This window comes from Lepisma saccharinum, chromosome 20 (assembly GCF_977018435.1).
Source record: "Lepisma saccharinum chromosome 20, izLepSacc3.1, whole genome shotgun sequence".
Lineage (NCBI taxonomy): Eukaryota > Metazoa > Arthropoda > Insecta > Zygentoma > Lepismatidae > Lepisma > Lepisma saccharinum.
Genome location: NC_139248.1, coordinates 44,082,043 through 44,154,131, shown reverse-complemented (window position 1 = coordinate 44,154,131; position 72,089 = coordinate 44,082,043). Strand labels below are relative to the sequence as shown.

At 39.1% G+C, this 72,089-nt stretch overlaps 1 protein-coding gene across 1 annotated transcript; it reads left to right on the top strand.

Moving 5' to 3' along the window:
- Positions 1-35,019: 35,019 nt before the first annotated feature.
- On the top strand, positions 35,020-56,801 carry LOC146003446 (uncharacterized). Its single transcript, XM_083141730.1, has 3 exons — positions 35,020-35,877; positions 36,118-36,253; positions 52,645-56,801. Exons 1-3 carry the CDS (start codon positions 35,020-35,022, stop codon positions 56,799-56,801), a joined length of 5,151 nt encoding a protein of 1,716 aa, XP_082997856.1.
- The last annotated feature ends 15,288 nt before the right edge of the window (positions 56,802-72,089 follow it).

Sequence of the window (72,089 nt, the reverse complement as noted above, 5' to 3'; positions counted from 1 at the left end):
TTTCCCGAACTTAGATGTCGCACTCATCAGACGTAAAGGGGTCTACCCCTACGAATACGTCACAGACCCTTCCAAGTTCGAAGAAGAGTTGCTGCCTCCCCAGGATAAGTTCTACAGCCAGCTGAGAGGTTCAGGTATTACCGACGAGGAGTACAAGCATGCTCAGTCTATGTGGGTCGAGTTGGGTTGCCGAACTTTCGGTGATTACCACGATGCATACCTGAAGCTTGATGTGACGCTTCTTGCCGATGTGTTCCAGGCGTTTCGGGCGACTGCGATAAACATTTACAACCTGGACCCTGTATATTTTTACAGCCTTCCTGGACTGGCATGGTCGGCCATGCTCCTGCTGACTAAAGTTAAACTTTCACTTATCACCGATAATGATATCATGCTTTTCATCGAGAGAGCTATCCGGGGCGACATGGTCCAAGTGTCGCAACGCTTCGCACACGCCAACAATCCCCACATGGCCACTGGTTACGACCCCTCCCAACCATCAAGCTACATCATGTACACTGATGTGAATAATCTTTACGGGCACTCCATGATGCAGCCACTCCCAACAGGACAGTTTGAGTGGGCTGACCCCTCCAACTTCGACATCGAAAAAGAGTGCGACGAGTTTGGGTTTTTTGCCGAGGTGGACCTTGACTTCCCCGAGAAGCTGCAGGATACATTCTGTGACCTTTCGCCTGCTCCGGAATTGAAGTGCCCACCTGGCTCGGATCAACCGAAGCTCGTCATGGACTTGGAGCCCAAAAAGCGTTATGTGCTACACTACCGGAACCTCCAGTGGTTAATGCAGCAAGGGGTCTCGGTCAAAGCAGTTTACCACGTGCTCTTGTTCAGGCAGTCTCCATGGTTGAAGCCGTACATCGAACTGAACACCAACCATCGCACTGATGCCACTTCGGAACTTGATCGCGATTTTTTCAAATTAATGAACAATGCGATATTTGGGAAGACCATGGAGAATGTGCGAAATAGCGTTGATGTGAGGTTGGTGACGAAGAAAACACAGTGTCGTCGACTTGTTGCAAGCCCACTGTTCAGGTCTCGAACAATTTACAACGAACAGATGTCTCTGATTCACATGAACCGGGGCAAGGTGCTACTCAACAAGCCCATCTATGTGGGAGCTGCAGTTTTGGATCTGAGCAAGTTGTGCATGTTCGAGACATATTACGGCATACTACGTGCACACTACAACCACAATATCTCGCTGCTCTACACAGACACAGACAGCTTGGTGTACCATGTTCGCACGGCCGATGCGTATGGTGATATGGCCAAAGTTCCAGCTCTTGTCAAGCTCTTCGACACATCGGGCTATCCCCAGCTAAACCGGTATGGAATTCTGCCCCGGAACAAAAAAATACCCGGCAAACTCAAGGACGAGAAAGACGGGGATGTAATTGTGGAGTTTGCTGGACTTCGTGCCAAAGCCTATGCGATCCGGGCTGAGGGTTCAGTAACAAAAAAGGCAAAGGGTGTAAGCAGGCAAGTGGTTCGGGAGCACCTCAAGTTTGAGGATTACCTCGAGTGCCTCAGAACAAAATCGCCCATTCTACAAAAAGAGCATCGTATCCAAAGCGTCGATCATGTGCTTACAACTAATATTGTCAGGAAAGTTGCTCTGGATGCACACGACGACAAGAGGTGTATTCTTGAATGTGGGGTCCACACACTTCCGTGGGGCCACTATCGCCTCCAAACTAGTAAGGCCTGCCCAGAGTGCAACAAAAAGTAATAGGCAATGCCAAAAAAAACAATTTTAATTTACTTCCACTTCCTCGATTACATCCATGCATGGCACAGCAAAATTAAACTTCTGGAAACTGCTAATTGCAATTTGTACTTATATATATAAAATTCCACATTTCTTATTGTGTGCTATTTTTTTTTATTTATTTAAAACTGTTCAGTCACTCTTTCATTCTTGACGTCATACACAAATGTTTTCTCTGCAATAAGAATGACACTGCACAGAGTATCTGCAGGCAAGGCATCGTGGAACTCGCATACAATCTTGATGTTGGTACGATCGTTGACCACAACCTTCTTCCTCTTAGATGTGTTGATGACGGTCATGGGTCTCCGTGCTTTGAATTCGCTGGGCGCGTAGTACACGTCCACGCTTCCCTCGGTCACGCGTTTGTAAGCCGTGTAAGCTTCGTAAAGTTTGAGGTAATCGTTTTTGGTCACGTCAAGGTTGTAATTCTCGCGCGAGAACACTTCGTTGCGTCCATTTTTGAGGTAAACGTTCTTGATCTTGCAGTCGTCGAACTTGCTGGAATCTTTTTCCTGATCGTTATCGCGTCCGGTCTGAAAAAGCACTACGACGAAATCTGGCATGTCGAACTGTATGTTGTTGAACTGCGTCGTCACGTCGAATTCCATGTGACTTCCCGACGCCATCTTCTGCACGCACTGGTAACCGTGAAAGTGAATCGGCACCTGCGAACTTTTCAAGATCTCCGCTTTGTACTTGAGGGCGTAGTTCGTTTCGTATTCCACCACCGGCATTCTCAATTCCATGCTCCGGATGACGCATTTCGCTGCTTCGGGTAAAGTGTTGGCTATCGGCGTGGTGCCGTCCGGACCCAAAGTAGCGTATCGCATCAGTGCGTCGTTGTCGTTGGCCGCTCTTCGAAACGTGATCCTCAGTCCTCCCTTCCACATGATCTCCTTGTAGTCCGAGAAGAAACCAGGCAGCAGACGCATGGGAAAGAGCACCGTGTGACTTTTCGTCGATATTTTGGTCCCGGCTTCGAATCCCCCGGCCTGGTAGTACGCTGCGTCCGTTTTGGATAATTTCAACGTTCCCACCGCCGTCGACGTGATGCCTGGATAATCTATTCTGTCGATGACGGTGTTGTGTTTCCTCACCTCCACCTGCGAGAACAGGTGAGGCACGAAGTTGTCCACGAGTATCAAGTTTGCTGCTGCGGGAAACGCGTCTCCGCTTTCTTTCTTCACCACGTCGAATTGAAGGTAGAGGTCCGCTCTGTGAGGATGAATAAACCCGTCGCCTACGTCCACGTCGTATTCGATCTCCCTGTTCGCTTCGTTCAGATTGGCGAACGTGCGACGGTTGGGAGGGAAAGATTGTAATTCGTAACTTTCGATTTGCTCCATTTTACATGTATGGTTATTTATTATACGTTGATCTCCACGATGGCCGTCGTAGTGGCACCTGCGAAATCCACCACGTCTCCTTTCTCGTTCGTCACCACCAACTCTATGTCGTCTATGCGATTGCGACATACTGGAAAATAGATCGGCGAAGAGGGCGTGTAGATGATCGGTTCCATGAACTCGGAACTTGGTTTGAAAGTGGCTATGATTCCCGTCTGCTTGTGACTTCCTAACAATCCGTCCGAAGATTTCGTGATCATGCCTTCCGCCACGTTGCAGTGTACGTTCAGAGTCTCTATGGCCAAGAATTTAGGAATGTTGGTTGCTACGTGCTTGATGCCAGCTTCGAGTTTGGTGTCGTTCTCGAAACCTAAAAGTTCTCCCATGGTGCCCAGGTCCACGGTCTCCGTCGCGGATAGGATTTCCACTCTGTGCGTGACCGAATTTTGAGAAAGGTATGTGCCTTTGGGTAATTGAGCTTGCAAAGTGGAAAGATTGTATTGTCCTGGCGTGACGACGATGTGTTCGCTTCCGACGCTAATTTTGTTGTTGTGCTGCGTGACGTTAGGTATGAGGTACATGCTGTAGAATGCACGCAGAGCCACGGATTTAGGATAGACGATGTCGTCGTGCAGCGTGAGTTTCAAGATTGAAGATTCGCTCGTGAGATGGAACACGCCCATCCTAGTGATGCTGTTTGAGGTTCCACAATGCTTTCTGGAAATCCTCGATCGTAGGGTTATTTATTTTAGAGAGAAACGCGAGCACGGATAGGCAGAGATGGCCGCAGTTCACGTCTCCGAAATTTTGAATGCGTTCGTCGTTGTAGTATATAGAGGTTTTGTTCGTTTTCAGATAATGAATTAAATTTGTAGGTGGAACACCTCCGAAAGAATCGAAAACGAATGCTTTATCATCATTTTTGTGGTAACATATCCAATGCGTGCCTGGATTTTCTTGACCGTCCAAGTTGACTACTCCGCATTCTCTTCTTTTCACGCTTGAAGGTAACGAGTCGGACATAAAAACTCCTCTGAAGTGTTTGATTTGTAACGGTCCGATCAGAGATTCAATATCTCGGTTGGTGAGTGCTTCTGTTTCTTTTTTTTAAACTTTCTCATCACGCCCTTCCCCCCTTTCTTCTCCATGGCCAGGTTGTGACGTTTCTGTTCTTCCAACTCGGCCTTGTTCTTCTTCGAGTCGATGACGGTTTTCGCGATGGCGACACTTCCGCCGGCCAAACTTCCAACGGCCCCCAATGCTGCCAGGATGGCCGGGATGCTGAATATGAAACCTCCGATTTTTTGCTGTTTCCGCGAACGCTGCAATCTTTTCAATTGAGGTGTGCTGAGCAGCAATTTCATTCCATGTCCTTTCGACAAGCAAGAACGTTTCTTCTCGCGTTGTTTCTTGGTGAGTAACCCATCGAGGGCACCTAGATTTTTAAGATTGGAGTATGGTATCTGGTACACGACACCTTTGGGCTTCATGTTGATGCTCTATGTGTTATTTTCACGGTATGTTATTTATATATATATTCTGAGATTTTTTTTGTGTAGTTTTTTTACGGTATGTTATTTATATATTTTCAAGGCCTCGCAGTCGTTACACAAATTCTATTACGTGCTTCGTTTTCTTGCCAAGAAGTTCCTTTGTCCCCTTGTACACGATTCGAGTTTTGTTCTCGATTAAAATAGATAGCTTCTCGTCGGATAACATGTTAGCGTATCGATCTGGTAAAAATAGACTGTATTGTGCGTTGAGCAACAGGCGTACCTTGGGACCATACTGGGTAGAAACGATTGAACCGGAAGTTATCGTGTAAGGTTTGTCGACTTCCAATTCCTGAATTTTTACATACTCGACTGACAAATTTAGCATTTGTTTTAATGCTTGGAGATCGCTCATTTTTTCAGTTGTCAGAGTGTTAGAGAGAAATTTAATTGCTTTTTTTTTTTCACGATGTGTGTTATTTATATATACCGAAGATTATTTTTTTACGATGTGTGTTATTTATATATCAAGTTTTTTTTTACGGTATGTTATTTATATACCCCACCCCAATTTTTGTTTCGTGTTCATGGCGATGGTCGTACCTAATGCGACGACCCGTTCACCCAGCGATGCGTCTCTGCTCACGAACCTTTCGAAAGCTGCATGTTCCAATTTTTTGTCTGCTTCGTGACGTGCGTCCAGATCCGTCTGCGTGGTGTTGTAGGCGATGTCGTGATCTTTGCATGCCGCGTCCAACGGATTCACACCCTTGTCTCCTCTCTCCAATCTTTTCTCGAGTTTGGTGCCCGGTCCGCAGTACTGGTAGCCAGGTAGATGCATCTCGAAAGGTAACTTGTTGATGATGTCGTTCACGAGTCCCTTTCCTTCGGCCACGTTCCAGAATTTCGGAGGCAGCGTGTTGATGATTTTGATCAGGTAACCTATGCCCTTGTCGTCGTTCACGATGAAGTTGGAAAGTTTCGTGCTGATCATGTCCACGATGCCAACCTTCTCGTTGTAGAAATTACGGTTACCTGCATTCTCTTCGCCGGCTATCACCAACAATCGGTCCACGAGTTTCCTAACGTCGTCCACCCAAACGAATTCTTTGGGTAACGTGTTGTAGCGTTTGACGCCGCTGCCTGTTTTGACCTGGTTCCAAATCGGTTTGATGAGATTCCTGTACTTCTCGCCGCTGCTCGATTTCACCCTATTCTGCGAGGCGTCGTTGTTCTGGTACAAGGCATCCGTCATGATCAGAATTTCCTTGTAACTTTGGTAATCTTCGTCGGTGTAATCTTTCGGCTGCTTTTTGGCGACGAGTTCCCACAGTCCCACCGTACCCGGATACCTGTTCCAACTATCCTTGTCGCCTAAATTGACTTTAATGTCGTTGCCTTCGAAGGTCACCTTCGATTTCCCAATCTTCCACACCACACCGCCGCCTTCGTTGGTTTCCATGCTGGGATACAATCCGAACACTTCATCCTTGTCGAATTTCCCCGTGCTCAGGTAGTCTCGTGCCAAAGGTCCCAACTCGATTTTATCCGAAGACGACGTGCTGCCTATGGCTCGACGTCCTGCCGGTGCATCCTTCAGTTCGAACGGCGTCGAAGGAATGCTCGAAATGGGTGTGGGTACGGCGTAACTTTTAGCTGCGAGCGGCACGAGTTCATTAATCAAATTTTTATTTTGTTCCGTGACACTTTTAATTTCTTTACCTAGACTGCTGATGGCATCGATCACGGGTTGATCCTGACGTTTCTTCTCTTCGTAGAATCCGCGATTCTCGGATTTCCAACCTTTGAAGCGTTTCGCGAGGTAATCGCGAAGCTTGAGATTTTCGTCCTCGATTTCTCGTTTCGTCATGACGTTATTTATATACGTCGTTTCTCACAACGTTGCAACGTTTAGAAAGTCGTTGATTTTGTTTCTGTATTTTCCGTCGTTGGGTTTCCTCGTCATGTCGATCGTCACAAATCCGAAATCGTCACCGTTCCAGCAAGTAGAGCAGCCTTCCGAAAATTGATTGTAGTTCATGTCTCCGCCTACGTAGTCATCGTGCGCGTGCTTGAGGTTGGTGTGATCTTGACGAAACAAACATATGAAATTGGCGTTGTCGCGCACTAACTGTTTTGGAATTTTGGAAAACGTTTGAGCTAGGTAAAAACAATCCATTCCTTTGTGACGACCTTGCGTGAAAAAGTTGCGAATTTCATTTTGATTTTCCAGGATGGCGTCGTCGAACACAACGACTGAATTTTCACGACAATCGTCGAGTGGTTTTATTTCCGAGGCGAACGTTGCAATGTCCAGACCATCGTACAGTTTCATCAGTTGCTGGTATTTGGATTGCTCCAAACTTTTCGAGAACACGTACAGGTGCCTGTTCTTCCAATCTAACCAATTCGGTGCGAGGAGAAAATTGTCCACGAGCAGTGTCGTTTTCCCACACCCCGAAGAACCTACGATCAGACAGCGAATGCTGTCGGGAAGCAACTCACCGTTCTTTTTCTTCGTTTGACTTTCCGGATCCGGTAGACGTTTCACCACGTTCCACGTACTTACAAGATCACTTCGTCCGCGTCGATCCAACTCTTTTCCGGAAGTCCCAGCCATTTGACAAACAGTTTGTCACCTTTCCTACGCAATACTTTCTCGATGAGGTACGTGTCGGGGTGTTTCGTTTTAGAGAGTTCCTCTTCGTAAAATCTTCCTTTCAAAATCTCGCCGCTACTATCTTTTATTATATACGTGTGTTGGTTTCCAGGTAAAACTCGAACCACGGTAAAAAGTTCCGTGCTCCAATTTTTTGTGAATCCCTTCTCGAAGGTGCGTTTGAATTTGCTGATCCTCACCTGGTCTCCAATTTTGTATTTAGCTTTTTTTGTCGTGGGTGTGTACTTTGGACAGTAAACGGTAGAAATTAAACGCTGCTCGTCGGACTTGGTAACGTCAGCTGGCTTCATGCCTATCGTTCTGTGTACCATTTCATTATAGGTGTCGACGAGTTCCGGCAGGATGTCGACCCATTTGTAATTTCCCCGAAGCGTGAATCGTTTCCACATGTGTGTTTTCAAGGTTCGATTGAATCTTTCCACGATGCTGGCTTTGATGTGACTGAAGCTCGAATAATGTCGAATGCCACGTTTTTGAATAAACTTTTGGAATACGGCGTTGTAAAATTCTTTACCGTTGTCCGTTTGCAGAAACCGTGGTCGTCTGCCACCGCTTTCGCGAAAAATTAATTTGAATGCTTCCGTGACGCACGTTCCCGTTTTCGCCTTCAAAGGTAGAGCCCATGCGAATTTCGAAAACGTGTCTATGACGGTGAGGAGGTACTTGTTGCCCTTGTTCAATTTATGCACGTTTTTCAAATTGCCGCTACTCATCTCCACGAGGTCGCTTTGCCAGAGGTCGTCGATGCCCTTGGTTACCACAGCCAAACGTTCGTAGTTGCGGCGTGCAGGTTTATGCAATTCTTCGACGATGGCTTGCCTAGACATTTTTTTAGAGATTACGTTTCAAGAGAAGCACCAGCGTGATGGGATTCAAAGAGGGTGGTACTTCACTCGTGTTTTGAATGATCAGCTTATCGCCGGCACTCACGTCGAAAACGGTGAGATCTTCGTCTTCGTGTATTTCATATATGTTGCGCGTTTCGTTCCAACGTGCCAGAGGAATGTTTCCTGCTTTCTGGACACCACGATTCGATATCAAGGTCATGGTGGGAACGCTAGCTTTTCGTTTATCTGAATCGTGCCGTCGAGGAGAAACTTGTAGTACGGATGATAAGGATGCAACATGTACAGTTTGTTACCTTCGACGAACGTGGAGATTCTCTGTTGATTGGGTATGCTGTTGATTTCGATGGCTTGCAGAAAATGCAGTTTAGCGAATTTAGTGTCGACGCCGAGCAGATTACTGTGAACTTGTCCGAGTTTATTTTCGATGGGCAGCAAATGCTCGACTATAGTATCCGTTACGGTAGAAAACGACGGTTTGATTTTCACTTCCACGTTCAACTGCTTGTAGTTTTCGTTGAGTTCTTGCAACTTGGCACCGAAAGAGGCCAGCGTCGATTCCTGCGTGGATTCCAGCACTCCAACTTGATCTCTGATGTTGACGACGATGTTCTGAAGGTTCTCGACTTGATTCAATTTCGAGCTCTTCTCGGTAAGATCGTTCACGATGCTTCGCATCTCTGTAAACTGCGTGTGAAGGTCGGCGACGCTCTGCGAAGTGGGCAGCGTCGACACCAGCGAACTAATTTCGTCTCGAATCTGTTCCACGTTCGCCGTTTCCGTTTCTAGTCGTTTCAGCATTCGAGATATGTTTCTTTTCAAAACGTGCAATTCTTTGGAGGTGGGGAGATTGGCCACTTTACTCTCGAGATCGCTCAATGAACTTTTGATGTCGCTCGAATCGGATAGTGCCGTCACCGCCGTTTTCAATTTTTCCAAATCTTCGCTCGAAGGTACGCTCGTCCGTAACGATTCCAAGTCACCCTGTATGTTGTCGAGTACGTGATGAAAATGAGCGAGATTCGTTTCGACGTTCAAATTTTCTAAATATTCGATCTTCTGCTGAACCGTGCTTAACGTGTCTTGAATGCTCGTCAACGCTCTCGCTTCAGCGTGAATATTTTTAATTTCTTCGTTGATCAATTCCAAGGACGCCTGAAGTGTAGCGATGGTGGTTTGAATGTGTTCGAAATCTTGATAGGCCTCCAATTGAATTTTTATGTTCGCGACGCTTTTACCGATGACCTGCAGTTCGTCCGACGATGGTAGGTTCGTCATTGTATCTTCCAAAGTCTGCAACTTGGATTTAATTTCTTCCAACGTGCTGGTGAATTCTTCTTGTAATTTGGAAACAACGACATGCAAGCGTTCTGCGTCTATATCGTTCACGACGGTTTGAAGTTCAGAAAAATTCTTTTCTATTGCGGAAGTTCGTTCTTCGATTTCGAGTTTCAATTTTTCCAAATCTTCATTTTTCGATTGAAATTGCTGTAATTTGGCCAAATCATTTTGAAGCGAATCCACGCTCAACTGTATATTTTGAACGCTGTCGTAAGAAGGTACGTCGACATAATTTTTTATGAGCGTTTTCAGTTCGGAATCGATTTTCAGAATGGGGTCGAGACATTGCGTTTGGAGCGTAGCGATTTCCGACTCTAAACTTTTGTTTAAGGTCTCCTGCAAAGCAATCAAATCGGTCCTCAACTTCTTAACTCGAATATCCAACATGAGAATCTCTTCTGCGTGGTCTACACGCTTGGTGTTGCCGAAAATGTCGTTAGGCATTTTTGGTTAACGGTTATTTATAATAGGATAGACGATTCGTAATTCTACAAAAAGAGGAATGAGTTTGTCGTAATCTCCGAGAAGTTCCATGTAAAGATAATCTCCTGCAGAAACATCGTACGTAATGTTAGAAAGCATCTTGTCGTGCTTGATTCGAAAAATATTCTTGCCGGTAGAAATTTTGATTTCGCCTGCGTTTTCCGGATTCACGGTGATTTGAAGTTTCCCGTCGATCGGAATTTCGTAGAAATGTAAATTGTTATTAAAAACATAAAACATCTTGCCCACATCGTCATTCAGTTTCGTCCAAATGCTGTTGAGGTGAATGATCAACAGACCGTTGAGTTTAGGTAACACGGAAGGTAAGAGGTTATTGGAATTTGGCGGTGCAGTCTCCATGTTGATCTGTTTGCGGAAGCCAAAAAGATTCATTGTCTTTGTTAGTTATTTAAGAATACGGTCAAAGTGTTTTTTGTAATGACACGCAAAGTTTTTTTTGTTTGCTTGCGTCACAATACAGGCACGCGCGCGCACGTGTGTGTGTGCGACACATTGTTCCCGAAAAAGGTTTACAAAAATCACGATTTATAAACATTTGGTCCCACAGTTGGAAAATTACGATAAGTTGCATTCAAAAGTTTCAAAATATGATATAGTAGAATTTTTGTAGAGTGGGTAGGCAACACCGACGAGCCTCAAATAATAATTCAAGACTCGTCGGTGTTGCCAACTCCTATTTGTAGGTTAGCTTAGCCAGTGAAAAATCATATAGTGGAATTTTCTTCGGATGGGTAGGTAACACCAACGAGCCTCAAACAAAACATCCAATAAAATTGCCAGATGTAAACAGAGGGCAATAGACCCCCCTCATAAAAGGCTACAGTAAAAACCCACAGTGTCGCCGACACTAGGCCCCCAACAGTATTGCCAGACATAAAAAATACATGGACCCCTCACGTCCTTTGATGAAAATTTACAGTGAAAAAAAACCCAGTAGGTTAACAACACTGTCAATCTACGGTAGTGTTGCCAGATGCAAACAGAAAGCAATAAACCCCCCTCATAAAAAGCTACAGTGCCCCCACAGTCTTGCCAACTCTGTGCCCTCAAAATTTACATCATAAAAGGCTACGACGAGCGCCACAACCTTGGTGATTTTTTCGGGTAAGGAGTTGGCAACACATGCCTTACGAGAAAAATCCATTAAGGCGATCGAGCACCAAATGATGATTCGAGCGCCAATTGAGGGCCCAGTACCGGGCCACTAGGTCTACTTCTACGTGATAGAACATATTTTAATAGATTTTCGGTCATATTTAGCTACTTTCGCTTTTTCTGTGAATGTACAGCCATTTTCGAAGTGGATTCGTCCATGTTCAATCAAGTTGTTGAATTTTTCACAAATATACGTCCCAGTTTATTTCCTGAAACGTGATGAAAACCAGTCTCCATTTCTAATGGAATGAAATCAGAAAATGGACTTTGGCCCAAAATAATTCTGAACAAATATTTGCTTATTGTTGAATTTCTTCCAAGCGTAGATCACAGTTTACTTTCTGCAAAATTATGAGAACTATCTTCTTCCCCTATTGCAATGCAATACAAATTTTCTGTCAATACTACAGAACTTGAGCCGAATGGCATTGTTTACTTTAAATATGCTCCTCTTGTGTCAGCCGGAGTAGAAAGAAACTTTTCTCAGTAGGCTGAGCTGGCTGACAATAGGCAATCATTTTTATTCGAAAATTTTCTGAAAGTATTCATTGTAGTACATTGCAACTCAGGGCTCATAAAGTGAACTAAAAATACTATGTGAAAATATCTCAGGATATGTTAGATATTGATATTTGAAACAGTTCAATTGTAAGGGCATATTTTTTAAAATTTTGTCATAAGAGCATTTTTTATTTTGCATATTTTGGTGATTTTTAGGTCATTAAAATTCCTAACTCTTCCTATTATGAATATGTTCATTTCGAGAGAATGATGATGGAGATGATTGATATGATCCATATTTTTATGTGACGTCACAACTTGTATTTTATGCTCTATTATGAGTAGTTTAATGTATCTTCATGTTTGCCAGAGTGCACTATGTGAATTTGTATTTCTAAACATGTGTAGATGTCAGTTTTGTTGATAGTATCCTTTTGTAGATAGTGAGTGATTCATCTGTACTTGAATCTGTGTTCTCGAAAAATAGTATAAAAGCGAGGATATCGCGTAAGAAATAACACACTTTCGCCACGGATCGACGAAGCTTTTAAACTTAAAAAGAACTCCTCGGTGTTGTGCATACATCTTGGTATGGTAGTTCGGGGCGCAAGCTAGGCCTATGTGATCATAGGTACGCCGATAGCCATGCATTGATGCTATGCACAATACTGCAACCATTCTACGTTAAATAATAAAGCTAGCCTAAGGATTAATTTGGAAATAAAAGGCTAAAGAGCCAATATTGGCTCAGTTATTATTGCGTATCTCTTGGTGTGGTAGTTCGGGGTGCAAGCTAGGTCTATGTGATCATAGGCATGCCGATAACAACGCATTAAGTTTATGCGTTTTTAGTTGAGTCAATTCATCGACAAAGCGAAATCCTCGACTTCGTCTCAAGTATATTTGCATTATAATTGCCATAAATAAAGAATAAATCCTTTGAGTTTATACATACTGCAGCAATGTGGTTTTATTTCTCTGTGCTGTGAATATTGTCTTTGCCTAACACTCTCCCTGTACCTGAGAGGAGTCTGTGTACTTCACCGAGTCTCATCGTTTACCGCTGATTATTATTAAGTTATTATTAATAAATATAATAATACGTTTAATAGTATAATAATACAGGCATGAACGTATCATGATGAGAGAGTGAGTCCAAAAACAACAGATTCTATATAAGCTTAACAGACGAGAAACAAACAGTTCCAGGAAGACGCGGGCGTTGCGAAGGGATTCGAACGAATCAGAGCCCCACAGGGAAGTGACCGTTCAAATCTTTTTTCAAAAAACGCTATTATTACATGACAGTTGTAAAAATTGTAAATTTCAGATAATTACACTGTTCTACAAATTTTCACTTCTTTCCTGTTACAGAAAGGAAAATAGCTGTTTCTTAATGAAATTGACCTCCTCAACACGAATATGCACTTCGTTTTCTATGATTGGCTCTTAATTTGAAATTACGGCATAATTCTTGCTACCCATAACCAATGCGTTGGCTCTTATTTTCAATATAAACATAATTCATGTTACATAACAATTAATCATAAGCAATGTAGGCATAACTTGATAAATATATATTAAGAGCGCCTGAAAAAGGAGGCCAGGGGGCACTTGCCCCCCTCCCGAGAGATATATGGGAATAATTAATACAAAACAAATTTTGAAAATATAGCGTCAAAACATAGATGAGAGGTGCCGTGAAAGACAGATGAAGCAACTTAGTGCTGGTGATGCTTTATGATAATTGTCTTAACTGGGAGAATGCATAACTCTGTGACAGTCAGATTTACCGTCATTATTATTATCATTATTATTCATGTATGTAGCGGTAAAAAGACGTGTTGATTCAAAGTGTTAAGTGTTTTAATTTGTAAGATTACATATTTGATTTTTGCCAAGCCGACGGGAGGAACGAGACATTCGCTTGTGTTAAGGGTGAGCACCTGAAGGGTCACGCTATGCGTCTAAAGCTTAGGAAATTCGACCGTAATGACAAACATTTAAATATCTCGGTTTCCAACGGTCAGATTCATGTGAAACTTATACCAGCGCAGCGGCATGTGTGCAAGGACGGATGTGTGGAGTTTCGTCACGATCAAGCGACAATAACGGACGCCAGATCAAATCGGTTCTAATTGATCAGTTTGTGGACAGCGATTGCAATTGAGCTATGGGCGACAGCCAGGCGGAAGCTTAATCCGCACAAGTCAACTTCGGACACGGTACGTCCTAGTTTGGAGACAATAGAGCAAAGTGGACTGACCTCTTCGGAAGCGTCGCTTCAACGATCGCCTAGCGTCGTTTTTCAAAATCTAAATAAAACGAAGGACATGGTTTTTCGACACATCCTTGTAGTGAGAGCAGCTCCGTGCTAACTCTCCATATACAGTTTTGCCGCGATTCTTGGAACGAGAGCACCTTCGCGCTACCTTTCGTGTACAGTGGACTTTGTTGTGTTGTGCGAACACCAGTGTGTGTGATAGGCAGTAAGTCTACACGAGTGCGCCTACCTCAACCGCTGGGGGAAGTTGAAGCGAAACCGTGTTTCCGTGATTACCTTACGCCATTTATAATTTTTGAGAAACAAGGAACACCGGAAACTATGGCGGGCTAGAGGAAGAAAGGAGATGAGGGCGTTACGTCGATTCGCCCGACGCCAGAAGAAACTACGCCGATGATGCCTATCCGCCGCCATGGAGAGAGAGAGAACGTCGAACGCCGCCCTATTGATACGCCGACGACGCCTACCATCCGCCACGTTGACGCCCCGACGACGCCTACCAGCCGCGACAGAGGGACGTAGAGAGAGATGTTGATGCCTATCCGCCGCCATGGAGAGAGAGAGAACGTCGAACGCCGCCCTATTGATACGCCGACGACGCCTACCATCCGCCACGTTGACGCCCCGACGACGCCTACCAGCCGCGACAGAGGGACGTAGAGAGAGATGTTGACGCCCCGACGACGCCGACGACGCCTACAACGACCGCTCAGATGCGACGTCCGAACCGCGCCATACCACGGAGACCCACCGATCCCGAGAGGAAGAGGAGCCGGGGAACTAGGTGTTTGAATCCTTTTCGCATCTTCACCGTCGCGACCAAAGAAACCTTTCGCGTGGATACTATGTGTTTTCAATCGCCCATAAAGACGCCAGGATGCACCCCGGAAGCTGAGAGGTGGTAAAGTATTCATCTGTGTGAACCTTAACACGTGACGGCCCGTTTGATTTAGAGAACGCCCTTGAAATTCGTCGACATTTTGAAAACGCCCACTCAACTCGAAATTTTATATCAAACTCCCGTCGCGCTTGTCATTTGTAATTTATTCGTCTCAGGTCAATTTTTCTTATTCCTTGTGATATTTTTTTTTATGATCTTAAATTCATTGTTGTTTGTGCTCCTTTGTATTTGTTTAAAGTGCGTACTATTAGAGTAAAGCGCCGCCCGCTTAATTGCATATTCTACTTGAGGTTTGTTCATTTTTATGTGTCAGCGCTGTGTCGCTGCTAGCTATGTCCGGTCGCATATGTGATTATTTGTTAAAGTATTTGCCTGGTAATGTGAATTGCTCGTCGCGGCGAAGTGTTTAAGTCCCGCCTGCTAGAGAGTATATGTTTGCGTCACTCAACGGAGGTTATTTGTTATGTTTGGAACCACGTGAGGTCTTGTAAAAGGAAAACGTCCGCCCACGTGAATGTAATTGCCGTTGAGACGCCTTTGTTTATACTGATCAAGTAATGTATGGTCACCGCGCCGACTAGTTTCTTTTTTAAAAACAAAAGGTGAACTTAAGTAAGGGCCGGCTAGGATTTAAGTAGCACTGGAGCAAAATCACAAATGACCTGATTAGACAAAAAGTAAGATAAAATTAATTGAGAATGCAATAATTAGGGCTTGTCGTCATAAAACCTGTACATGTCATGTATAATTTCTTGTGTCGATGACCCCATGTGGATTGAATCTGAGAGAGAATGTGAGAGTGCAAGTGTGGGGACCTGTAATAATTCCATTTTTGTTGGTTATGAATAGAATATACTTTTTATTTTCATGTTAATTTTGGGCTATATCATTTTCGTATACATGTCGCTACCCGTGATTTTCAGGTATGCAGCTAGCCGCTTCCCGGCTACAGGTAAATAGGTGGTAATTTGGAAGTACATATGTCTTTGTTTTTATTCGATATGGCTTATTACTATGCACTGTTGGTCACCGGTTCCTACACACGAACTTAACCTGGACCGTAACGCTATTTCGCTTGTCCGAGGGAGATTTTGCCGCCTCTATCTATGTAGTGGTAGCATTTGTTTTCCCGGGCAAGGGAGGGCGTAGCACACATTTTTGGCGCCGCGAACACAGGGACCGGTATATTTTAAATCGAAAGCACCCTCAGTGCAGAGGTATATGTCGTTTTTGTAAGGGCTACGTCAGGCGTATTTTGGTGTCATGTAACTGTGTTTTATTGTGAGATTTTATTGTGTTATTTTTGACGTGAGGTGGTAATTGAGATATTAGGCGTTTATTTTGTTAAGGTAGTAGGGCAGCTACTTAAGGCGTTAGGCATTTTAAAATTTTTGTTTGGCATGTGGCATTAGGCGTTAAGTTGAGTTCTGGCAAAAGGGGAATCGACCGCCCTTATCTTTTTTCGTTTGTGAATTGTTTAAATATATATTGGTATATATTGTGAGCGCTCACGTTTACGCTTGTCAGCGAGCATTGAGAATCGACCGAGGGTTGAATATTTGATTTCATGAGATTGCGCAACCGCCGCATCGAGAACTTAAACATGAGTGACGTAAGGGTGATTTGCGATGTCTGCAGCGAGGAGTTCCCAGAAAGTGAAAACGTCGGCACAGCTAGCCTCGTTTGTTCCCGGTGCGATGTTCCGTTAAGTCCACGTGAAGAAACCAGTCTACCGAACAGCGGGGGGCAAGCCAAGGAGACCAGCGCGCAACAGGTTTCTCCGGGAGGTGCAGAACGGGTCGACGAAGCAGGAAGCCTCAGTGGTACCAGCTCCCAACGGATCATCGAGATGCTACTGCGGATGGAAGCCAAGATGGAGGCTACGCGAAGCGGAATCCAAGCCTCGCTAGAATCAAAGATAGAGGCCATCAGCACCCAGATGCAAGTGACGGAAGACCGCCTCCAGGAGACCATCCGTACTTCCGGTGAGGTGATAACGCAAGAACTCGTCACTCGGGTACAGGAATGCGAATCCCGTGTCGAAGCCAAAATCGCCGACACCAACGTGCGGATCGACCGGCAAGAGAACCAGATGGCAACACTGTCTCAGAGCGTGCGCGACCAGGAGAAATGTATGCAGCAGATGGCCCGACAATGCGTGCAGCTGGAAGCGACATGTGACCGTGGCATAGACTCCCTGGGGCGACATGTGCGGGAAATTTCAGTTAAAGCCGAAGGGAATTCCGAACGAATTGAGGACCTCGAGATGAAAGTGCGTCAACTGAGCATAACTAGCAGCGGCACTTCACAATCGTCGCGGGAGCCCAGATTGACGTCACCACCGGCAGCCGACGTCGCCACTTGTTCGTACGGGGAAAGCGACCAGCGAGCTCCAGGAACGCCCCGCCCCCTTCGAAGAGAAAACACTGCGTCACCACGGTTGAGTCCGCGCCGCGAGCAGAGGGACGAGGATTTACAGTTACTACAACCGTCCGCCAGGAGAGCTCTGTTTCCGCCCGAATACCGGAAGCACTTCAAAAAATTTTCGGGTGCTGACAGAATTCTTCCTTCCACGTACCTCGAGGAATTTAATTCTACCGCCCGTGAGTTAGGTCTGACAGACGAGAGTAGTATTGATCCCCGCTAGTGGCTGTCGCTATTTATTATTCGCAATTAATTTGCATGTACTTATAACTAATTTGCACGTACTTAGAACTAATTTGCACGTACTTAGAATTCATTTGCAGGTACTTAGAATACTTTACATTTATGTATTTGCATGTTTATAACTTTTTATGAATATATATTTATTTATTTTATGAAAAATATGTATATAGAAGGTAATTAAAGGTACTAAACGCTATGCATATGTTTTTATATTCATTACTGCAAAGTATGTAATGTATAAAATGTTAATATTAATGTTTATAATATTGAAAATAAGTTTTCTATGGTTTATGAACCGCTATGAACGCTGGTAATGGTACGAAAGAAGACGGTCCCGGTACTCGAACCCGCGATATGCAATGTTATTAATTAGTACTATGTAATAATGTATGTTATTATGGTATGAAACACGATGATCTCAGACGCTAGACAGAATACTGTCTCAGAATCTCGACTCGGCGGTGATGCCAGACAGAGAGAATGAATTAATATTCAGCGCAGGTAGAGGAGAAAGGAATTTTGGGGAAGCGCGCTCAAGGTCAAATGACGTCACAACGTCAGGACAAAGGAAGAAGCTGATTCACCAATCAGAGAACGCGTCGGTAGATTTTCAGAACCGGTTTTTTCAAGGTTAACCAGTACGCAAGAACAGGGGAAAGCTATGCAATGACGAAGGGCAGGGGAGGGATTGAACCAGACAACAAAGGATGTCTGAGAATGCGCAGCAATGGTCAAATCTCTGAAGCTATGCGGTTTCCGCCGCCAATTAATATTCCGCTCAGGTTTGCCTCCAAGGCACAGGACGCTTTAGCGCAGATTTTTTTTATCTGTACTATGAAGAAGGGAGAGCTATTAGGGACGGGGCCTACAGTTTTCACCATCTTCTTTTATCACGGGGTAACGAACCTAGGACCCTTTGATTATTGATTTAGGTAGTAAATGTATGTTACTGTGTGCTATTTAACTTAATTTTGAGTTTATTTTTTACCAAACTTTGACTTTATGTCAAACATTTTCACAGCTTATCCTTATTTTTACCAAAATAACACTATTTGTACTATTCAGGCAACACTTTTATTAAATTTTGGACTCACAAAGACATTTTTTTCAACGTTTAACTTATTATTTTACAACTTTATATTAATTTTTTACCAAAATAACACTATTTGTACTAATCAGCAACATTTTTTATTAAATTTTGGACTCACAAATACATTTTTTCAACTTTTAACTTATCATTTTACAAATTTAAGTTAATTTTTTACCAAAATAACACTATTTGTACTATTCAAGCAACATTTTTTATTAAATTTTGGACTCACAAAGACAATTTTTTCTACGTTTAACTTATTATTTTACAACTTTATATTAATTTTTTTACCAAAATAACACTATTTGTACTAATCAGGCAACATTTTTTATTAAATTTTGCACTCACAAAGACATTTTTCAACTTTTAACTTATTATTTTACAACTTTATGTTAATTTTTTACCAAAATAACACTATTTGTACTATTCTGGCAACATTTTTTATTAAATTTTGCACTCACAAAGACATTTTTCAACTTTTAACTTATTATTTTACAACTTTATGTTAATTTTTTACCAAAATAACACTATTTGTACTATTCAAGCAAAATTTTTTATTAAATGTTGGACTCGCAAAGACATTTTTTCAACTTTTAACTTATTATTTTACAATTTTATGTTAATTTTTTACCAAAATAACACTATTTGTACTATTCAGGCAACATTTTTTATTAAATTTTGCACTCACAAAGACATTTTTCAACTTTTAACTTATTATTTTACAACTTTATGTTAATTTTTTACCAAAATAACACTATTTGTACTATTCAAGCAACATTTTTTATTAAATTTTGCACTCACAAAAAACATTTTTTCAATTTTTAACTTATTATTTTACAATTTAATGTTAATTTTTTTACCAAAATAACACTGTTTGTACTATTCAGGCAACATTTTTTATTAAATTTTGGACTCGCAAAGACATTTTTTCAACTTTTAACTTATTATTTTACAATTTTATGTTAATTTTTTTACCAAAATAACACTATTTGTACTATTCAGGCAACATTTTTTATTAAATTTTGCACTCACAAAAAACATTTTTCAATTTTTAACTTATTATTTTACAACTTTATGTTAATTTTTACCAAAATAACACTATTTGTACTATTCAGGCAACATTTTTTATTAAATTTTGTATTTACAAAGTGTGTGTTCTCAACTTCTATCTGTTTATTTCACAAGTTTAGGCTCATTATTACCAAAATAATACAATTCAATCTGTTCAGGAAAGACTTTTAGTCGCATTTTCGACACACAAAGTGTGTGTTCTCAACTTCTATCTGTTTATTAGGCTTATTATTACTCAAATAACATTATTTATACTATTCAGGCAACATTTTTTTATTAAATTTTGGACTCGGAAAGTTATTTTTACAACTTTTTAACTTATTATTTTACAAGTTTATACCTATTTTTAACCTAAATAACACTATTTACACTATTCAGGAAAGACTTTTAGTTACATTTTCGGCACACAAAGTGTGTGTTCTCAACTTTTATTTGTTTATTTCTCAAGTTTAGCCTAATATTTACTCAAATAGCACGATTTGATCGTGTCTTTTATTACATTTTGGACACACACACACACACACACACAGAGAGAGAGAGAGAGAGAGAGAGAGAGATTTCCAACTTTACAGGATTATTCTCAAAGTTTACTCAAATAACACAATTTAAATGTGTTGTGAATTAGATTTTGTACACACGACGTGTGTTTTGTCAACTTTAACCCTTTCATTTTTAAGTTTATTTTACCAAAGTAAGACGGCTTAGTCTATTCAAGAAATTTTTCAATTATATTTTGGATGCAAAAGTATATTTTGTCAACTTCTACCCTTTTATTTTACAAGTTTAGGCTTATTTTTACTCAAATAACACAATTTCATCTATTTAGGCAACATTTTGTTTCTTATATTTTACTCACAAAGATATTTCTTTCAATTTTTAATGTATTATTTCACAAGTTTATGTAATTTTTTATTCTAATAACACAATTTTAACTATTCAGGCAACATTTTTTATTGCGATTTGGATTTACAAAGAGATTTTTTTTAAATTTTTGTATTAAATTTTCTATTTATTGTATTTCACATTCACTAATTTTTAAAGTTTTACTTTTTATTTTTATCTAAAAACTAAAGAAAAAAGTATTTTTAACTAAAAGTTATTTTATAGTTTTCGGTTTTCAGATTTCCACAATGCTATTTTTGGTTCTGTATTTCTATATTAGGATATTACAGTTCTAAGGTGTGTATAATATTTCAAAGTATTTTCAGGGTGTATTTGTTAATGCATTTGGATGATAACTATTAGGTTTTTGGACGAACTAATGTTAAGAATATTTCAACCAATCAGAAAACGCGTCGGTTTTATTTCAACCAATCAGAGAAGGCGTCAGTTTGCTTATGAGGTATAAAAACTGCGTAAAAGCAAGCAGAAGCTATTTTGAGAAGTATTTCTGAAGCATTGCGTCAGAGAAGACATCAAGTTGTGATTATTGTCTGAGATTTGAAGACAAAGAACTCAAAAGAAGCTATAATTAAGGTAAGTGAATTGTTACATATATGTATGGTGCTTTTAAATAATGCGTAAATGCAAATATTGAAACGAAGAAAACGTCAATGCAAACCAAAAAGAATATGCGTAATGTGAACAAGTACTACAACTATTTTTCTATTTTTCAGGTGCTTCTAATTTTGTATGTGTGACTGAAAGGGACCATTAGTAAAAGATGGCGTCTTCAACATCCACAAACAAGGCTAACCACACTGCGGTGAGTACCTCGCAAGAGATTTTACCACTGGAATGTATATTTCTCCACTAGTTTTTGAAATAATATATAAATCCAGAAAACAAAGAAACGAAAAAAGTAAATACAGAAATGAATATGCGTAATACAAACAAGTACTACAACTATGTTTCTATTTTTCAGGTGTTCTTATTTGTGAGTGGAAGGATCTATTACTGGAAATAACGCCAACAAAGTAACCAACAAGGAAATGAGTCAAATAATTGCATCATGTCCATGTTTTTCCAATTATATCTATAAGGACTGTGTGTTGGAGACTTTGAAGAGGTATACACCTGGCAAGTATATTATATGCTGGGGATGTTATTCTAATCAAGGCAACCAATTAGCCCACGATTGTGTAGTTAACCATTTCTACGAGTGTGAGTGCGTATGCTGTAAAGATGAAGATTTACTCTCTGAACGTTATTTTATTTGCCAAGGAGAACGCTGTTTGAATAAATGCCAACGATGTTTTAAGTGGATGTGCGAGAGAATCCAGTATTATTTACAGGACTTGGATAACACAAAACATATTTTTGATTTTTATATTACTAACCATGAGGATGTTGCGGATGCTTTGACGGCACACGAGGTACAGACAGAATACAAAGCTTTTTATAGTGTATTATGTGAAATTTCAAACAATATCGAACTAGTGAAAACTCTTATAGATCCTATACGCTCAGCAGAGCTTACTTATGGTAGCACAGGATTTTTGTGAGAGTTGAATAGAGACTGACTAATAACACCGAAAATGGTGCAATACATTATTGATGTACAAGGATTTATTTATAACAGAAAATTTATATTGCGTGAGATTTGTGTGAGTTCTACAAATTTGGACACTGTGTATTATGCGCTTGTGAGTGTTCCCGATTATTTCAAAGAGAACAAAGAATCGCGCTGGGTTAAAGACAATCTCCATGCATTAATGTATGATATTCCTTGTGGATGTGAAATATACTATGTCCGGAGGGCAGTTAGGAACTTGAACTGTCAAGGTGGTACATTTTTCTGCAAAGGAAAGTCCCAAATTATCAAAGATTTGTTTAATATTGATAACATTGTTGATTTACAAACTGTAAACTGTCCATCCCTTAAGAATTTGTATATGTTTCAAGGAGGATTGTGCAAGTATCATTCTGATACTTCTCCCCCAGCTGAACAAGGTTGCGCATTCAGAAATGTTCAAAGACTTGTATGTTGGTACAATAATAAAAATATTAATGTGTAATGTATTTAGTGCAAATAATAAAGATTTGTGAAAAAGAAATGTTTTCTATGTTGTTATTTAGTTTTAAAGCCTTTATTCAAGGTATTTTCAAGTATTACTGGTTTTTTGGCTGCATCAACACATGGGTTATTTCTATTTGGTTTATTATACGAGGCTACAATCACTATATGTCTATGAGGACTAAAATCCACTGATTGAACCTTAAAGCTTAGGTTTACTATGTATATTGATTAAACACAGGACAACACGAATCTTACAGAGGATTGTAGGATGCATAGGCCCACACACCAGCGCCTTATTAGCCTGCAAGAACAACTTGTATGTTGAATTGTGACTGTTTAGCAATAATATTTATAAAGTTTAAATCATTTTCATTAGATTATATATATATATTTTGGATTCAAATAAAACACTCAAGTTAAGTTTTTTAAGTTTATTTTTATTTAATATACAAATATAGAATATATCAAATTTACATATATGAAAAGTACTCTACCAAAGAGCAAAAGTCACATAGGGATTACGATTTAGCCGATGCTGAAATTCTTCCATGAGGGATTTGTAGTAAGAGAGAAATTTTTGCCACTGTTTAAAGTTGAGGGTGACTCCACCAGAGATGCTGGTGATTTCCACTTTTATATTTTCTCCACTGCCCTCGAAGGTGAAGTAAGGTTCTCCTATAATGTCTATAGATCTGAATCTGTCTTTTTGTGTGGGGAATCTGTTTTTGTAAGTGTCGAAGATCACATCTGATTTGTAGACGCATGATGGGTACTCTTCTTTATTTAGGACAATGTATTTTTTTCATGTATCAAAATCAATTCAGTGTCTGCGAAAGTACCTCGAATAATGATATCCATGTTGGCATCGATGATGAATCTGGTTTCTGGTTTTATGTTGTTCATTTGGTGTGTGCCTCTGATAGACTGCATTTTGGTTTGGTATCAATAAAAAGTTTTAAAAATATGCAACTAGTGCTACAAAAGGAACGGAAATTATCGACAATTTCTGGATTATAACTAAAATTCAGTTTGCCTTTTACATATCCAATATTTACATACCAACACTAACTAGACTTCGATTTATACAAATGTAGCAGGAACTATATTTCTGAGAATCAAACTATATTAGGATTATATGTTAAACTTATACAAAACCAGATTATTCTATGTAAGTATATTTATATTGACTGGATTATTTAACAGATCAAACAGAAAGAAGGCAAATTCCACTAAACGTAGGTGATTGCATGAAAATAACTAGGTCAAGGAGTGACCAACAGTGAGCTGAGGTTATATATAGAGGGTCGCTCTTCATAATTCTTACCTTCGCTGGATTGGCGAAGGAACGCACTTGTGGGCGGTAGAACCTGAATGGGCTCCACCAAGACATCGGAGACTCGAAGCAGATGTCTTGGTGGATGAACCCAAGTAGGGTCATAGGCGCTAGGGTCAATTTGGTTATTTCTTCTTGTATGAGGAACCAATTTGGCCAACTCCCCACATTAACTTACATTGCTTATAACTAATTAAATTTGAAGAAAAATTATAATCTCTTAGACTGTAAACATATTTTATATTTAGGCTGCACAAGATCCAATGATAAAATTAAAAAAAATGGTAATCACCCAGACAGGGACTCGAACCCTGGACAGATAGGTTAAAACCCATCTGAGCACAAGGTATTCTTTTTTTTGAAAAGTTAGTTATGTTAAGAAATATCGTTTGAGAACTCTTTTGGTCTGGGTCGACAGAGAAGGAGACAGCATTTCCAAAATTTTACAGACTGGATGTATTTTACCATCACTATAGAGGTTTTTACTATATGTAATTCGAAACGCTAGAGTTCAGTTAGCTTTCAAAATTGAAGTTACATAGTACAATATGTTGAAGTTTTTGTGTTTGGCACGCATAACAAGTTACACTATATCTAATTACGGACATATAATACTAAAACTTTGCTAGTAGTTTATGAGATGACAGTAAATTTGTGAGTTTTAGCATTATTTGTCCTGAAATGGATATAAGTGTAACTTGTTAAGTGTGCCAAACACAAAAACTTCAACATATTGTACTATGTAACTTCAATTTTGAAAGCTAACTGAACTCTAGCGTTTCGAATTACATATAGTAAAAACCTCTATAGTGATGGTAAAATACATCCAGTCTGTAAAATTTTGGAAATGCTGTCTCCTTCTCTGTCGACCCAGACCAAAAGAGTTCTCAAACGATATTTCTTAACATAACTAACTTTTCAAAAAAAAAGAATACCTTGTGCTCAGATGGGTTTTAACCTATCTGTCCAGGGTTCGAGTCCCTGTCTGGGTGATTACCATTTTTTTAATTTTATCATTGGATCTTGTGCAGCCTAAATATAAAATATGTTTACAGTCTAAGAGATTATAATTTTTCTTCAAATTTAATTAGTTATAAGCAATGTAAGTTAATGTGGGGAGTTGGCCAAATTGGTTCCTCATACAAGAAGAAATAACCAAATTGACCCTAGCGCCTATGACCCTACTTGGGTTCATCCACCAAGACATCTGCTTCGAGTCTCCGATGTCTTGGTGGAGCCCATTCAGGTTCTACCGCCCACAAGTGCGTTCCTTCGCCAATCCAGCGAAGGTAAGAATTATGAAGAGCGACCCTCTATATATAACCTCAGCTCACTGTTGGTCACTCCTTGACCTAGTTATTTTCATGCAATCACCTACGTTTAGTGGAATTTGCCTTCTTTCTGTTTGATCTGTTAAATAATCCAGTCAATATAAATATACTTACATAGAATAATCTGGTTTTGTATAAGTTTAACATATAATCCTAATATAGTTTGATTCTCAGAAATATAGTTCCTGCTACATTTGTATAAATCGAAGTCTAGTTAGTGTTGGTATGTAAATATTGGATATGTAAAAGGCAAACTGAATTTTAGTTATAATCCAGAAATTGTCGATAATTTCCGTTCCTTTTGTAGCACTAGTTGCATATTTTTAAAACTTTTTATTGATACCAAACCAAAATGCAGTCTATCAGAGGCACACACCAAATGAACAACATAAAACCAGAAACCAGATTCATCATCGATGCCAACATGGATATCATTATTCGAGGTACTTTCGCAGACACTGAATTGATTTTGATACATGAAAAAAATACATTGTCCTAAATAAAGAAGAGTACCCATCATGCGTCTACAAATCAGATGTGATCTTCGACACTTACAAAAACAGATTCCCCACACAAAAAGACAGATTCAGATCTATAGACATTATAGGAGAACCTTACTTCACCTTCGAGGGCAGTGGAGAAAATATAAAAGTGGAAATCACCAGCATCTCTGGTGGAGTCACCCTCAACTTTAAACAGTGGCAAAAATTTCTCTCTTACTACAAATCCCTCATGGAAGAATTTCAGCATCGGCTAAATCGTAATCCCTATGTGACTTTTGCTCTTTGGTAGAGTACTTTTCATATATGTAAATTTGATATATTCTATATTTGTATATTAAATAAAAATAAACTTAAAAAACTTAACTTGAGTGTTTTATTTGAATCCAAAATATATATATATAATCTAATGAAAATGATTTAAAAAAAAAAAAAGGTAAAGTGTTCCCCTGTGCATAGCACCACGCCATGAAGGCGTATAGGGGGTGTGGGGGTAACGCCCCACACTTTCTTGATCCGGTCGTGAGTGGGGGTGATGTGATCAGCATCACGCCCCTGACCGCCTTTACCCCCCAGGGTTTCCCCCAGGTACCCATGTTATTCGACGCTGGGTGGGCGCCGGGGCCGCTTTCACCGTTAGAAAAGTTCCCGGATTTGAACCGGCCGGGGATCGAACCCGTGACCTTGAGCATGGTAGTCAGACGCGTAACCGACTGAGCCACCGAAACTTTATAAATATTATTGCTAAACAGTCACAATTCAACATACAAGTTGTTCTTGCAGGCTAATAAGGCGCTGGTGTGTGGGCCTATGCATCCTACAATCCTCTGTAAGATTCGTGTTGTCCTGTGTTTAATCAATATACATAGTAAACCTAAGCTTTAAGGTTCAATCAGTGGATTTTAGTCCTCATAGACATATAGTGATTGTAGCCTCGTATAATAAACCAAATAGAAATAACCCATGTGTTGATGCAGCCAAAAAACCAGTAATACTTGAAAATACCTTGAATAAAGGCTTTAAAACTAAATAACAACATAGAAAACATTTCTTTTTCACAAATCTTTATTATTTGCACTAAATACATTACACATTAATATTTTTATTATTGTACCAACATACAAGTCTTTGAACATTTCTGAATGCGCAACCTTGTTCAGCTGGGGGAGAAGTATCAGAATGATACTTGCACAATCCTCCTTGAAACATATACAAATTCTTAAGGGATGGACAGTTTACAGTTTGTAAATCAACAATGTTATCAATATTAAACAAATCTTTGATAATTTGGGACTTTCCTTTGCAGAAAAATGTACCACCTTGACAGTTCAAGTTCCTAACTGCCCTCCGGACATAGTATATTTCACATCCACAAGGAATATCATACATTAATGCATGGAGATTGTCTTTAACCCAGCGCGATTCTTTGTTCTCTTTGAAATAATCGGGAACACTCACAAGCGCATAATACACAGTGTCCAAATTTGTAGAACTCACACAAATCTCACGCAATATAAATTTTCTGTTATAAATAAATCCTTGTACATCAATAATGTATTGCACCATTTTCGGTGTTATTAGTCAGTCTCTATTCAACTCTCACAAAAATCCTGTGCTACCATAAGTAAGCTCTGCTGAGCGTATAGGATCTATAAGAGTTTTCACTAGTTCGATATTGTTTGAAATTTCACATAATACACTATAAAAAGCTTTGTATTCTGTCTGTACCTCGTGTGCCGTCAAAGCATCCGCAACATCCTCATGGTTAGTAATATAAAAATCAAAAATATGTTTTGTGTTATCCAAGTCCTGTAAATAATACTGGATTCTCTCGCACATCCACTTAAAACATCGTTGGCATTTATTCAAACAGCGTTCTCCTTGGCAAATAAAATAACGTTCAGAGAGTAAATCTTCATCTTTACAGCATACGCACTCACACTCGTAGAAATGGTTAACTACACAATCGTGGGCTAATTGGTTGCCTTGATTAGAATAACATCCCCAGCATATAATATACTTGCCAGGTGTATACCTCTTCAAAGTCTCCAACACACAGTCCTTATAGATATAATTGGAAAAACATGGACATGATGCAATTATTTGACTCATTTCCTTGTTGGTTACTTTGTTGGCGTTATTTCCAGTAATAGATCCTTCCACTCACAAATAAGAACACCTGAAAAATAGAAACATAGTTGTAGTACTTGTTTATATTACGCATATTCATTTCTGTATTTACTTTTTTCGTTTCTTTGTTTTCTGGATTTATATATTATTTCAAAAACTAGTGGAGAAATATACATTCCAGTGGTAAAATCTCTTGCGAGGTACTCACCGCAGTGTGGTTAGCCTTGTTTGTGGAGGTTGAAGACGCCATCTTTTACTAATGGTCCCTTTCAGTCACACATACAAAATTAGAAGCACCTGAAAAATAGAAAAATAGTTGTAGTACTTGTTCACATTACGCATATTCTTTTTGGTTTGCATTGACGTTTTCTTCGTTTCAATATTTGCATTTACGCATTATTTAAAAGCACCATACATATATGTAACAATTCACTTACCTTAATTATAGCTTCTTTTGAGTTCTTTGTCTTCAAATCTCAGACAATAATCACAACTTGATGTCTTCTCTGACGCAATGCTTCAGAAATACTTCTCAAAATAGCTTCTGCTTGCTTTTACGCAGTTTTTATACCTCATAAGCAAACTGACGCCTTCTCTGATTGGTTGAAATAAAACCGACGCGTTTTCTGATTGGTTGAAATATTCTTAACATTAGTTCGTCCAAAAACCTAATAGTTATCATCCAAATGCATTAACAAATACACCCTGAAAATACTTTGAAATATTATACACACCTTAGAACTGTAATATCCTAATATAGAAATACAGAACCAAAAATAGCATTGTGGAAATCTGAAAACCGAAAACTATAAAATAACTTTTAGTTAAAAATACTTTTTTCTTTAGTTTTTAGATAAAAATAAAAAGTAAAACTTTAAAAATTAGTGAATGTGAAATACAATAAATAGAAAATTTAATACAAAAATTTAAAAAAAATCTCTTTGTAAATCCAAATCGCAATAAAAAATGTTGCCTGAATAGTTAAAATTGTGTTATTAGAATAAAAAATTACATAAACTTGTGAAATAATACATTAAAAATTGAAAGAAATATCTTTGTGAGTAAAATATAAGAAACAAAATGTTGCCTAAATAGATGAAATTGTGTTATTTGAGTAAAAATAAGCCTAAACTTGTAAAATAAAAGGGTAGAAGTTGACAAAATATACTTTTGCATCCAAAATATAATTGAAAACTTTCTTGAATAGACTAAGCCGTCTTACTTTGGTAAAATAAACTTAAAAATGAAAGGGTTAAAGTTGACAAAACACACGTCGTGTGTACAAAATCTAATTCACAACACATTTAAATTGTGTTATTTGAGTAAACTTGGAGAATAATCCTGTAAAGTTGGAAATCTCTCTCTCTCTCTCTCTCTCTCTCTCTCTCTGTGTGTGTGTGTGTGTGTGTGTCCAAAATGTAATAAAAGACACGATCAAATCGTGCTATTTGAGTAAATATTAGGCTAAACTTGAGAAATAAACAAATAAAAGTTGAGAACACACACTTTGTGTGCCGAAAATGTAACTAAAAGTCTTTCCTGAATAGTGTAAATAGTGTTATTTAGGTTAAAAATAGGTATAAACTTGTAAAATAATAAGTTAAAAAGTTGTAAAAATAACTTTCCGAGTCCAAAATTTAATAAAAAAATGTTGCCTGAATAGTATAAATAATGTTATTTGAGTAATAATAAGCCTAATAAACAGATAGAAGTTGAGAACACACACTTTGTGTGTCGAAAATGCGACTAAAAGTCTTTCCTGAACAGATTGAATTGTATTATTTTGGTAATAATAAGCCTAAACTTGTGAAATAAACAGATAGAAGTTGAGAACACACACTTTGTAAATACAAAATTTAATAAAAAATGTTGCCTGAATAGTACAAATAGTGTTATTTTGGTAAAAATTAACATAAAGTTGTAAAATAATAAGTTAAAAATTGAAAAATGTTTTTGTGAGTGCAAAATTTAATAAAAAATGTTGCCTGAATAGTACAAATAGTGTTATTTTGGTAAAAAAATTAACATAAAATTGTAAAATAATAAGTTAAAAGTTGAAAAAATGTCTTTGCGAGTCCAAAATTTAATAAAAAATGTTGCCTGAATAGTACAAATAGTGTTATTTTGGTAAAAAATTAACATTAAATTGTAAAATAATAAGTTAAAAATTGAAAAAATGTTTTTTGTGAGTGCAAAATTTAATAAAAAATGTTGCTTGAATAGTACAAATAGTGTTATTTTGGTAAAAAATTAACATAAAGTTGTAAAATAATAAGTTAAAAGTTGAAAAATGTCTTTGTGAGTGCAAAATTTAATAAAAAATGTTGCCTGAATAGTACAAATAGTGTTATTTTGGTAAAAAATTAACATAAAATTGTAAAATAATAAGTTAAAAGTTGAAAAAATGTCTTTGCGAGTCCAACATTTAATAAAAAATGTTGCTTGAATAGTACAAATAGTGTTATTTTGGTAAAAAATTAACATAAAGTTGTAAAATAATAAGTTAAAAGTTGAAAAATGTCTTTGTGAGTGCAAAATTTAATAAAAAATGTTGCCAGAATAGTACAAATAGTGTTATTTTGGTAAAAAATTAACATAAAGTTGTAAAATAATAAGTTAAAAGTTGAAAAATGTCTTTGTGAGTGCAAAATTTAATAAAAAATGTTGCCTGATTAGTACAAATAGTGTTATTTTGGTAAAAAAATTAATATAAAGTTGTAAAATAATAAGTTAAACGTAGAAAAAAATGTCTTTGTGAGTCCAAAATTTAATAAAAAATGTTGCTTGAATAGTACAAATAGTGTTATTTTGGTAAAAAATTAACTTAAATTTGTAAAATAATAAGTTAAAAGTTGAAAAAATGTCTTTGTGAGTCCAAAATTTAATAAAAAATGTTGCTGATTAGTACAAATAGTGTTATTTTGGTAAAAAATTAATATAAAGTTGTAAAATAATAAGTTAAACGTTGAAAAAAATGTCTTTGTGAGTCCAAAATTTAATAAAAGTGTTGCCTGAATAGTACAAATAGTGTTATTTTGGTAAAAATAAGGATAAGCTGTGAAAATGTTTGACATAAAGTCAAAGTTTGGTAAAAAATAAACTCAAAATTAAGTTAAATAGCACACAGTAACATACATTTACTACCTAAATCAATAATCAAAGGGTCCTAGGTTCGTTACCCCGTGATAAAAGAAAATGGTGAAAACTGTAGGCCCCGTCCCTAATAGCTCTCCCTTCTTCATAGTACAGATAAAAAAAACCTGCGCTAAAGCATCCTGTGCCTTGGAGGCAAACCTGAGCGGAATATTAATTGGCGGCGGAAACCGCATAGCTTCAGAGATTTGACCATTGCTGCGCATTCTCAGACATCCTTTGTTGTCTGGTTCAATCCCTCCCCTGCCCTACGGCATTGCATAGCTTTCCCCTGTTCTTGCGTACTGGTTAACCTTGAAAAAACCGGTTCTGAAAATCTACCGACGCGTTCTCTGATTGGTCAATCAGGTTCTTCCTTTGTCCTGACGTTGTGACGTCATTTGACCTTGAGCGCGCTTCCCCAAAATTCCTTTCTCCTCTACCTGCGTTGAATATTAATTCATTCTCTCTGTCTGGCATCACCGCCGAGTCGAGATTCTGAGACAGTATTCTGTCTAGCGTCTGAGATCATCGTGTTTCATACCATAATAACATACATGATTACATAGTACTAATTAATAACATTGCATATCGCGGGTTCGAGTACCGGGACCGTCTTCTTTCGTACCATTACCAGCGTTCATAGCGGTTCATAAACCATAGAAAACTTATTTTCAATATTATAAACATTAATATTAACATTTTATACATTACATACTTTGCAGTAATGAATATAAAAAAACATATGCATAGCGTTTAGTACCTTTAATTACCTTCTATATACATATTTTTCATAAAATAAATAAATATATATTCATAAAAAGTTATAAACATGCAAATACATAAATGTAAAGTATTCTAAGTACCTGCAAATGAATTCTAAGTACGTGCAAATTAGTTCTAAGTACGTGCAAATTAGTTATAAGTACATGCAAATTAATTGCGAATAATAAATAGCGACAGCCACTAGCGGGGATCAATACTACTGACGAGGATAGGCTTCTGATTCTGAAAGGTTTAATGCAGGACCGGGCCAAGAACTGGATGGACAGGAACGAGGGGAACTTCAATTCATATGAGGAGTTCAAGGAAGCGTTTCTCACTTATTTTCAACGTCCCCTGCAGGTCGAGAGGATGCTGATGCAGGTGCGAAACGAACGATACGACAGGGGCGGATGACTCACGTATGCCCAGTACTTTTGGAAACGTTACAATGAGTTCAAGTCTCTGCAACCCCAAATGACCACGGCGGAGATAATAGCCGCTCTGGTGTACCATTTCCCACACGAGATTCGTCGTCATCTCAATGGAGCATGCGTGTTTGACGCCGACGCGATGTCCCTCACACTGGAAAATCTGTTTCAGTGCGAGGAGGAGAGGCAGAAAACCAGGGGTGAGAAGTTTAGCAAGCGGCGCCGACCGGAAGATGATTCGTCGTACCGGAATAAACACCCGCGCGTTCATCTAGTCCAGCAGGGATGGAGAGGACAGCACCACGCTCCAGGGGCTGAAAGGAACCGCCAGCTGCAAGATCCGCCTTCACCGCAACGAAGACGCCCGTTCAGAGGCAGGAGACGGCGTGGAGGTCCGACTCGTGCGTCGCCAAGGAGGAACGACAGCTTCTTTCAGAACGGCCAAGTCCGGGATGGCTTTTATCAGCGCCACGCGGATAGCAGGTCGGTCAGCCCGGAGTCAGATCGGGGAGATGCAGGACGCCGTGGAGCGAGGACGCAACGGAGCCCAGCGAGAGAAGAGACCAGGCCGAATTCCAGACGCGGTTCGCCCAGGCCAGGACCGTCGGGATACCAGCATCCGGGAAACTAATAAAAGTCTCGCGTCAGGGCTCGGATGCGGGGCAGACTACACCTGATCCACCTTCGCTTGAGCCGAACCACCCGGATGTAACAAAGACCACGCCGATCAGGATTCGTGCCGCTTGGCTGGACGAGGAGATCCACGCCGACGAAGAAGCCGAGGAAAGTCACGAGGACCGCTGGCCTTCGAAATCGCCACATGTACAACTGCGAGTGGGTGATGAAATTGTGATGGGGCTCCTAGACACGGGAAGTGAGGCAAGCTTATGCTCGGAGGCAACTTGGCGGCGCGTGACAAAGGGAGTGCGCAGGCCACAACTTCGGCACGTACGAGACTTTAGACTCATCGATTTCTCGGGCAAAGCGAGAGAGAGGCCTCTCGGTCACACCATTCTGCAGGCAACGCTGGATGAACATCATGTTGAGGTTGAGGTTCTGGTGGTCCAGTCATTGTCCGTGGACCTGCTGCTAGGAATGGATTACCTGAGCCGGTATGCGTCTGTGCTCAACATCGGTCGACACTTTGTAACCTTGAATAATCGCGACGAAGAGTTTAACGTCGAATTCTGGAGGTCATGCGCAGGAGAATAGGGCGAGTTCCAGCCCGTCGTCGCTTTATGTTCGGAGGTCGACCGCGACAAAGGAGTACAGGAAAGATTGCACGCCGCAGTTGCTTCATGTGAGAATCTCTCGGCGAGTCAAAAGCAAGTTTTCGCCAATCTTTTGAGGGATAATGCCGTCGTTCTTGATGAAAGGCCAGGAAAGTGCCGGAAGTATACGCATGAAATCCGTGTCGAGGGAGAAAGTCCAGTTGTCAGTAAGCCTTACCCGATAGCGTTTACACATCGACCGGAAGTGCGTCGGCAGCTGCAGCAGATGCTGGAGTGGGGCGTAATAAGGAAATCACGCTCAGTACATTTGAATCCTCTGCTCGTGGTGAAGAAATTTGACAATAGCCTCAGAATTTGCGGAGATTTTCGCGCGCTAAATACGAGGTGTAAGCTGGAACGCGTCAGAACATTAAAACTACAGGACACCCTACAACTGTTCCATGGAAAACACGTGTTCTCAAAAATCGATATGTTATCCGGATTCTGGCAGGTTCCCTTGTGCGAACAGAGCATGCCTTATACAGCCTTCGGATTCGAGGATAACTTATATGAGTTTACCGTCGTTCCGTTCGGAATCTCTAACGGCGTGCAAGCTTTCACGAACGCCATGGCGGAAGTGCTCGGAGACGAAGTGAAAGATTTCTGTCTGTGGTATGTTGATGACATCTTGTGCTTTTCAAGAAATGTGGAAGAACATTTTGAACATCTAAACCTGATCCTCACTAAATTACGAGATGCGGGAATGACAATTAAACTCGAGAAATCGGCTTTCTTTCAACCGGAAGTGCAATTTTTGGGCCACATCATAGACGCGCAAGGCGTGAGGCAGGACCCAGTGAAGTTTGACACGATAAGGAAGCTCGAGCCCCCGACATCAAGGAAAGGAATCCAGCGCCTTCTAGGGATATTTACGTGGCACCGGCGCTTCATACAGAACTTCAGCGAACTTGCGTCACCCCTATTTGAACTGCTGAAACAAGGAAAGGCATGGAAGTGGACGGATCAACACCAAGAAGCCCTAGATAAACTAAAGGACGCCGTCTGTGAACAGCTTCGCTTCTACCACGCTGATTTTTCTGACGTTTTTTATGTCCAGTGCGACGCTTCAATCACGGCCGTGGGCGCAGTACTGTATCAAGAAAAGGAGGGGGAGAAACGTGTGATTCAGTACGCCAGTCGTTCCCTGCGGGGGGCGGAGAGAAATTACACCGTCGGAGAACTCGAGTGCCTGGCCGTGGTGTGGGCCATCGAAACCTTTCATGTTTATCTGGCCGGAGGACACTTTATTATGAGAACAGACCACCGGAATCTCCAATGGCTGCACCGCGCAAAAAACTGGAGTGGGAGACTAACGAGGTGGAGCAATCGCCTTCAGCGCTACTCGTTCGAGGTGGAGTATGTGAAAGGGCGAGAGAATGTTGTGCCTGATGCCCTGTCAAGATACGTTGGGGGAAAGGATTAACAAAAGTGCACGTAAATTTGATGCAGTTCGATTCACTGTACCTGACCACCTTTAGCCGCGGGCGGTTTATAGAAATGCAACACGAAGATGCCGAGCTCGCACAGTACTTCAGTATCCTGGAAGACCAGCAACCCGCAGATCCACGTCGCCAGCGACGCGTGAAAGAGCATTTTGTCGTCGCGAACGGGATTCTGTGCAAGACGGATGTCCACAACCCGGATCGCCTGAGGGTATATGTGCCAGCTGAAGCGAGAAAGAAAATCTTGGAGGAAGCGCATGACAAATCAGGTCACTTCGGGGGGAGGAAAATGTGGAGATACCTCGAGAGTACCTATTATTGGAAAGGGATGCGGAAAGACGCTAAGAAATGGGTGCGCGATTGCGTCATTTGTATGCAAACTAAGCCTAACCGCGTCAGAGCAGCAAAAAACCCAACATCGTTTGTGGCAGAGAAACCGCGGGAAGTGTTGTTCGCAGACTGCGTGGGACCACTCCCGAAAAGCAAGGACGGCATGAAGTACCTATTCACAGTTATGGATGGATGCAGTCGTTTCCTGGTTGCGTATCCAGTCAGGTCAACCGCGACAAGGGTGCTGCTCCGGAAGCTTACGGAAAATTACTTTGTACACCTCGGAACTCCGCGCTACATTCTCACGGACCGCGGAGCTCAGTTCACAAGTAACCTCTGGAGGGACACTTTGGAAGCATACGCAGTGAAGCCCATATGGACCCCGAGCTACAGGCCGCAGGCAAACAAGGTCGAACGCATGCACTGTGAAATGAACCGCCTCTTGAGATTATTTTGCCATAAACAGCATCAGGAATGGAGCAAGCACGTCACCTCGATTGTACTCCTCCTAAACAACACAGAATCCGACACCCTTGGGTTCACACCAGCAGAGCTACAATTCGGCAGCACACCTCGGAGAGACGTAATTCGTCACTTTGGATTGAGGGAGGACAACCGCGACCCAACTGTCAAACAAAAGATCCTGATGGCCGTCGAACGGACGAGAGAAACCAGGAGGAAGGCCAATGAAAGACAGGCAAGAGACGGCGCCGAGATTCGAACTGGAGACCTCGCATTCGTAAAAAATCACGGACTTAGCTCTCAAATTGAAGGGAAAATCAAGAAGCTCTTTTTCATGTATGATGGTCCGTACTTCTGCAAGAGCAAGCTCGCCGCCAATATTCTGGAGTTAGTGGACTGCACGTCTGGGAAGACCATAGCACCCCAACATATAGAGAACTGCAAGAGGTGGAACTGTTCCGATGAGAAGCGCAGAGAGTGGACAGCACTGTACGAGAGTAAGAGCGACGTAGGAATGCAAGCTGACACGTAAATGCTCACATCTTGTTCTTGTTTTGTGTACATACTCTTCGTGTTATGTTTATATTCAGGGTGTTATTATATATGTTATGTATCTGGAAGGTCACAGTGTCCGTGCCGTTCAGAGAGTAAATTTTTATATACAGGGTGTTCATGTATTTGCTTGTCATTTTTTATATACAGGGTGTTCATGTATTTGCTTGTCAATTTTTATATACAGAGTGTTCAAGGATTTGTAAACAAAAAAAATTTCCGTCCCTGTGTAGAGCGAATTTTTCACGCTTACGAAATCCTTGTAAGAAGGAGAGGGGCGAGGTTGTGACAGTCAGATTTACCGTCATTATTATTATCATTATTATTCATGTATGTAGCGGTAAAAAGACGTGTTGATTCAAAGTGTTAAGTGTTTTAATTTGTAAGATTACATATTTGATTTTTGCCAAGCCGACGGGAGGAACGAGACATTCGCTTGTGTTAAGGGTGAGCACCTGAAGGGTCACGCTATGCGTCTAAAGCTTAGGAAATTCGACCGTAATGACAAACATTTAAATATCTCGGTTTCCAACGGTCAGATTCATGTGAAACTTATACCAGCGCAGCGGCATGTGTGCAAGGACGGATGTGTGGAGTTTCGTCACGATCAAGCGACAATTACGGACGCCAGATCAAATCGGTTCTAATTGATCAGTTTGTGGACAGCGATTGCAATTGAGCTATGGGCGACAGCCAGGCGGAAGCTTAATCCGCACAAGTCAACTTCGGACACGGTACGTCCTAGTTTGGAGACAATAGAGCAAAGTGGACTGACCTCTTCGGAAGCGTCGCTTCAACGATCGCCTAGCGTCGTTTTTCAAAATCTAAATAAAACGAAGGACATGGTTTTTCGACACATCCTTGTAGTGAGAGCAGCTCCGTGCTAACTCTCCATATACAGTTTTGCCGCGATTCTTGGAACGAGAGCACCTTCGCGCTACCTTTCGTGTACAGTGGACTTTGTTGTGTTGTGCGAACACCAGTGTGTGTGATAGGCAGTAAGTCTACACGAGTGCGCCTACCTCAACCGCTGGGGGAAGTTGAAGCGAAACCGTGTTTCCGTGATTACCTTACGCCATTTATAATTTTTGAGAAACAAGGAACACCGGAAACTATGGCGGGCTAGAGGAAGAAAGGAGATGAGGGCGTTACGTCGATTCGCCCGACGTCAGAAGAAACTACGCCGATGATGCCTATCCGCCGCCATGGAGAGAGAGAGAACGTCGAACGCCGCCCTATTGATACGCCGACGACGCCTACCATCCGCCACGTTGACGCCCCGACGACGCCTACCAGCCGCGACAGAGGGACGTAGAGAGAGATGTTGATGCCTATCCGCCGCCATGGAGAGAGAGAGAACGTCGAACGCCGCCCTATTGATACGCCGACGACGCCTACCATCCGCCACGTTGACGCCCCGACGACGCCTACCAGCCGCGACAGAGGGACGTAGAGAGAGATGTTGACGCCCCGACGACGCCGACGACGCCTACAACGACCGCTCAGATGCGACGTCCGAACCGCGCCATACCACGGAGACCCACCGATCCCGAGAGGAAGAGGAGCCGGGGAACTAGGTGTTTGAATCCTTTTCGCATCTTCACCGTCGCGACCAAAGAAACCTTTCGCGTGGATACTATGTGTTTTCAATCGCCCATAAAGACGCCAGGATGCACCCCGGAAGCTGAGAGGTGGTAAAGTATTCATCTGTGTGAACCTTAACACGTGACGGCCCGTTTGATTTAGAGAACGCCCTTGAAATTCGTCGACATTTTGAAAACGCCCACTCAACTCGAAATTTTATATCAAACTCCCGTCGCGCTTGTCATTTGTAATTTATTCGTCTCAGGTCAATTTTTCTTATTCCTTGTGATATTTTTTTTTATGATCTTAAATTCATTGTTGTTTGTGCTCCTTTGTATTTGTTTAAAGTGCGTACTATTAGAGTAAAGCGCCGCCCGCTTAATTGCATATTCTACTTGAGGTTTGTTCATTTTTATGTGTCAGCGCTGTGTCGCTGCTAGCTATGTCCGGTCGCATATGTGATTATTTGTTAAAGTATTTGTCTGGTAATGTGAATTGCTCGTCGCGGCGAAGTGTTTAAGTCCCGCCTGCTAGAGAGTATATGTTTGCGTCACTCAACGGAGGTTATTTGTTATGTTTGGAACCACGTGAGGTCTTGTAAAAGGAAAACGTCCGCCCACGTGAATGTAATTGCCGTTGAGACGCCTTTGTTTATACTGATCAAGTAATGTATGGTCACCGCGCCGACTAGTTTCTTTTTTAAAAACAAAAGGTGAACTTAAGTAAGGGCCGGCTAGGATTTAAGTAGCACTGGAGCAAAATCACAAATGACCTGATTAGACAAAAAGTAAGATAAAATTAATTGAGAATGCAATAATTAGGGCTTGTCGTCATAAAACCTGTACATGTCATGTATAATTTCTTGTGTCGATGACCCCATGTGGATTGAATCTGAGAGAGAATGTGAGAGTGCAAGTGTGGGGACCTGTAATAATTCCATTTTTGTTGGTTATGAATAGAATATACTTTTTATTTTCATGTTAATTTTGGGCTATATCATTTTCGTATACATGTCGCTACCCGTGATTTTCAGGTATGCAGCTAGCCGCTTCCCGGCTACAGGTAAATAGGTGGTAATTTGGAAGTACATATGTCTTTGTTTTTATTCGATATGGCTTATTACTATGCACTGTTGGTCACCGGTTCCTACACACGAACTTAACCTGGACCGTAACGCTATTTCGCTTGTCCGAGGGAGATTTTGCCGCCTCTATCTATGTAGTGGTAGCATTTGTTTTCCCGGGCAAGGGAGGGCGTAGCACACAACTCTATGTTTCCTCCACTTTAGACACTGCCGCCGCCCCACTTTTCCCCCACAAAAAATCCTGCGGGCGGCCTTGAAATAAATGGTTACTGAATCCTCAACAAGAATGTTTTTCTTTTGTGTAGGAGAAAGTACCCTTTCTTTATTGAAATAAATCCCTTGAACAGAAATAACCACTAACAGCAAAGCACAAAGAAATAAAATTAATTAAGTAATACTATGAATGTTGAATTTCCAGTCTTCTCGGTAAGACGTCAGAAGTTTCTCCACGAGTTGTTCATAGTTCTTTGCTCTCTTGTTCCCCAGACAACTATGACACACTTGTCGAAATTCATTCCAAGCAGTTCACTCAACATCACCGAAGAATTTCTTTCATGCTTTCATTAGTTTCCTTAATGTCAACTACATGACAACAGGAATTGAAGTTAGAACATCACCGTCGTGCAGCAAAACCGCTTTAAGAGAGAACTTGGAGGAATCAATAGAAAGTCTCCAGTCCTCGGTCTAATATGATATATTAATCTATGCAAAGAAGCCTTTGTCCTGGCATGCAGTCAGGTCTCCTTTCGTTTCGAAAAATGGAAGAAATTATTTGTCTGTACCTTCACATCATCCGCCAGGTGATTCCATTGTTGCAGCCGTAAGGCCAACAATTCGGCTTTATTTTTGGGAAGTTCTGAGTCCCTGGTTAGGTTATTTAATTCGGCTTGTGTTATCTCATGGTTTACAGAATTCTTGTTGGGAAACCTGATGGTAAGAGGCCTGTAGGAAGGCCAAGACGAAGATGGAGGAATAACGTTGAGATGGACCTAAAGGAAATCGGTAAAGGGTGGAAAAGATTGGATTGATCGTGCCCAGGATAGGGACAGATGGAAGGTTTGTGTTGCTCAAGCAATAAACATTCGGGTTTAAGAAGGCTAGAGAGTTAGTTAGTTAGTTATCTTGGGGTTCGCTAGCAGTCAAAGGTGGTGAAATTCTTCCCTGATACATGACATGTCGAAATGGAGTGCTGTTGTTGAGATGCTACGTTGCCAAATAACCACCAGTGTTCCCACATCGCTGTACATACTGCATATACCAAATCTAGCAATACTCTGGAGATACTGCACAACTGAATACAAGCTGGCCAATGTTGAGGGGATCTAAAACAGCAAAGGATGGTGTGATATACTGGAATGCCACGTGCCATACCGTCAGCAGTGTTACCATATATATTCGAGTTGAGCAGGGTCGTTTGAATGTGCCCCCTCTCCCACACCCCCTCTGTTACGACAAAATGAGAGCCAATCGAACTTTTTTAATGTCATTTTCGTTTTCAGCATCCTCAAATTAGTAAAGAATTGGTACTTTCATTTCTCTAACAAAATGTGTGTAGAACAGTGGATCAATCCAGCAAGGTAACCGAAGGGAAAAATGAACACCAAAAACTGAGTGTAAAATGCAGCAACTAGATGAGAACTTGATGTTTTCAAGTTCTGCCACTTCCTCTACAAAGAATAATAGTTTTCATGATTCCCAAAACGTGATTTTATGTTAGAAGACACCAGTGGCGGATCGAAGAATTGCACCTGAGAAGGGCGATTTTTCCGCGGAGGTGCATCTAAACAATATTTACATAGTTCCTTACATTAACAATATCTAACACTACAGTGCATGGGGATGTATAGGATGAAAACGAGGATGCTAGGTCCAAATGCACCACAAGTACTTCTTCTTCTTCTTTTATATGACCCTATCAACGTTTATATCCTGTTGACTTTAGTCACGTTTCTGTTATTGTAGTTCTTCCGGGTTCGGTAGATTAGATTGTCACAGATTGAAATCAATTATATAACTAATCACTTATATTTGCACTGTTTCATTCTGATCACTTTTACATTTCAAGTCTACATTTTAGTGCATATCCGTATAGAAGACAGACAAGTGGAGTAGATAATTCTGATAGTAACACTGGGAATGGAATTTTTCATCGTTGTAAACCTTTGTAGAGTATGATTCGTTGTTGTAAGAAAATGGACATTCTAAGACTAAATGTTGTGCATCAGGGGTTTCATTACCACATTTGCAATTTTGTTGACTTACAATATGAATTTTTGATAAGTGTGCTGGTGTGCGTACATGTCCTGTTCTTAATCTATTGATGAAAACTATGACTTGCTGTGGAAGTTTATATGAATGAAACCATGGATTTTCATTTGCAAAATCTGCTATCCATCTGTATTACCCATAAATTGTTCCTTGCACCAGTCTTTCCAATGATTCATGAGTTTGTTTTTTACTCGAGGTAATAAATCTGTGTACCATAACCTGTAAGTAAATCCACAAGTAAAGGATATTTTTTTAAATTTCATCCATCATTGTTATATCCTTGCATTGTTGTGATAAAACTAACAATATAAGGATTCGACGAAAAGTATGGAAACAATAAAACAAGGACTTTTGTCTAGAATAATGTCGTCCTTGTTGAGCCAGGAAAATGTAAAAATATACATAAAGCATTGGGGTCGTTATTTATATATTTACTTAATTTTGATTTGAAATGTAGATTACTAGCAGAAGACCTCAATACAGAATTAGTTACAAATAATATTAATTATTATTATGACAATTGACATTCGCTATTACAATATTTACAAAATATCCATCATAGCCAACCATAATGTTTACACCAATGAAACATTGGCCTATCTCACATATGTAATATTGATATTCAAATAAAAAATAGATTAAATGCATACAAAAATCTGGTCAAGGCATTTGATTTGGGAGGGGCGATCGCCCTCATCGTCATCCCCGTGGATCCGCATCTGAAGGATATAATTCATGGCTAAAATTCCTCCACACGTAATGGATAAAAGTTAACAAAAATAATGATTTGAAAAGAGAGGGGAAAAAATTAAAAAGAAAAAACAATCCTGTCAGATATTCGGTTATCTGGTATCACGGACAGTCCTAAGGAAGGGCAACGCGAGGATCTCGCGCCAGTTACTAATTACATGATTATTAATTATTTATTATGAGCTTAGAACAGTCTGTATCAGATAATTTCCGAAATTTTGAGACCTCATGAAGTTATTTGAAGAATTTTGTTGGTTATAGCCACGCAACCAGCTAAGCAGATTCTGCTTACTCAGGCTCACAACCTGCTTCGAAAAATACTCGCTTTGAGATGTGATTGGTATTAACTTTCTACAGATCATTGGCCTACTCAATAGTTAACTTGAAATACAGTGGTACGGAACTGCTTTTTTCATCACTACTCTATCAGGGAAGCCTATCTCCCCGAACAATTCTAGGGTGTTCTGGAAAAGGCACAAACTGAGATTTTCTGCTGCTCTCATTAAAGTCACGTATAACGTTATATTTAGCATGTGTAAACATTGTAAACTGATGATCCAGCATGTATATCATATCTGTAATGCTTGCTGTTAATAAACATTAAAGAAAAAAACCTGTTTTCTGTAAAATTCCATTTTTGACTTAAGTGCTTTTTCCGAACAACCTAGTATTATGTGATACACTGAAGAAGTAATTTTAGGGCTTCTGGTAAGTTTTAATCTATTCAAATTGAGCTTATATATATATATATATATATATATATATATATTATATATATATATACGTAGGGCCTATATTGCATTTCTTTGAATTACAGTTCTTTCGTTTCATTTCCTCACGGAGCACTAGAGCTAAGAAGCATCGAATTGCTGCATCATGGTAATGTCAATAAATACAAAACGAACATATAATTTATAAAATAATTTATAATCTACGAACCACTTCTTACATGTAATTCATGTGTTATGAGTTATAACTGTAGTGGACATGCATGATTGGTAATTATAATATATATGGTTATTATTTCTATTATTAAAGTTTCATCAGTGGCCTGACCTTCACTACGAAAACTTCTGGTGACGCCCATCCCGGTCATATCCCTTCATAAATAAAAGAAACTAAAAATTATATCTACTGATGAGCGTAACTTGGAACCTCACTTTGGGGACAGAGTCGAAGTTGGGTTTTACATTTGGGGGGAAGGAATCGAAAAGTTTCCAGGAGATTGTTAAACGTTACACTTGTGAAATCATAAAAAAAATACTCATTACTTCGCTACTCGGGTCCGAGGTTAACAAAAGTACCATCAACGTCTAAATTTTAAATAAGTTGTGCCCCCTCTTGCCCTCGCCAAGTTACGCCTACATACGGTTCTTTATATCACCCTAAAAGTGTGCTATTGGAAATACTATAATCATACGTAGGGAAGTGAAGTTTTCGTTTTAACAATAACACCGAAAAGTTGAGGAAAGTAAAATAAAGTGTTTAAAATTTATTCGTTTAGCTTAGGGAGGCAAGTTTTCGGTGTTTCAGAATCGCGAAATAACGTGAATTACACCATTTTTCAGAATAACACCGAATTTTACACTTTAACGAGAAAAATATGCAATATAAACTAGGGATAACACTTCTTTTGTTAAAAAAGAACTACCTGAGCTATGAGATCTGTTATTTCTAGTATAGCTCGTGAAAGATCGATTCAAAAGAGATTGTCATGCTTCATTTATTGCAGTTTGGCATAGATACACTGTAAAAAATTGCCGTTACTTTACATTGATTACTCCGTAAAAGATACAGGTTATTCACCGTAGCTTCATTCTACAGAATTTTCCCCGTAAGTAAGAGAACGTTCAACACAGTGAATCCAACTTCTCTTTCACAAATACTGTATGCAATAAGAAATAAATGTATAAACACATTTTTTAAATGTTATAAAACATTTATCTGTGCCGTGAATAGTTATGATTGATCCTAAAACGTATAAACGGGTTAATAAATACGCTCTTAAAAGTTGCTACTCAAACTACAGTGGGTTGGCGCTACTGCTGTGATAGAAACAAATGCAACGCAATGTATGCCGAGAAGACGCCACTCGAGGCAAGGCATGGCGGCCATACTCTTTTAGAAGACAACAACCTCTAGTGTGGTGTTAGACTGTGAAATTATAAAAGTAAGTATTGAAGCCAAGGAGTGTAGTGTATAGAAATGAGTGTATTCAAAACCTTTGCAATTCGAACGTAAGATATACATATATTTTACAAGGAGGGAAGTGAAAAGTGCATGTGTAACTGAAAGTAATTCCTAATGCAGGAACACGAATCGTGAAATACAACGTCCCAACACCAGTTTAAATATTATCTCCATACAATAGAGCATATTTATTTTAGGCCATAATTTTAATATTTTTCGTGTTCATGATAAGGGGCTGCTTACTCTTGTAAGCAATGTTTTTTTTATTTGTCCGGAAGTGTCAGTATTTTATTGCAAAAGCAGTGTTCGAACGTAAGATATACATATATTTTACAAGGAGGGAAGGGAAAAATGCATGTTTATCTGAAAGTAATTCCTAATGAAGGAATACGAATCGTGAAATACAACGCCCCAACACCAGTTTAAATATTATCTCCATACAATAGAACATATTTATTTTAGGCCATAATTTTAATATTTTTCGTGTTCATGAAAAGGGGCTACTTGCTCTTATAAGCAAGGTTTTTTTTTTATTTGCCCGGAAGCAGGCACGTATCCAGGAATTCCTTTCGGGGGGGGCTCAACACCATTTTTTTAAGGGGTATAGTAAGAACCTCACAATTGTGTGTTTAAGACCAGAGGTGGCAATTGGGTTCCAAAACGGGGGGGGGGGGAGGTGCGGAGGGCGTTGCAAGGAAAGTTTACTTTCTCTTGGTAGCCAAGGCTTAACATTAAGAGGTCATAATGTTGAGGCAAAAAAATAAAAAATGGGGAACAACTATCTCTTAAATCGTTGCCACTGTAAGGCTATCATTTTAATCAGAACGTGAAATCGGAACATTTTTTACCACTCGACTCCTCTGTTTCCATGCATTAATATTGTGTGCTGGAACCATCTCAGTATGTGTGTTTGTCCATTTCATCTCATCAGACATAAAAACATCTATGGTGTCTTTGAGTGTTTTTACGAAGCTGTTACACATGCACGGGATGGACAATCCACTCGACAACGTGAGATTCAAATTGTGGGCTGCGAACTGGACGCAGACAGCTCTCGAATATTTCTCTCTGATTCGAACCTGAACACCACTAACGTGTCTTGTCCTCCCATTTTTCAGCTCTTATAAAAGCCGAAACCCACCAAATTGTTCAGATTCAGGCCTTAGCACTCACAAGTGTTCAAAAATGCCTGTCACAGCTTCCACTGTCTTGTTATACAGGGAGGTTATTTCAGTCGTTCACCGCCAGAGTGACGGCCGTTCGGCGGACTCTTCATGCAACAGGTCCCGGCAAATTGCGTTCAGGAAGTCCGTAACAGAAACCGCTTGTTTTGTAATGTTTCCACTTTTCACAATTACAGTTACAATTACAATTGAAATAAGCACGTACCTTGTCGCAAGGATGCTGTGTGTGTGTGTGTGGAAAAGGTGTCCTCCCAAATACAAATATTTCTGGCACCTTATTTCTGACAGAAAATCTTAGATTAGACATCGTTACTTTATCGTCAGTTGTCACAAAGGGAAGACAGCATCCCGGCGCATAAAGCAAACCGAAAGCGTAAAATGATATTTAAAAGTAATAATAATGATGATCACTAACCTCCTGTGTTATAAGAGATGTTGAAAATGACCTCCTTTAACAGCAATACAACACGTTTCTTAGGTTCAAGAGATCCTGTCTATCGTAATTCCCTGACCACTTTTCTGCAAGAATACGTTTTCACGTAATTATCGTACATAAAAACTCTCTGTTCAAGACTATATTTGTTTAACGACATAACTAATGAATGAATAACAATTAACACACAATAAAGCACTGGCCATGAGTAGCACATTACAATAACACAGTATAAGCAACACGTGTACTGATAAACGCAAACAGAAGTGAACATGAACGTACACTGACGTCTGGTAGCCGACAGTGTTGCTAACCATTTTTCGGCAATGTCCCTACAGACGTAGTCAAAATGTCCCTACAACTGACCAAATGTCCCTACGCCAAGTAAAGCGACTAAAAAAATTATCACCTCATGAGCATGCAAAACAGAAGATAAAATATACACATTTACTTACCAAATCTTTCTGCTCGGTGCTTCCACAATTAATGAAGGAGCGAATTTACATTTGCCTATCCTAACTTAACCTAACCGTACCTGGAAGCGGCCCCGGCGCCTACCCAGCGTCGAATAACATGGGTACCTGGGGGAAACCCTGGGGGGTAAAGGCGGTCAGGGGCGTGATGCTGATCACATCACCCCAACTCACGACCGGATCAAGAAAGTGTGGGGCGTTACCCTCACACCCCCTATACGCCTTCATGGCGTGGTGCTATGCACAGGGGAACACTTTACCTTTTTTGTACCTGAATGGTTCGTGGGGCTATCCGTCAATGGTTTGTTGGGCTACCCGTTTTTCGAGCCCAAATTTTAACTATGTTTGCCTTGCCTAACCTAACTTAACCTAACCTTACCGAGAATGCTCAGTGGGGCTATTCCTGAATGGTTTTGCGGTAATTGTGATTACGAACCGATAAAAAATATTTTTTTCGTAGCACTTTAACATCATCGAAGACGCCATTTTAGTATCCTGCAATTTTATGATTGATGTAATGTTGCCAAATTTACCTGTAATCAAATCAGTTCTTCTACATCGTGATTGTCGCTGTCACATGTAAGCACGTTCTTTGGGCAATATACTGAAATGAATAAGTTTATTAATTAGCCCTCCTGCACACTCCACCTAACAATCTGTATAACATTAACAACTTTTTTACTGTTCTCTTCCGCTATTCTTACACAATCCATGCTCTCCAAGTATGAAATCAACAGTGTGGCAACGCTGTAGACAGCGTAACTAATTGTAATTTGTTCATATCAACAAATATGGCTACCATACTTGTATACGGAGAATCATTGCGAGAATTGAAATGCTTATTTTACAACTTCTACACGTTAATTAACATTTTTTCCCCCTCCCCCCAACATGTTAACTTGAGATAAATCATCACGAATAATTATTTCGTGAGTATAAGACGTAGCATAGAAATTACAGAAGGGTCCGGTATTGTAAATTCTTGCCTTAATGAATAATAGGGGTGTGCGGGACAGAATTTTTTGGGTCGGGACGGGATCGGGACGGTAATTTTTTTAAATCCCGACATTCGGGACTGAAAAATTTGCAATTTCCCGACCAAGTCGGAAAATTTTCGGGACGGGAAATGTTCGAAATTTCCCGAAGCACTGGAAATCTCGAATTTTACAAGTCATTTTCACTTTAAGTGATTGTTTTTGCATTTCTAGAATAAAAACTTACAATTTTCGATAAGTTCCAGAAACTTACAAGGCAGAAAACGTCGAGAATTAACGACTTTTTAAAGTAAAGGATCCCGCACACCCCTAATGAATAACGTTGAGTCGTTTACTGTTGATTATGTTATTTGAAGTCATACATGCTGCTGCTGTGCAGAGATAGATGTTGGTTGGTGATGCTGTATTTCCTGCAGTCTTTAACAATTCTGGTCCCATTTTATTTCTCTTTTTTGTTTTTGTATCACTTAACATTGAAAATATTATTTCCGTTTCCGCTTTAGAATGTGGCAATGTTATCACTATTTTCGCGAGAGTGGAAATGTTTTCAAAAAGGAACTTGCCTTGAAAGTTTTTGGTAACCGATAACATGTTCCAAAATTCTGATGGAGATTTGTTAGTTAGTTCTTTTTTCTCCTCTTCGCTAAAGTATCCAGATAAACTAATTCATAAAATGTCATTTACCAAGATTGAAAAAAGTACCTACGTTTTCCCTCATTTGGCAAAATCTGTCCCTACGTTCCTACGCGGGCGAAATTTAGTGAAAAGTCCCTATGCTTAGGGACATGTCCCTACGGTTGGCATCACTGCCGACACGTGCAGTATGAAGCGCCCTCTCGCGGCTGACAACTCACCCAACCCCCGATAAGCTGCCGGCGCTGTCGTGACAACTGAGGATAAAGTAGCGATGACTAATCTAAGATTAGATGTCAGAAATATGGTGCCAGAAATATTTGTATTTGAGAGGACACCTTTTCCAGCATACTTGCGACAAGGTACGTGCTTATTTCAATTGTAATTGTAACTGTAATTGTGAAAAGTGGAAACATTAGAAAACAAGCGGTTTCTGTTACGGACTTCCTGTAATGCAATTTGCCGGGACCTGTTGCATGAAGAGTCCGCCGAACGGCCGTCACTCTGGCGGTGAACGACTGAAATAACCTCCCGATCGGCACGAAACAAAGGAAGTCTTCTCGAATACAGGTGGATCACGAAACAATTAATGCACAGTGAAAAACCCTTCCGTTCCCAACACATCTAATGTTTCGTCTCCCAGTATGATCAAATGCTTACTCATTTATCTCCAGTGACGTGCCCAAGGGAGGGTTGGTGAGGTAATAACCCCATTTGACCTAGTATTCCTTTTTTTTTAAAAAAAAAGAAAGAAAAAAGAAAAAAACGAACCTCAAAGACAGGGAAAAATGGCAAAATCAGGACTCACCACCAAAAATAGTATGCGTAACCCCTCTCCCTTCCGAAAATCCTGGGCCATATTACTTTAAAATATTTTTACAAACCTTGACGCATGTAATACAATGTAATACTTAACAAATCGAAAAAAAATTAAATACAACTCAAGGCAATTTTATATTTACAATTTTATAAACACCAGTAGAGGTATATAACAATGTAAATTCACTGTAGTGTAAAAAATAGCAAAAATTATTGACCACATGCATGATTTCTTGACTGGTAGACATTATGCATGTGCATCATCTACAATCTGGCCTGGCCTGCTAAATGGATGTGTGTATTCTTTAATTGATGTGTATGAAGCTTACATTGGTGTTCATTTACTTTCATTGTTAGGTTAGGCAGGTCAGGTTTAGGGCTATTAGCATTAAAATTACTTCTGTAAATACTTACCAACACCTGATCATGTAATTTCTGGTCTTGAGCACTTTATGCTATTCTCTCTACCTGGTGACGCACCCATTTTTAATATAAAATAACTTCGTAGGAGTAAGTTCAGCAACACTGCCAATGAATGCAATAAAATAAGATAAAATACAATGTCATGGTATGATTTAGGTAATTACTTTTGCTGGTGCAAATACATATATGCTGTTCCTCAGCACCTGGTGAAAATAGTCGCGGCCAAATATAAATGGTGTTCACGTTGTTGTTTTAGTAGAATGTACCATATATTAATGGTAGACAATGGAATATTAATACGAGATTCATATTTTATCCTGCAAGAAAAATGTACATGTTAAGTGTAAAATGAATGTTTTCATCCATGCTAGTACAGGATTCCGGTACTGTTTATTATTGGTAGCCGATGGATGTCAAGTCTTCCTCATATATGCCTACTCTAACTTTTCAATTTTATGATGAACCAAATTCAACTTATTGGCACTTTTAGCACTTCATTATGTTAGCTCACATTAAATAACATTTTTAAATCTTTATTTCAGTGAATATCAGAAGCAGTCAGATCAAGAGGAAAGTACATAGTTAGACACCCAGTTGCAGATGTTGCTCAAATGTAAGTATAAATATTCTATCTAGTCAATACAGTAACAATTATGTGAATTTTTAAGAAGTTAGCTGTCCATTTCACTTTAATCTTTTTTTCTGGTTGCCACATAAGGGAGTTTCGTAGCCTTCTTCGGAGTGACTATTTTCACCAGGTGGTGAGGCTAGCTTTTGAGCTACTTTCACCAGATTTTAAACTGCATGTGCATGTTCTGCAACCTGACCTGGTCTGCTGCACGGATGTGTGTATTCTTTAATTGTTGGTGTGCATTTATTTTCGTGAAGGAGACAAGTACTTCTTTTCTGCACATCACAGAGTTGAAAATGCACCGCAAGGTGTTCTGATGTAGACTAGTCCTGCTAATATGTCACATACGTACGAAGGAGTATTACCTTCCTAAATGCTTTCATTGTTAAGTTAGGTTGGTCAAGTTTAGGGTTTTTAGCATTAAAATTGCTTCGGTTTGGTAAATACTTTCCAACACCTGATCATGTAATTTCTGGTCTTCAGCATTTTCTGCTATTCTCACTACCTGGTGACTGGTAGTCACACCCATTTTTAATTTAATATAACTTCTTAGCAGTACGTTCAGCAATACTGCCAATGTATATAATAAAATAAGATAAAATGCAATGTTATGATTCAGGTAATTATTTTGCTAGCAAAAATAGCCCTAGGTGCTGTTTTCAGCACCTGGTGAAAATAGGCCTACATGCTAGTCTCACCATCCGGTGAAAATAGCCCTACATGCTATTCTCACCATCCGGTGAAAATAGCCCTACATGCTATTCTCACCACCTGGTGAAAATAGTTGTAGCCATATTTTTCTGTCATGATTTTAGAGTTCAAATGAGTGGAATGGTCATCCATCCATCTGTAGTCGAGTGCATGGAAACTTGTACAATTTTCTATACCATAATGACATAGAATAGGAACGGGATATTAGAAAACCGTTGATGCACATTTAGTATGTTTTGTATATGTAGAATACTTGAAAATAAATCTTTGGAAGTTAACCTAATATTTGTGACTGTTTTGCCTGAGCTAGATAATTGCTTACATAATTGAAATAATTTCACTTAATTGTATGTTGGGTATCCCCGATGGTGTAGTGCTAATGCTCTGTCACTTTGTAATGGAGGGGTCCTGGGCTCAATCCATGGTGCAGGCACATTACACAGTGGTTGGAATGCCATTTGTAACTGTGGGTAACTGTGGGTCCAGTTCCAATTGGTCTATCGGAGCATATGTTGTACGAAATGTATGTGAAGTGTATGTTTAAGATTCGCCCTTCCATTTTGACCATCACCTCTTTCCCCTTTGTGTCCTCTTAACTCCATTCTTGTTCAGGTTTTAATCATTAATCAGTGTATTTTAGTGGGACTTGCAGCACGCCAGTGAAGCGCCGTGAACAGTTGGCAACACTGCCTCAAGATAGTCTCAGTCGGCAGCAGTGGAACATTCTACGAAGACGTGCGTGTGTGTTGCGGGAACACAATCTAGTTGTACTTCTTAGTTTGTGTATGTAATCATGTGTATTCATCAAATATAGCATTTATAAGCAATAACGTCTACTGCATCCGTACAAAAATCAGTATGGTGAAACAGTTACGGCAATCGCAAACATTTATGGTCCTCCGTGCGGTCGGATGCCATTGTGGACGTTATCAAGTGCGTAGTTTGTGATGTGAAAAACAGTCATTGCAGTACAGTTATGTGCGTGTCGCTTCAAGAACACACTCGGTACATTCGGTTAGTGTATTACACAGTGAACAGCATCATTATTGTGTATTACATACATTGAACATAGCAGCATACGTATATTTCTCAGTACGGGAACTGAGAAAGTTACATGAACATTTCGGGCGTGGCACATTTCGCGCGCAGTTCATTTCGTCGCGGCCAGCAATTCTTCTCGTGTTGCAGCCACTATCAACAACGGAGCTCCGAGCAGCCTTGTTGACGTCTGGAGTCAGGAGCGGCAATCAGCTGTACAAAGGTCAGTCATTTCTGCTAACACAACACCCACACAAGCTCAATTCCTTCCCTCTTGTTTCTTTCCCTTCCTTTTATAATGAATCAAGAAGCACGGAAGAAATTAACACGACAGCGCGGAGTTGTAAAGGGGCAACTTACACGTTTGTTAGAATTCATTCAGAACTTTGAGGAAACTCAAAATATTGAGGAGGTGAAATGCCGTGCTCTGTATTTATCAGATGTTTGGGCAAAATTCAATGAAGTGCAAACACAGCTGGAACTCGAAGACGACGAGTCAGAAGAACATGAAACTTACCGCATTGAAGTTGAAGAGTTGTACTTTCAAATAAAGGTTCAAATGCAAAACATAATTTCTAAACATGCTGCAATCAATAATCAGGGTCAAGAATCAGCTGCTCAGAAATTTACAAATAAAGACAACCAGCTCAAGCTACCTTCGATTTCTCTTCCTACTTTTGATTGTAGTTACGACAAATGGTTAGGGTTTTCGGATACATTTGTAGCCTTAGTGCACAATAATGACACCTTATCTGCAATTCAGAAATTCCATTATTTGAAATCAGCTGTGAAGGGTCAGGCACTACGCTTAATCCAGAATTTGCCAATCACTGAAGGCAACTACACAGTAGCTTGGGAACAGCTAGTTCAGCGCTATTAACTCACACTGAGCAAGACTTCCCACCACTCTCAGAATTCTTTACATTTCTCGAGCATAAATGTCAAGCTCTAGAAACTATCAAACCGCAAATCAGCCAGATACCAAGGGATAATAAATTCAATGAGGCAAGGACCAAACAAAACAAAACTACACAACAGTCACATTCATATTTGGCTTCTTCATCAAATGCATGTTTGTATTGTAAACAACAGCCTTCTCATTTTCTGTATGCATGCCCAGGTTTTCTCAGTGCAAATGTACATCAAAGGAGACAGTGTGTGCGTGAAAACAAATTGTGTTGGAACTGTTTGAAGCCACATCGAAGCAAGGACTGTAAATCAGGCAATTGCAGAGCATGTTCACAGAAGCACAACACTTTGCTGCACGATGATCAACGGAAGCTCGGTGCTGTTCGAAGGGAAACACAGAACAGACACACCGACACCCAAGGCTCAGTGGCGGAGAGTGAGACTCACAATCGGGAAAATACGCAAGCATCATACTGCAGTTTCAAGACCAGACACACATCGCATGTTCTACTTTCAACTGCTTTGGTACAAGTGAAGGATAAGGACGGAAGATTGGTCACATGTCGTGCCTTACTAGATAATGGAAGTCAATCAAACATCGTAACGGAGGAAACCGTTCAAAGACTGCGTCTCAAGAAACAAAGGGCGTACATTCCAATTCATGGGATAAATAACTCAACGTCGGAAACTCGCTTCAGTGTGAATGTGAACATTTCATCACTTGCGAATGACTTCTCAACTACAATCTCTTGTTCAGTTCTGCCAAAAATCACTGGAGATATGCCTGCAGAGCACATAAACTACGATACATGGAATATTCCAACGGACATCGCACTGGCAGACCCCACATTCAATAAACCTGGCAAGATAGACATTCTTTTGGGCGCAGGTCTTTTCTACTCCATACTGAAGCCAGAACGTCTAAGTAGAGAAGGCAATTACCCTGTTCTGCAAGATTCGCAACTTGGATGGATACTGGGTGGATCCATGCCTCAAGAATGCAACTCATCAATCACTGCATGTTTTCTAAGAACAGATGACAGTTTGGAAAAACAACTTATGCGCTTCTGGGAGTTGGAAGGAATAGAGTCGCCACACAGATCAAAGGAAGAAGAACTATGTGAAGAGCACTTTAAATTAAATACAACGCGTTCCGAATCTGGTCGTTTCATAGTACGTCTACCTAAACGCCCAAATCATCCACAATTAGGAGATTCAACTCAGCAAGCCATGAGTAGACTGGAACAACTGGAGAGAAGATTGAAGAGGCAGCCAGCTCTGAAAGAAGATTACAATAACTTCATGAAGGAATACGAGAATTTAGGACACATGAGAAAGTTAGAATCAGACACAGTCAAGGATGACACACAAGTATTCTACATGCCTCATCATCCAGTATTCAAGCCAGACAGCAGCACAACTAAGACCAGAGTTGTCTATGATGCCAGCGCCAAAACTACATCTGGAAACTCACTTAACGACATTTTACTAGCAGGTCCAATTCTGCAACAAGATCTGTACTCCATCATTCTACGATTTCGCACACACAGCATAGCATTTACGGCAGACACGGAGAAAATGTTCCGCCAAATTATGGTGCATGAAGACGACTTACCATTGCAGAGAATATTCTGGAGATACTCATCAGACAGCCCAGTAGACACTTATGAACTTTTAACGGTAACTTATGGCACAAAACCAGCTTCATTCCTCGCAACAGCATGTACACAAATGCTAGCCGAACAGCAACAACACGTGTATCCGAATGCAGCAAGAGCTGTAAGGGAAGATATGTACATGGATGATTGTTTATCAGGCAGCGACAGTGTAGAGGATGCACTGAAATTACAACAAGAATTAATCCATCTTCTACGAAGTGGCGGTTTCAATCTTCGAAAATGGTGTTCTAACCATCCCGCACTTTTAGAAGCAGTACCTCATAGCCACAGAGAAGTGCAGCTACCACTTCAGTTAGATAAGGATAAAGGTGTAAAAACTCTTGGTCTACTCTGGGATCCAGGCACAGACAAATTATTAATCGCCAACAAGGCAGCATCAACATCTGCCCACGCAGCAGAAATAAGCAGAAGAAGAGTAACGTCAATAATCGCTTCAATATTCGATCCTCTTGGATTGGTCAGTCCTGTAGTCATCAGTTTCAAGGCATTTCTACAACAGTTGTGGTTTCAACGCATCGATTGGGACGAGAGCTTACCACCGACGTTATTGCAGCAATGGTTGCAGTTATATAGAAACCTACCACGCATCAATGATATACGAGTCAGTAGATTCATCTTGATTGAAGGAAAAATCAATGACATACAGCTTCATGGGTTCTGCGATGCCAGTACAAAGGCTTACGGTGCAGCAATCTACGTTAGGTCAACAAACAGAAGTGGTGATGTTGCAGTTAAACTTCTTTGCGTCAAATCAAGAGTGGCTCCAGTTAAACAGATTACACTTCCACGTCTGGAACTATGTGGAGCAGTTTTACTTGCCAAATTAATGAAGAAAGCATTAGCGGTACTCAATCTTGCAATCAGTCAAGTATATTTTTGGACAGATTCTAAGATAGTCCTAGCATGGCTGTCATCGCCGCCAAACAAGTGGAAAACTTTTATCGCCAACAGGGTGGCACAAGTTCAAGATTCAACAAGTCCTTCACAATGGAGACACGTGTCATCACATGACAATCCTGCGGACCTTGTATCTCGAGGTGTAGAACCAGCCACATTGCAAGACAATACACTGTGGTGGAATGGACCAACATTCTTGAGTGAAGAATCTTCATCATGGCCAAATTCTTCGTCACACGTAGAAAAAGAAGAAGTTACAGAAGAGAGAAAGGGGGTCATATCACTAGTCATTCAAGTTCCATCGACGACCTTCATCCACAAATTTTCGTCATTATCGAAACTAGTTAGAGTCATTGCCTATTGCCAGCGTTTCATTCACAACACAAAGAATCGTGAGAACAAGAAAACAGAGCAGATAACAGCAAACGATTTGAGACTCAGCCTGGCAGCAATAATCAAGGCAACACAACAAGATGTTTTCAGAGAAGCATTCCAGGATCTTCAACGCAATGGACAAGTGACAAGGGATAGTCCATTAAGAAGTCTCTATCCATTCATAGACGAAAACAACATGCTTAGAGTAGGTGGGAGACTACAAAATGCTCAAATACCCTATGAGAGCAAACACCAACTCATATTGCCATCAGAGCATCATTTAACAAGACTCATTATACTAGCAGAGCATCAGAGATTACTTCACGCGGGCTCTCAGCTACTGTTGGCCTCACTTCGCCAAAAATACTGGATTCCGAGAGCAAGACAAGTCATCAGGAAGGTTATACATAATTGTTTACCTTGCTTCAAGCTAAACTCATCTGCGTCAGAGCAACTAATGGGTCAACTACCATCAACAAGACTTCAGCCAGGTAGAGCATTCCTCAATGCAGGAGTGGATTATGCTGGTCCATTTAATGTGAAATCAGGAAACGCAAGAAGCAAGATTTCGAGAAAACGTTATGTAGCAGTCTTCGTCTGTCACACTACAAAGGCTATACATCTAGAATTAGTCTCAGATCTAACATCATCTGCCTTTATCGCAGCTCTAAGGAGATTTACTTCAAGAAGGGGAAAATGTAGAAATTTATACAGCGATAATGGAACAAACTTCGTTGGAGCTTACAGAGAACTACAACAATTGCGTCAGCTGTTTGAGTCTCAAGAATTCAAGACTGCAATACACAAGTATGCAGCATCAGAAGAATTCTTATGGCATTTCATACCTCCACATGCGCCCCATTTCAATGGCCTGCAGGAAGCAGCGGTAAAATCAATGAAATACCACTTTAGAAGAGCAGCTGGAAATCAGCACTTCACATTTGAAGAACTTTCAACTTTGCTTTGTCAAATCGAAGCCTGTTTAAATTCACGTCCTATCACTGCTATGTCCAATGACCCTACTGACAATAGTTATCTCACCCCAGGTCATTTCCTAATAGGTAGTCCTCTAACATCCTTTCCCGAGCTTGATGTAACACATATAGCAGAAAATCGTCTGGATCGGTGGCAACGGATTCAACGGATCTATCAACACATCTGGCAGCGGTGGTCCAGAGACTATCTCAACAACCTGCAGCAGAGAACCAAATGGACAACAACCAAACCCAATCTCCGACCAGGGATGCTGGTGCTAATGAAGGAAGACCATGTTCCACCCCTCACATGGAGGACTGGAGTCATCGAAGAGGTCTACACAGGATCTGATAAACTTGTGAGAGTAGTGAACGTTCGCACTACTCAGGGTACATTTAAAAGACCAATTCATAAACTCATCCCTTTTCCAACAGAGAAATAATTTGTTGTAGTGTTTTATGTTGATTTAGTAAATCAAGGAGGGGGGAGAATGTTCAGGTTTTAATCATTAATCAGTGTATTTTAGTGGGACTTGCAGCACGCCAGTGAAGCGGCGTGAACAGTTGGCAACACTGCCTCAAGACAGTCTCAGTCGGCAGCAGTGGAACATTCTACGAAGACGTGCGTGTGTGTTGCGGGAACACAATCTAGTTGTACTTCTTAGTTTGTGTATGTAATCATGTGTATTCATCAAATATAGCATTTATAAGCAATAACGTCTACTGCATCCGTACAAAAATCAGTATGGTGAAACAGTTACGGCAATCGCAAACAATTCTCTTGGGGAGAAGGGGATAGCTTTAACTAATGTGCATTACAGGCTTTTTTTAAAAAAATAAAGGTATCAATTATAAAATTTATGGTTTCTGAATTCCATGTTAATCTGCAACTCCTATTTTGCAATTGCTTATGCAAGTGAACAATAAGTGATGTGCATTGGTGCATGTGTGCTACTTTATTTTGGAGGGATATGTGCTTATTATTTTCTTGTCCCCTTCCTTGTACTCCACAACTTCATCACAGTTTTACGTGAAACTTTTTAATATGTAAGAAAAGCCGTTCATTACTATGAAAAAATCTAAAGTACTACAGTAGCAGTGTAATGGGGTGACCTTTTTAAAATGCATTAAAAAATATATACTCTCTCCACATACCATACCTTGGAAGTGCATGTGGGACATTTCATGAAAAGTGGTCCTACTCCATGTAAATAACGAAATGAATTAATCCAAAAAATATTAGTGTTTTCAATTGCATTAAAGTTTAAATGTTTGTGAATGCATATAATATCCATATTTCACAAACAAAAATTATTAGATCTGTGTATCCTATATGCTTCACAAACAAATGAAGTCGCATTTTGCTACATTATTGAAGCAACACATATACCACATTTTTGATAATGCTTTTCATGCATTCAGGCTATGTCATCATACTCAACTCTTTTCATTTGTTAAGACACATCACAAAATAATTCTTAATTGTATGAAATCAGTTCATTATGAAAATTTTAATCCAATTGCATGTCTATAATCTTATTTTTGTGTGAAATGTCTCGCAAGTAATGCTGGAATGCACCACGTATGCAGGCTGTGCCTGGATTAGGCTTTTATAATAGGCATGGGGATTTCAGGCCTCATGTGTGTGTTGTTATTTCTTGGATATCTGAAAGACTTTTTTCAGAGTGGCAAGCAAAACATATTTTCAACAAAAATATCTGCTTCTCAAAAACCACTGCTTCAGTTTGAAGTTCTTGTCTTCCTGCGATGACCATGTATCAGCCTTACATGCGTATCAATCCCTAAGATTGTATGTTTATTTTATTAAGTCTCTCTGAACGCTTCATGTTGACCAGGGCATTCACTTGTTTTTCTCAGCTGTCTCAAGCCTCTTAGGCATGTTTACAATGCATTGTGTTGTGCCATGCAAACCTCCTGAGCATTCAGGAACAGGTAACACTTCTGGTTATGGTGTCAGCGGTTTGCATGGTAGCAATTATAATAAACACGATTCGGCATCGAGGAAGAGCTCGATGGCCAGGGAATATAGAGGTGAGACAAGCTGGGAAGTGGCTGGACTTTGGGAATTGATTTGGTAGAGAGAGGAGGTCAGCAAGACAGGAGGTCGATAGTGGAAGCACGCTTTGGTCAACAAGTTAGAAGCTTACAGAGGACTTCGCTATTTTCATTCAGCTCAGAGACTTCAGTTAGACAGGTAATTATCCTACACCCAGCCATGATACAGGTTCAACGGTTCACAAAATCCAACGAGTTGCCATTGTCTTTTCAGTAGTTTAATTCCTTTGTGTAATTTGTACCTTTCGCATGCCAAGCAATAACTCGTCATGTCAATGACGAGTGGTCTCATCAAGAGGATGAATGATGAGTAGTTTACATCACCCCATCAATTAACTGGTTCAGATCCCTTCATTCTATAGAATGACACGTGGTGGATTTGCTAGGGCTTCTCATGCATTTTTTCGGAAATGCGATGAGAAAAGAGTTTGTAACCAGTTTAGGATTTAAACCCCACCCCAAATATTGACACATGGTCAAATCCCACCCCAAAATTTTGCTCATTAGTTTAGTTTTTTTTGGTATGTCCTTGCCAAAATTATTTTTGAAAATACATAGGGCTTAAAGGTTTTAAAATTAATGGGGGGAGAAGAATTTATATATGCCATGATAGATGTTTAGTCTAACATGAGGATGAATGCGATGAAATTTATCGACCTCGAGTCTGGGTCGGTAATCAGCGAAATGTAAGAATGCGGAGGACCTGCGCCTTAGCTCCGTCGTGGTTACCCGCGTCGGGCTGGCGCTTTGGTATCAGGAGCGTCCGGCATTCCGCGTGGCGGAAGGTTCGATGTCGGATTTTAGGGAGGCCCATTTCATAAAAAATGTGGCCGGCCCAGGGACGTCCGTGGACGATTCCCTATCAATCTGCTCCTGGTAGCTCTGTGGTTCACTCACGAACCCGGTACCATGGCTACGACAAATTCCCACTTGGGAAATTTTTACCATCCAGAATTTTAATTAAGGAATAAGGAAAAGGCATTTAGATTTGATGATTTCTTGCATTGACAGTGATTTTAGAATTTTTTTTACATAATCTTGAATACGAAAATTATTACAACGTTGGTTATGAGGATGCAGTAAGCTACAGTGAACAGTAAACGATTTTACCTTTAACATTTTAATTAATTAATAATGTGGATTAAAAGTGGATTTTAAAGTTATTTATGAATGAGGAAAATAAATTAGTGCCACCGAGTCAGAGTCAATCGGCACTATGGTGCATTTTAACGAGTTATGGCACAGAGTATGCTTGTTTGAGTCAATGTTTTTGTTATTATAATTAATTGAAATTTCTTAAAAGTTTAATTTAAATTTGTTTAAAACTGACCGTAACTTGTAAAGGATTTAGAATGCTTGAACTATGACTGCTAAGACTTTTGCAACGAGGATATTACATTTTTATATATATATAGTTTTGGGAACGAATAAGGCCCCGAGGACCACTCATTTATATTCTTAATGACTGAAGTCTCCTAGCACCTCATGAAGGGAGCTTAGATTAAGGAGATAGTCAAGTTTATACGAGATAGTCACTTGCCTTACGTTACCTTAACTTACGCATACGTTGCCTGAAAATTTTAATTCATGTTAATATGAAAAGAAACAAAACGCCAATTATATTCCTCGACACGCATGTACAATGTTCGTACCGTGATTTAGGGTATAAACCGCCTGAATAATTAAAAGTTCTAGTTGAGAAGTAATAGATGTATAATTAGGCTGCAGTGACGAGAGATGTCCGTTCACAGGTAAGCAGTAGTGACGAGAATGAATCCGTACACAGATATACATATACTTATATGCTTTAAGCAAAGTTAGGCACAGCCAACTTATTTTGAATAACTAGAAGAGAATTATGAGAGCATTACACGGCGTGGACGTTTCTCACATATTAACGAGATTTTTTTTGTTAGTATATATTTATATTTTTTTTTTTTCTCCTGTCCGAAACAATGTTTTGTTTGACAGTTGAATATTTATCCTTAGCACGTTGTAGCTTCGAATGGTAAAAATTGTAAAAGGTAGATTGTTTTAAAATCTTAAATATAAATATTGCAAGTTTGCTCCAAGTTACGGTATTTATTAAAGTGAAACAGGTCTAATATTTTAAATCCACTCATGAGATATAATAATAATTTATAATAAAATAGCACTAATAATATTAACAATTAAAAGCAGACTTATTATTTAATAATGTGCTTTAGGCACAAAAGTTTTTTGCAGTATGTAACAATACTAGCTCAGCGAATACATCACTAGAATTTTATAGTTACTCTTCAGAAGAAGGTATATGATTATATTAGCAAAGTTTATTTTTAAGCGCCAGTTATGAGAATATTTATATTTTATGAATATGTAGACGTCGACGTCAAGATTTTTATTGCGCTCCACTAACAAGTATTTTCCTTCGGATATTGGATTGCAACCGATAATCCTGGAAATCCATTCTGCCATCGCAGAATGATTATGATTAAACCACAACGGTTTTAGTTTAAAGCTTTGCCACAATAATATGCTAAGCATATTTTAGAATGAGTAGAGAGAATTAAAAGATTCTTCAAGTTTTAGTGATGTTAGTATTTTATGCATTTAAAGATCGCATAAATAATAGTTATTATTTTATTTCAGGTAGTCAGGAGTAAATCAGACTCAATTTTTCCTTTACCTTGTACCTTAGTACGGTTCGATTGATTTCAAAGAATTTAAACGTAAAGTTAACACCTGAAAATAACATAAGATAAGTTTGCAGTAAAATTTAAAATAAGATAAGTTAAACAGTGCTAATAAATTTAGTGAATAAAGAAATATATATTAAATAAATAAAGTACGCAGATAACTTGAGCCTAGAGTCAGAAATAATTAAAAGTTGAGTTAAACTATCTACTACTTAGACTAGGCAGGCTTAAAGTACGTATTAGTCCTTTGACTATCCTTATAATATAATTACAATTTTATTATTAACAACATTTATTATTAGTATTTTTATAATTTTCATAATCTGTTATTTTCAATGTCAACGCAAGAAATCTATTACTTATGACCATGAGTGTACCAACGAGTTACAGTTAAGCAAACTTAAGAATGATTCACCGCCCATTGATCAGGTTTACGACGATGTTGTACCGATTGTTGAAGTGGTACCATTAAAAACGAGTCACCCGCCAATTCCCCCGCCCCTTCCTCAGTCCATTATTATTCAACCTAGGGTACAACTAGAAGTTCAAGACGTATCCAGAAATAGTTTAGTCACTAAAGACGACAGTATAGATTTGCCGAAGAATATTTTATCCATTAAAGATAAAGTTCAGAAATTTGCCGTAAGCAAGGATCCTAATTTTGTTCAAAACAGTCGCAAAATGGAAAGTGAATTGCCTATTTCACACTGTGTTCAGCCAGTTGTAAAAGTTAAAGAGTTATTTGCGAATCAGTCACCAGTAAAAGTCGAGAAAGTTTCCAGTGTTACTTTAAAAGCAGAAAGTAAGCCAAATTTTCAGGTTCCCGAACCTGTTGTATCGTTTACAGACCATATTTTCTACGACTGCACATTCGCCTAGAATTTTATATTAATTACGATTTAAATTTTAAGTTTAATTCATTTTTTATGTTTGATTGTACCTTATGCAAGGTTTATTAGTCATTTAGTTTGCTAACAGCTTCCCAACTGTTGTTATTTTACCAGCACGGAAGTGTTCCAGTAACACGCTGTCGTAAGCGCAACGAAGTTTTTTTTGCTTTCCATCCAATTTATTACGTCATTTCAAAGACCTTGACTTTATTTCGAACTCCCGCAGCGCTTACTAGACTTTGTTCGTAGTAATTTAAAGTTTTGTAAACAGTTACGCGTCATTCAATGTATCAGCGAACCATCGCCTTGCATTTTCTTTCTCCGTTCCTATGCCCGCTGCCCGAAGCAGCGAATTTTCCCCTCCACCTCCCGAACGGAACCCGAACTTCCCCGAAGTCGCCGAGCACGGCAGCGAACTTGCCAGAGCTCTCGTTGTCGCCATAGAGAAATTTTCAGTTACGTCCAGCGACCACAAATGCAACCTTGCACAATTTAGAATGTCTGGTATCAGCAAATTCCTTTTCTGCACTCAAGCGCTCTCCCGAGTACTTTGAACACGCTGGAAGTCAGAAAACACTTAGCATGGAGATTACAACGGCCAGGGGCGGTCGTCCATTACAATTTTAGGGGATCAGTTTAGTTACACATATAGCCATCAGAATTTGATTTTTACGATAGAAGTTCATGTAAACAATGTTAGGGATATTTTGTTCTATATAGATAATTTTTTTCCGTAAAACGTCGCATTTATGCACTTCAGAATCTTCACGACCAATAATTTTACAAAGGAACAACAAGACGAATTTTTTTTGCGTTTTTCTCGCAAAATTTTCCCGTTTTTCATAGATATATTTATAGTAAGTAAAATTTTAGGGAAATCGACGTACATTTGGTTTGAATCAGGATAGAGATAACGAAATTTTGATAAAATCAGGGAAATTTCTACAAAAGGGCAATTTCAGCACTTTATGCACTTAGAGTAATCAAGATTATTAGCAACATGCCAGGCTAAGCCTCGGTGATTGGCACAGGCATGTGCAGCAAAAGTCGCCATGGCATCGTTAGCCTTTCCAAATTTAAACAGTGTGGTTTACCACAAATGTTGAATTTGAGAATTCATTATTAGGAAATTTTGTTCACTTAACCAATTTGCACCTTATTCGACAATGCAGCAATGAAATTCATTACTTCTTACTGATTAACTTCATGTTAATGTTAGTACAGTAGGTAATAACTATTAATTTGTATTTATATTGTAATATATAGCATAACTATTCTCTATTTATTTTGTTTGAACATACCTAAGGAATTGACACACCATTCTTATATGGGTCAAGTATATTTTTCCGCGGCGGGTCTGTTTACATGACCAAGTGATTTGAGGTATACGGCGGACTCAAGAAGTTTTGAGTGGTTAAATTTCTTTTGTTTAAAGGAAATTTGAAATTGAGAAACTTTTTATTATTTTTATTGTGTTTCAAATTTGAATTTTACTTTTTTAATTCCCTGATGCTATATTTGTTACCACCTGGAGTTTCAACGAAACTCAGAAGTAGCATTTAGAACATGCTTGCAACACTTATTTTTGTTTATTAATTCTACATTTTGTAATTTTGAAGTGAAGTCTATTACTGACAATAAATTATTCCAGTTTATCAGAACACGCAATGGTATTTTAATATCAGGTTCAGGTCAATTTATTGTGATTCAGAATTTGAATAATAATTTGAACACGCACAGATCAGTTCAGCTTACCGAAGGCCAATCTTTATTTTTTAATTATCAGGATTTTTTGCAGATTATTGTGGATCAACAAATTTTACACACAAGAATGTTAGCTTTCGAACAAGTAAAAATGAAGGAAATTGGATTACTACTTAATATTCCTAAGAATTTATCTGATTTCACTATTCCCCAATGGACTCCACTTGAACTTGCTTTAAAACAACTTAATCAATCAATTAGTAAGAACATTTCATTTCAAGAATTAGTTCTAAACCCTTTGCCCATGTCGATATTAGTTTTTGTTATTTGGAATGTTTTATTAACCGCAACCCTAGGATATTATTTGTATAAACATTATCAGCTTTCTAAACAGATTAATTCAGAGCAGCGCAGTAATAATTAATAGGTTAAGGCAACACATTAATCATGGACATTAATATTTTAATTACGGTTGGATATTTTATTTAAATTTTCCTTATTTATTTTCAAAGAGTTATGGCAATTATTTTATCAATTTATTTTAATCATATTTTATTTTTGATGAGACAATTTAATTTGATTTTAAAGAAAAGGCAGTGGAAATTAGTTGGTTTTGTGTACATGCATACTTGAATTATATATACCCATCCTATTGCAATTTCCTTTCTTTGTCATAATTTTTCCTTTTAACCTAACCTGTCTATACGGAACGCCATGGACAAGCAATGCCTACACCATCCATGGGCATTTTTCATGACGGACATCCGCAGGCAGTCTACTATTACCAGGCAGAAAGACTGAGTATCATTCTACGAGGGAGACATGCAGACATTTTAAGTACTATTTCAAGAAGAGACTCGTCACCACCAATTTGAGGGAGACATGCAGACATTTCTACTTATTACTGCACGGAGACTACCTTTTACAGGAAGGATGTAGTCAACCATACATTTCCAGTATAGCGGACTACACATTATTAACGACACCTAGTGATGGAGCTAGATAAAATTTCCCTCTACACTGTTTGCAGTTAAAACAACAACTTTTCCCCATTTCCCAAGTTCTACGGGTAATTTACTACATTTTTACATTGCCCCAATGCAGTCAAGACGACAAGTAATCCAGAAAGAAGAGGAAGCAGAGAAAACATACATTCTACAAACAGCAGTTCCGGTAACAAACAATAATTACAGAATTGTGCTACAGTGTTTTTACACATACACATGCGAGCTCCTATCATGTGTATCTATTTGGTTATTTAACATGCATTATGGGAAACAATACTTTTCCATAGCCCTTATACTCATTTTCAGTTTTGTGCCATGCATGAGAACCAGTTTTATATGCATTTAAGTTTACATTTTACTACAAGGAAGCGACAAGCACCAGTGGTGTCAATTAACCAGTGTAATTAGTGCATAATTTTTTTAAGATGAAATTTTGCACTTTGAATAAATAAACAGACATGCAAGCAATAAAAAACATAATTCCAGCACTTTCGAACATTTTAGAAAGCATGCTTTAGTGACAATATTTTATGCATATGTTTGTCGCATGCAGGTATTATTGTTATTTTTTTCTTTCTTCTCACCAACATGGAATATTGAAAGCGACACATTTGTTCGCAGAACATTTATTTGATATTTAAACTCAAGCACATAGTTTTGTCACTTGGAAGATTATTAATTTTTGTGTGCAGTCATACAAAGGTATTCACCAAGCCATATATATGTATACAGTGTACAGTTTAATGTAGAAGAGAAAATTGAACGCTATAATTAAGTTTTTACCAGCGACAGTTTTCAGTGTAACTCACTATATGCATTGAATATTGTATAATAATACATTGGAATGTGCAACATAGCCATGCAAGTTCATATATTCAACGATGTTAGGAGTGCACTGGCTACGTAGTTCGTAAAACATACGCACTTTGATATGATCAGGTTTTCACACGGACAAAACAGTGAGATAACACAATGTTTTACATGCTTACTTACGTGTACTTATTTGTGCACCTTTTTAAGGTTTTTCTATTTATTTGAAGAGTCTATATCGAGGGGCAATATAAACAAACATTGTGAATTCCGTTCCATCTTGCAAGACGCTCCAGCCGTTGGCCTCGCGGGAGACACAGAGTCGTTACCGCGTGGCGAGGCATCACAGACTCTTGACTAGGAGCAGGTTGATGAGCGATTGTACATAATACACATTACGTACACGCACATGTGATGCATTAAGAGTTTTTCGCTTAACGACACGAACTTTTGTGATTTCTAGTCCTATAATAGTATATATTATTGTTTTTTACATCGTATAAACATACGAATTTGTTAGTATTAAGGGTATTATTCATTTTAGAGTTTAGGGAATAAAAATTTTTTTTTTTCATTCAGGCTACGGCAAACAACAGATAGTTATGGTGGATTTTCTTTTGTATATTTGGTTTTTTAAGAAAATATATGGAATTGGCGAACCTGAGTCGTGTCAAGCTTTGCGATTTGACTTTTAAATTTTCAAAGGAGAAAATTTTTCCTAGGAGGCGCGAACGTATCAATCCCTAAGATTGTATGTTTATTTTATTAAGTCTCTCTGAACGCTTCATGTTGACCAGGGCATTCACTTGTTTTTCTCAGCTGTCTCAAGCCTCTTAGGCATGTTTACAATGCATTGTGTTGTGCCATGCAAACCTCCTGAGCATTCAGGAACAGGTAACACTTCTGGTTATGGTGTCAGCGGTTTGCATGGTAGCAATTATAATAAACACGATTCGGCATCGAGGAAGAGCTCGATGGCCAGGGAATATAGAGGTGAGACAAGCTGGGAAGTGGCTGGACTTTGGGAATTGATTTGGTAGAGAGAGGAGGTCAGCAAGACAGGAGGTCGATAGTGGAAGCACGCTTTGGTCAACAAGTTAGAAGCTTACAGAGGACTTCGCTATTTTCATTCAGCTCAGAGACTTCAGTTAGACAGGTAATTATCCTACACCCAGCCATGATACAGGTTCAACGGTTCACAAAATCCAACGAGTTGCCATTGTCTTTTCAGTAGTTTAATTCCTTTGTGTAATTTGTACCTTTCGCATGCCAAGCAATAACTCGTCATGTCAATGACGAGTGGTCTCATCAAGAGGATGAATGATGAGTAGTTTACATCACCCCATCAATTAACTGGTTCAGATCCCTTCATTCTATAGAATGACACGCATGTATGATTGTAATAATTAACACTGTGACTGAATTGAAATTATAGTGTGAAGTACAGTGGTGATTTAGGTTAGTATTCATTTTTCAGGTTGGTCGTACTGTCCTCTTGCCTTTCTTCCCTCACCCTTTTCCATATGTCCATTGACCTCATTATTGGTTTTAATGAATTAATTAATTTTAAGTACTTTATTTTAGCAAAATATCTCTGTTCCCATTATTGAAGGGCTTGCCCTCTTGTTTTGTGACAGGTGGAAATAGCCATTGTTCTTACATTTGTATAGTTATATTATGATTTCATTGAAGCAGGAATACGTAAACTTTTCAAATGAACTCTTGTGTAAAAAATTATACATGTATCTAATTTATGAGAAGAAAAAATATTATAATTGATTTTCTAGACAATTTAGGAAGGGAGATGCCGGAGAGGTAATTCTTACCTTCTCAACAATTGATCTACAAAGTGGCATAATGTACAGTGGGATCCATGAGTATTACCGTGCAAATTGTCCATGACTATTTTCATTAATTTTTCTGCTACATTCTCGTGTGTTTTTAAGCAATGGATTTTTATGTATGCTGGTGTAGAAGTTGTCAACAGCTTGTTTTAAGTTTTCTTTTAATTCTTGAAGCTCTTATTGGGTCAAATAAAGTGCGCGAACATGGTGATGGACAATTTGCATGGTAATACTCATGGATCCCACTGTACAAGTGTAAGTTTAGGTTAGAGAATGTACCCCCCTCCCTCCACTCTTTCCTGCACACTTCTGACAGCAATGCATGCAATTACCATGTTCTTTCAAATTCAAATTTTTTATTTGCCTGGGAGATGAGAGATAATGTGTTGCAACCCAGAATTGTCTGCGACTACATTTGTAACACTATACAAGAATTATTAGTACTGCACATCCACTATTAAATGTTATAGTAGGGTTATTTTTATTTTGCTGTCCCTCCTCTCAAATCTATGTTCAAATGTAAAGTAATTATTTCACTTTGCAAGGGTAATGCACTGAGTTTCATATTTCAAATTTTCTTCCCCATCACTCTCTAGATTTGTGTCTGCATTTTCCAGTTTCTTCAGTTTAAAAGAAATGGAAGCAATTTGCATGTAATGTTTACATTTTGTTGTTTGCTTTGTCCTCATAAGCTAAATTTAGGGAATTTAGGAATTTACTGCACTTTTTGCAAAAAATATACTTCTTGTGTGCATCTTTGTTTATTTTATGATCTTCTTATAATTTCAGGTGGTAACTGAGGCAAAGAACCCATCACTCAGCAAAGAACAACTTTCCAGGCTAATATGAAGGATGCATATAACAATGGAATTTGTCAATATCATTTGAAATAAAGATGGCTTATTCTACATGATACATTATTTTTAATTAATATATATCCCAACAATAAAAATCACCATTTAGATATCCAGCAAACGTAGTGAAGTGAGAACAGTTAACCATTAAGCCACACAATAGCCTACTTTTTACCAATTTCTAATTTGGCTTAATGATTACCTGCTCTAACTTCAGGAGGTCCAGTTTGCTGTGTTTTCAATTGCTGATTACACTTGATTAATAACATAAATTTGCTACATTAACACTGGAAATCAATCTAAACCAACAATATTAAGGAATAACTGTGTGTCTGATGGTGTATTTGTGTGTCTATTTTTTTTTTCTTTTCATATTTCCAGTCCTATTTTTCACTGCTATGTAAACACTGGTAAACATGAAACTTACACTCCTATGTTTCAATAAATAATAACAATAATGAAACTTATGCCCTGTAGTAGCAGCTATGTGCTTGGTGGAAGCATGATATATCATGCTATTCATTTTAAAACACGAGATGAACACTAAAATAGTGGTATGTTATTCGAGTATAAATTCTTTCATTTCTTTGCTTGTGTTTTAAAACTGAATATTATGCATTATGCTTTCAGGAAGCATGTATCTGCTGCTTTGATGTGTGAGTAGTCTCGGTGCTGAAAAAGTTATCTACAGTGTTCATATTTTGTTAATAGTTCAACTGTATGGTTAATCTGTGTAGATTTAAGGGAGTGTTCTGAAGTGAGAATGACTCAAACAGGCTCTGATTTACACTTACTCCTAGAAAAGTAAAATCCCCACTGCCCACAGGTTTCAATATTTCCTACCATGGATACTAGTGAATGTACATTGCAGGTTTACAAGTAAGTATTATATATTGTGATTTATTATATTTTTTTGCAAAAAATTATTATACAAAAGCTTAGCTAATGTATTTCAGTGGCTTAAATTTATAATGTCAAAGTGATTTTAGTCACCATGAACATGTAACCTTTATAAATTCAATACATTGTGGAAAATAACACAGAATATAGTTTTAAGCCATTAAAAGTATGTTACTGTTAATATTGTTACAATGAAAAAAGAAGAAAAGCAAAGTACTGACTGTTGCTATCACAGGAAATTTTCTGTAAAATTACGGTGAAATTATAGCATCCTTCACTGTTGCTATCACGGGAAATTTTCTGTAAAATTACGGTGAAATTATAGCATCCTTCACTGTTGCTATCACGGGAAATTTTCTGTATTCGTACGGTGAAATAACAGTATCACTTACAGTACTTGAACCGTAACTGGAACGGTGAAATTTCTGTAATATTACGGTGCAATTTTGTTCATAATTACGGTGAAACCACTGTAATTTTACGGTGACGCCACTGACGCCCGATCTGCCGGTGAGGTCACCGTAAAATTACGGCTTTTTTTTCTTTTACAGTGTATGCCTTGCTTTGACCTCGTCCTGAAATAAAGAGTTCGCTGCGGTGATCTCCCAGAAGAGAAGTTTCTTAGGAATTGGAAAATTTTCAGGGAGAAACACCTGTTGTGTTGCGGGGGAGAGGATTAGGGGTGTGGGTGTATGTGTGTACACAAAACTGTATTTTGAAGTCGGAGAGGGATTTTATTGGCATTGTTAGGGAAATTTCAGTCAATCAAAATCACTGGGGCTGCATGGTTTGTGTCGTTTGCGCCGAGGCTTCTTATCGGTTCATTTCCGCCGTGACATATGTCAAGACCTTCCTCGGCTGGTTTTCCCACAATCCAGAGTGTCATCACCGCCGCGCACATGTGTGTTTATGGGCACATGGTGCATAAAGTGGACTTAAAACATAAAATCAAACGTGTGTTTATGACGATGCACAGCTGTGTTTACACTGAAATGTTAAACCTATCCAGAGAGTAAATATGACTTTTCTTTACTTATTTCAAAAGACGTTACACAGGATTACTTGTATCAATTTTATTACACAACAGAAAATACATAAATCAGTATCAGCCTATTAACAATTAATCATTTATCGTTAATCGTAAAAAAAAACATTGTAAATACACTACTGTTAAAATATTGAAAGCATTCTACAAGTACTCCGTAAATGTACACTTTGGAAGCAACTTAAACGTGCCAGTCTATTACTCTTAATTATTATACACTACATAAAATCGTCAAAAACATTATAAATACAGTGTAATTTTTGGCAAACATTATATACGTAATAGCTACGTATATATAAACACAATATTTCGATACACTTGCACAACAACAATACAAACGTTATTTGAATTCTTGTAGGTATGCAGAAGCTCGAAGGCATTGCACGCGTTGTTTCTATCACTCCCATATTCTCAGCCATCTTGTCGTCTCTCTCAAGTCTCAGTTTTACATAAAGACTAATTTCCCAATGTATATCTATGATATATACTTTCATCTTACATTCATTTACCAATCACCTTCCTTTTCAATCGAAGATAAAAACAGTTGGAGCTAGGCAACGTCATAAACACACATGCGCACGGCGGTAATGACACTCCGGATTGTGGGAAAACCCACCAAGGAAGGTCTTGACATATATCGCGGCGGAAATGAACCGATAAGAAGCTCCGGCCCAAATGTCTCGGCGCAAGCGACACGGACTCGGTTTGTGCATCGTCTTGCATGCCAAACTCAACAGTAAATGCATTAGTTTGCTTCTGAAAGACTTGCTTCAGATAGAACTACATATTTTGTAATCACTGCAATTGCAAAATAGCATACCACAATGGAAGTGACAGGCACAAAGAGAAGAATAGTAAAGCGAGTGAAACAAACCGGTAACTTTCTGTCGTTGAAGGCTACGAAAAGCCTAAAAGAAGGAAAGAAGACAAGGAGTACATCGCACTTCCAATTGTGGAATCCTTAGTTAAAGCAATCATTCCATTGGAGTGAATGGGACAAAAACTCCTATATTTCTGTTTAGAAGTGTGTTTTGTGTAGGAACTGTTGTGAATGAATACTGTGAGCATTTAATACGATATGCTAAAAGCCATCGATGTTATTGTAAACTTAAAAGAGACTTTAAAAAAATGAAAATTTTATTCTGTTAGAGTGAAAAGTTGGAAATATGATTGTGTTCATAGATTTGAGTGATATCCTTCAATAAATATTTCATATTTAGTGGCCGATGAGATGAAATGATTTTCCAAGTGCAAAAACAATTGTCATTTCTTACAAAGGTAAGCTTTAAATTTATTTTTTTGTCATTAAAACCAAACTTTTACAGAACTAAAGCAATGTGAAAATCTTATGCATAGAAGAAACAGTAAAAACGCATGAAAAAATATCACCGATTTTAAATTAATAACACCGAATTTCGCCATAAATCACGAAATATAACACCGAATTGCAGTAAAAAATAACACCGAAATTTAGGGAAAAATAAAACGAAAAATTCACGTCCCTAATCATAGGTAGGGCACGGTAGTTGATGATCTAAAAAAATTCAAAAAATGACCTACAGAATGACCTTAAAATTATTAAAAATGATCTAAAAACGCTAAAAAATTGCCTAAAATAATTTTCACTCTTGAAAAGAAAGCTTGATATTTTCATAATGTTGAATAATTAGACAAAACCCGTTGTTCTGTGGTTTAAACTACTGAAGCCAAGGGAAAAAAGAACCATCATGTGCTAATGTAGTTTTCTTCATTTTTACTTGAAGTTTTTTTTTTTCCTTTTGTGTAAGTCATTCACCTCCTTTCAGTGTAGGCATTGCACACAGGCACGTATCGAAGCGTAGGGGGCTCGAGCCCCCAGAAAGTTTTCAGTTTACACTAGATAAAATGAGGTTTTTGATTTATTGTGGTGTGAAATAAAATAAT

Coding starts and splice junctions, on each gene's coding strand:
- LOC146003446 (XM_083141730.1), top strand. CDS start 35,020: ATGCAACACGAAGATGCCGAGCTCGCACAGTACTTCAGTATCCTGGAA. Junction 35,878..36,117: donor GCAGCACACCTCGGAGAGAC/GTAATTCGTCAC, acceptor TACTTCTGCAAG/AGCAAGCTCGCCGCCAATAT. Junction 36,254..52,644: donor GTGGACAGCACTGTACGAGA/GTAAGAGCGACG, acceptor ATGCATGCCCAG/GTTTTCTCAGTGCAAATGTA.